The sequence below is a fragment of the Silene latifolia genome, chromosome 11 (assembly GCF_048544455.1).
Source record: "Silene latifolia isolate original U9 population chromosome 11, ASM4854445v1, whole genome shotgun sequence".
NCBI classification, from domain to species: domain Eukaryota; kingdom Viridiplantae; phylum Streptophyta; class Magnoliopsida; order Caryophyllales; family Caryophyllaceae; genus Silene; species Silene latifolia.
In genome coordinates this window covers 698712-770800 of record NC_133536.1, presented here as the reverse complement: position 1 = coordinate 770800, position 72089 = coordinate 698712, and the positions used below count along the sequence as shown (strand labels likewise).

Here is a 72089-nt window from a genome sequence, read left to right as displayed (position 1 = left end):
ATTAAAATACTGGTATCAAATATGATTTAATTGAAAAATATATTTTTATTGTAATGAAGAATTGAAGATGTTAAAAAAGGTGCTAGATTGTTTTGACCCGTATTCTAAATTTGGTCCGCCTCTGATCCATATAACATGGCACGTATTATATATGACTCGTCCAATATATTAAGGGTGCTGATGAATTCACGGAGTGAATGAACTAAGCCACAGACAATTTAAGCTATCATACCCCTGAAAAGCTGTTTCATGGGCCCCATGCAAAATCTGCAATATACAGAAAAGGGCGCTACATGCATAGTTCTCACATTTCCCGTGGATTGGTCTATTCATCCCGTGAAAATATGAGCACCCTATATTAAACTTGTTAATAGATTAAATACAAAAAATTAGCTTTCCGTTTTCACAAAACCTCATATGTTGACACGTTCAAAGACCAATTTGCTCGTACACCCGTGATCATTTGATAAAAATAACTTTTATTTTTCATAGTACCATATAATTGACAATTAAAGCTGGTAAATACAAGATATTGAGACAATTGAGCAATATTAGGTTGCCGAAACTCAATCTAAGATGGCTTAAAATAAGAGAAGTCTAATAATTTTTAGAAAATCCGTTCAAAAATATTTATATGATTAGACCAAAAAATTAGGGTTATTTCACTGACGATATTGCTAAGAAAAATAATTTCATGTATATGTTAAATTATCATAAATATAATTCCATTATGGACTCATCGCTCAATTATTTTTCTTACCGCATGATACATATAATTGTGTAAGGCTAGTTAATACATACTAAAAATTTCAAAAGCAATCAATAGTTGCAAGTTACACATTATCGTTTAATACTTTAGTTGATAAGTATAACATAGAAATGCTATGTACCAAAAAAAATATCTTAAAATATCGAAAATATATGGTATTTGAAAATGAGGTAACAAACTTAATTTGTTTTTCTTTATTTATTGCTTCAATTTAGGAGTTATTTTAGAAAATACATTAATTTTCAATAGAAATGAGGTATGAGTAGTTTGGCGGGAAAAATAAATTTGTTGTGGTTGTTGTTTTATTATTTAGTATAGATTAACTCGATTCGAAATACTTGACAGATTCCTTGGGAAATTTCTAGTATTATCAAGTATGTGAAATTAGACCTTCATTTTTTCGATGAAATGATAATTAAACATTGTTTTCGTGAAGCCAACAAAGTTGCTGATTTCATGGCTTCTATTGGACATTCATGTCCAACTCTTTCGAGGTGGTTTGATAGCCGGTGGCTTCAACTTACCTCCCTCATTCGAAAGGATGAGATAGGTTGGTCCTACTCTAGAGGACCAACCTAGTTTTCTTGCCTAATAAAAAAACAAAAAAAACACGTAACCAACCAACCATATACTTGAGTTAGTTACTCACAAAACTCAACATTAGATGTAATTTTTATGATTGGAAATTTATTGCATTATTACATCAGAGACGACTCATGAACCAAAAAACTCAAAAAAGTAGCTTATGCTATGCTTATACTTGCTATTTTATTATACAACTAGTTTTGTGACCCGTGAAATTCACGGGTTCTTTTGTTTTTTACTATGATATTTTTAGTGAATCAAATCATAACATTCTACAATATGATTTCATGTTTTAAGACTTCTATAAAATCAAGACAAATTAGTTTTTTTGTACAATAGTTTTATGTAAAATCAGAAACTAAAGTGTTATATAGTAAATACTTTTATCAAAACCATGTCATTATTTGACGTTCTTTTATGAGGGTTTTAAATGGTAAGTGGTGTTACTCAAATCCTTTTACGTGCTTTGTGATATGTCAAATATGCGCAAATGGAAGCTGATTAAAATCAATTAATAATACAGGTATTCGCATAATCGAAAACTGAAGTAACTCAATGGAAGCTGATTAAAATCAATTAATAATACAGGTATTCGCATAATCACATTACATGAAAACATAATATTATCAAACAAAGATCGCCAAACATGCAACACCCTCACTAATTAGATATTAAAATTTTATCAACAAATCCGAAATTAATATAAAACACACGATTAGAATTGTTGTGACAAAAACTAACATTTCACAGCACCCATAATATTGTAGCTAGTACTATAATAAATTGTGGAACTAAGAATTTGAAAGGAGCAACACGTAATAATTGGATCATTAAGTCCCTATACATCATCCATTAAACAATATTAAGCAAAAATGTGCTTTGACATTTCTCCAAATTTTCCACCTTGGGGATTCAACCGTATACTTCAAAATAGATAAACTAAGCATTCCACTCAATCATGTTTTCTATCAAAAGCCATTTTGAATAGGCATGTGTCTCATGTGTATAATTAAAGAAAATGAAAATTAAATTTAAGGTGTACAAAAGAATAATGTAGATGTAAATAAACTTTTTAGATTTCTCTCATCTTTATAGTTATTAATAATTGATAATTAATTCACCTCACTAATTTAACATCTAACTCCTTTCTTAAATGATAATTTTTGGGCTTTTCACTCCATTATTTATGCTACCTATTATCCATGTCAATAAGATTGAGATCCTCGCAAATTCAATTTCATTCTATGAGTGTTATTTTTCTAAGGAAAAATGATGATTAAAAAACAACACATATCAAAATAAAGCATACATTTGAAAGTTTTTGAAATACTAATTTTTTTTATGAACCTAAAAACAATTAGTCATTTACATTCATGTTGTCAATCTTATAATTAGTTTATAATATAGTATTGAGTCGAATGAATAGAGTATTTGTTTAAGTAATTCTAATATTTCTCTTCTTAGTCTTCTTTCTTCAATAAACCATCCCTACATAAAAAAAATCACTTAGTCATTAATTTTTGTTATTAATTTAAGTTTCTCTTAAATAATGGAAGAAAGATGACATTGAGTCTAAAGATGTAAGTATATTTACCTTTGAATAGCACAACACCACAAATCTCAATATCCCTAAATAAGAAATAAACAACAAATATGTGAGGTTAAAAATGTGATGTACTTCATAACCAATGGAAAATAAAATAAATAAATGAATTCTTAATTTAAAACCTTAATACATTTACCTTGATGCTGATACAATGATAAAAAAAAAAGTTAGTGACATATACAATTCTTTTCGCGATAGCGGTACAAAAACATTTACTTAAATGTTGTCTCACAAATGTTGTCTTCCGTCAAAAACTTATAGTCAATCTTGTAGTTAGTTTATAATATAGTATTGAGTGGAATGAAGGGAGTAGTTGTTTAAGCAATTCTAATATTTTCTTTCTCCATATAGTATTTTTTCTCCAATGAACCATCTATAGGGAAAAAAAAAGGACAAAATCCATCGAGTAATTAATAAGAAATAAAATGGTGAAATTTGATTTACGTGATATTAATCTTATCGTTATTAATTTAAGTTTTTATTTAAATAATAATAGAAAAAGGGCATTGAGCCATAAAGATGTAAGTATATTTATTTACCTTCGAATAGCACAATACCACAAATCTTGATAGTTCCTACATAAGAAAGTTTTAAAAAGTGATGAGCAACCAATTGAACTTAAAAACAAATAAATGAATTATTATTTTAAAACCTTAATACATTTACCAAACCTTAATACATTTACCTACCACAAATCTTGATAGTTCCTACATAAGAAAGTTTTAAAACGTGATGAGCATTTCATAACCAATGGAACTTAAAAATAAATTATTAAATTATTAATTTAAAACCTTAATACATTTACCTTATCTTGATGTTGATATACTGATAAGATTTAAAAAAGACTATTTACATATACAACTACGATTTTATTGGCGATGAGTAGGGATGGCAGTGGGTCGGGGACCCTACCCAGACCCTGAGGGTCGGACCCTAATGGGTCGGGTATGGGTCTCATTTTTTTTCAGACCCAATAGGTATGGGTCGGGTATGGGTCTTAAGAAAATATTTCGGGTCCGGGTCCGGGTCTAAGTTATGAGACCCATACCCGACCCTTATACCCTTTACTAAACAAAAAAAAAAAATCAAAATCACATTTTTTCTGAATTCATACCGGCAGACTGTAGAAATCCAACTAAAGTCTCTTTCTCTTCCCTCATCCCATAAAGTGATAAAACCCAACCAAACTCTTCTGACAATACCACCACTCCACCACTGACACAAGAAAACCACCACCACAAAGACGACACGCGACTGGCAACCACCTCTCTAATAGGCGGCGACCGACAACCACCATTAACGGCAGATTAATAAACTCATAATGTTAAAGTAGTATGATTTTTTTTTTAATATTATAAACCACATAGCTGTTAATTTTGTTACTAAAGTGGCTAAAACTCGGACCCGCGGGTAGACCCAGACCCTACCCTTACCCATAGGGTCCGGGTATGGGTCCTCAAATTTTAGACCCTTGCGGGTCTGGGTCGGGTACGGGTCCAAAGGGAAAATCTCGGGTCCGGGTCCGGGTCTAGGCGGACCCTACCCAGACCCTACCCATTGCCATCCCTAGCGATGAGGGCAAAAAAATATTGGCGTGAAATTTGGCTCACAAATGTTGTCTTACATCGAACATTTATATCCAATTGAGGATGCATGTTATGACTTTTGGGTGTCTTTTTATTATTATCATCAAATTTAATATATATAATAATTATGTAGTAAGGTTTTAGGACTTTTGAGTATTCTTTTTCATTATTAGCAAATTTAATATAAACATAAATATGGAGTAAGGAGAAATGAAATGTTAAAGGTTTCCTTTAATTTTTATTTTATTTTTTATTTTTTTGTTGACAAAAGCCACCTTGTTTAATGTTAAATATGTTATTATTTACTCTTAATATCAACAAAATATTTATTTTTTTAATAAACGGAGTAAATTAGAATTATGTGATATTTATTTGTTGCTTAAAATATTCTAACAATAAACGTCGAAATTTAAAATTTAATATGAATTTTGATTTTAATTGTTGTTTAATTTATCTACAAGCTTAAAAGTCCAAAGTATAATATTTGTAATGCTATTTGCATTTAATATTTCTTTCTTTTTTTCTTTTTTACTTTTAAAATTAGAAATAATGATGTAAACTTTGGTGTAAATTTTAATTATAAATTATGAAATTTTGATGTAAATTTGAAAGGGATATATAAATTTTGGAAAAAAATATATTTAAATTAATGTCATACAATAATAAGTTGATGATTTATACCACATAAACTCGCCATGTCATATTAAAATTTGACATGTCATGTGTAGTAAGTGACGTGGCTTTTTGGTAGTGTAAGGTGGCATTTATGACGTGGCATTTTAAGTTCCCCTTTTAATAGTATTATATAGATTAGTCTTCCTTAAGACTAAGACTTTCCGTCTTATTAATAAGACGGGTCATTTTGATATCACATTGTACAATATGGGTCAAGTAGCTAAAAACGGGTTGGGGAGTGTAATTAATTAAAAAGTAGGCTAGTGTGTAGTAGACTGCTTGTAGGCATGCAAATGTGTAGGGAGTTTGATAATTTGATGTGTTAATATGACTGTACAGTATAATTTTTTCAAAATTTGAGTAGTACACACACTACTCTCTCACAATTCACTCTAACAACCTCACATTTTCTTATCTTTTCTCATCTCTCCTCCAATTTAGTCCTTCTCTCTCTTCACTTCTTGGAAAATTCACTGGAAAAAAAATAAAAAGTTTAATAAATAATTTTCATCAACACAAATGAAAAAAAAATAATGGTAAAGAAAACACTTCTAAACAAGAAAACTCAAACATCACATGCAAGTGTTGAAGATTTGTCATTGGAGTGAAAGCCATTGGAAAGAGGAAGATTGTTGAAGAAGAAGATATGGACGACGACATGATGGGGTAAGTGAAGATGAATCTGATTTTTTAACCTTAGTTTGTGACCAATTTGTTAACCTTGATTTGTGACCAATTTTCCATATCATGTCTTTATTATTGTTGATTGATTTGGTCTTAAAATATACAAGTGTTGATTATATTACGAATTTGGTTGAAAGTCTTTTGAACATATAAATTGTGACTTGTTTTGTTTGAAAATCAAATTAATGACCCCGTTTTTCAAGATAATGTAACCATTATTTTTAATGAGTTCATAATATCCATTTTTACCTTTTTAAATTTATAAAGACTTTTTTGTATCCAGTTTTCCTAATTATGTATCCATTATTGGTTATGACTTTTTTATGTAATTTTAAAGAGTTTAAAATGATACCAATTTGGCTGAAAATGTCTTCAAAGTATGAGTGATAACATATTTATGTATCTTATGTTCATGATAATGTAACCATTATTTTTGTGACCTTAATTTGTTTGAATTCATACATGTTTACATATTTCCTCATCATGTTTCCATTATTAGTTATGACTTTGTTATGAAATTAGCCTAGTATAATATGTCGTCATTTTGCTTAAACATGTATTCAAAACTAGAAGTGTTATCTTGTTGTTCATAATCAGTTTTATGTCGCCAATTTTAGAATCATGTATCCTAAGGGGTTATGAATTTGCTAATTATTTTGTTGGTGATTATGTAGATTTCTTGTGGTGATGATGTTATTATTTATATTGGAATTATTGTTATTTAGGGTGTGATAGTGGATATAATGGGTAGTGTATGATGGAGTATATGAACCACCTGGTTGTGTTTGATGGTAGTAATCTTTACATTATTCTTGTCGTCATTTAAAATGGCATGATTGGACATGTAATTAGTTTGTTATATATTCGTAGAAAAACATATCCAACTAAAGGCACTCAAATTATTATGTTTATACGTTCGTAGAAATCTTTTCTCTTTCACTGATATTTTTACTGTTTTTCTAATATTGCAGCTCCGCGTTCTTAGATGGATGACCACAAAATATAACCTCGAACTTGTTTTCACATCTCCATAATGATATGGACAAAGAAGTTGAGAGCTTTTATGTGTATCAATATCGTTGCTCATAAGATGGTTCAAGCAGAGGAGATTGCTAATAAGACACATATGACTGTAATATTGTGAGAAGTAATTGGATCTATGAAAATGCTGATACAAAATGATAAAATGTAACAATTATATGAGAAGACAAATACTTCTTAATGTGGTTGCAAATAATGCAAATTAGAGTACATAAATCGAAGACTTATTTTGGTGTAATATGTGCCCACTAAAAGCATATATGAAATCATTTTAAATTTATAAGCTTGTAATCTGAACAAGTACTTGTATGTATGACAAAGATATTTTCACGGAAGCGTAGTATGTTACCAATTATATAAAACATTAAATAATTTTTAATGTGGTTACAAACAGTGCAAATGAGATTACATAATTAAAAGATTAATTTTGGTTTAATATGTGCCCATTAAGAAATGCACGAAATAATTTAGCTTTTATACTATGTAGATGTTAACGATTCTATTATTATGGTGACATGTTTTACTGAAATGGTTACATATTCTATTAAAATTGTATGAAATATGTTGTTAACAATATTGTACTTATGTGACAACACCTTAAACTTTTTTCAAACTTGTTGATTTGTAAAATATGTTGGTTCAAAAATATGTTGATTTATAAAATATAGAACTAGCATGGTAACATGTTCAACAAAGGGTGACAATATGTGTTTATGTCTAAGTTTTATAATTTGTAACCATATTATTTCTAAATTTATAGAATAAATAATAAGTATATCACATGTCATACATAAATGGTAACATGTGAGTGTTAGGTGTTTGTTTCCATGTTTTATGAAATATTGAACATTTTTTATGAATTTATAGAATAACAGTTAATACATAAATGTTAACAAGTAATATGTTACCTCACAAGATGTATTACTTTGATATGCAATTAAAATGAATGTGGAAAAAATAAAACACTAACTAGGTACATATAAAATTAAGGTGCTTATAAAATCAAATGTCTTTGGAGATCAATTTGAAAAAATTATTAAAAAAAAATAATAAGATGTGCTTGAGGATGTTTCTTATACAAATCGTATACAAGCTTTCATTTTTAACCTTCAACCCAACTAGAGATTTTCAAACTTTAATAATGCCTGCATATGTTTTTGTAATGGTCACAATATGATGAAAACTATACACATTAATACATCGGCAAAAATAAAAAAGAATTAAATTGAAGAACATTAATAAAAAAAAATAGAAAAATTATCACAGTGGATGAAAAGCAAAGAAAACTTCATTTCTTTTTTCGGATCCATAAATGAAAATAATTTGGATTATAGTAGAGAACATCTTATTGTAATAAATAATGGGTTTTGAGAGAAAAAAAAAAAGTAACCCAGTAACATTACAAACCTTCATTCGTCAACAAATATTAAACAATGAGTCTTAACTCTCATTAGTATTAGTGTAGGTTAATTTTGTTGCTATTGAGTTTTAGCGATTTGAAAGTTGTAAGACATTGATGAATGATTGTAGTTATACTAATAATGAATAGTGAAGTTTTTTTGCCTTTTAATTTGAATGAGAAGGTGAAGGTAAAGGTGAAAGTGAAAGTGAGAGGTTGTTTATTGAAGATGATGAAGATGATGATGATGAATGGTGTTCATGATAAATATGAAAGGAGATAAATGAAAATGATAAATGGGTCATGAATAACAGTTAGTCTTGCTGAAGACGGGTCGGAGCAAGTGACAGGTAATGCCACTCACAAAACGGATAGGGGGGACAAGGTGAGGGCACCCATGTGCTTCCCTCTCTCCTCTATTTGGGTCATTTGTGAGAGGAAATAGTATCCGTCACTCCAAAGTGACGGATACGTGCCGTCTTCAATGAGATTTTGTGCATGAATAAATAGATGATCAATAAAAAGAAGTGAGGGTCAAACGTCAAAAGAGTTGGTGTGTTTAAGCATAGTTTAATAATTATCCTACAACATTAAATGTTTGAAGTGTCATTTATTAATAAAAAACAAGGAGAGAGGTATCTAGCATTAAATACAAGTGCATACCCATTTCTTGCCGGCGGCTCATTTTTGTTCTAAATGAGTCTGTTTGACCCGTCTTATTATTTCAGACAGATACTTTCGTCTGAAACAAGAATTTGTGTTTATTATAAAATATGTTACCAAATGTATTGTGCTGCTGTACAAGTTGTAGCCTAGAAAAAATCTACTACAGTATTATATATTTATATCCAAAGAATGTATCTACTACAATATTATATCCAAAGAATCAATAATGTACTACCGTACTGCTGCATCATCATCTTCTGCATCACCATCATTGTCATCAGCATCATCATTGAAATCAGCATCTTCTGGATCACCATCATTGTCATCAGCATCAGCATTGACATCAGCATCATCTTGTGCATCAACATCTTGACCAACTTCCATGTGTGGAATAAATGTTAAGGCACTGTGAAATCGATGTTTTACTCTCACACTCAAATCAATCATCATCTCATCTTTCAAGTCATTGACATGAAGAAGATAGTCCTCCCTTTGTACCAACAACTTCCTCCCATTAATTGAAGCCAACACACAATCATCCCTCTCAAATGACATCAGCCTCACCAATAATCATCAGCCCAAATTTTCCACAAATCAGATTTCTGCTCATTCAACAAACAATAAACATACACTTCCTCATTATTCACGGCCCATACATTTTGAACCCAGAATGAGTAGTTGACCTAATTACCCCTAGTATGATGTCTTTATCCACCACTTTAACCTTAATCAACCCCTATAGATTATTACTTGTATTATCGTACCAACCCAGAAAAAAAATTCCATTGGCAAAGAAGGCTCTTTCCAATACTTTATTTCTTCTCAAAAAAAACTTTGTGAGAATGTCTTCCCAAATGTTGTTTGAAAAGAGCCTAAACACTCCAGCCGGGATAAAAGCAAGGATGATGGGATCATCATCAATCATACCAAAACCATAAGATCTCAAAACAACATTACCACCATTAACATAAAAAAATCACCCTTTTCACACTAGTCATAGGATTCCAAATCCAAAATTCGTTTTCATCCCATCTTAGCACACGGATCAAACCATTAATTGACCCCACAACAAACCACATACCCTTTCCATAAATGGCCTAGTGTGAAATGTCTTTAATTCTAGGGATTTATTCTAAGACAGTAAATCAAGACTAATGTTTTCATACTTATCTTCCACGTATAACGACTTAACGAGTAAGACCATTGTATAAGGAGTAGTCGATGTATGCTCAAGGTACAATCTTTTGAAGTAATTAGATTCTATACCTGAATTCCAGTATCTGCATACAGTCTTGAAACCATGTAGATTTTCCATGTCGCATTTTGGTAAGATTAATTTCAGCAAGGATCGTATCATTTGGGATATGATTATCGTGGTCCTTCTCGTCTAAGGTCTCTTAAATAAACACCATATTATTTGTAATATAGAAAGAATGATTTAGGAAGCAAAATAAAGAAGAAAAATGAATGAGATTAAAGAAGAATTTAAAAAACAAAGACGAATAGAAGGAGAGAATACAGAGGAAGAAGATGAAAAAATGTTTGATTTGACCGTTGCTTTTTTTCGGGAAAATTTGGATGTATCTTGCAAGCATAGTAGCTCTACCAAGCTACATGCTTGATTTAGGAAAAAAAATAAAACGTAAAGCCGAGTAGCTTTAAAAATCGATGTGATAAACAAAACTACAATGTATTTTAGCTGACCGTTGGAGATGCTCTTAATACCTTGGTTTAAAGATGACGTGGGTTAACCACAATTGAGTAAATGTTTTTCTATTTATATAGATAAGATTAGTGCAAAATTATATACGTATATTAACACAATATATTCATTTACTGCCACGATTATTACTACTTTGTCACAACTTTTTTTAAATTTATTAGTATTTTGCCGCGATGATTGTTAATATTATTGTTTTTTTAGTCATTTTCCATTTTCTTAATTTTTTTTATTTGTCAGAGCAACTCCAATGGTTTCTTTTGAGAACCTGCTTGCAATTATTGTTAATTTTCAAGCAGTATGCTCACCATTGGAGTACAAAAATATATATCCGTTTGCAAGCAGGTGTAACCCTCCTGGAAGAGGACCCAACACACATCCTTGCTTTTCCTCATCCACAAATGACAGCACACACTCCCAATCATCGCCATCAAAGATCCATAAGTCAAATTTTATGATTTGAAACAACAATCTAAACCTACAATTGACATACAACATTCCGTTTGCATCCTACACGTTGGTCACAGTAAATGGATAACGAGTCCATGGAGCTCTAATTCGACTGATCTCTTTCTTCAAAACATCCACTTTAAGCAAACCAAGGAGATTCCCTCTCTATGTCCAACCCCAATAAAAACAGCCGTTAACATAAAACCCTCTCAATAGTACTATATCATTGTCGACAAACTTGTGGACAAATGTCTCCCAACAGTTGTTTCTCAAGGAAAAGATTCTGAAAATTCCTGAATAACGAACCGTTACGAGGATGTAATCGTCATTCATGTAAGCGAATGCATCTCCCAGTAGGTATAGGTTACGAAAAGATTCGTCCACCACAACCCTAATCACCATGGTAACCGGATTCCAAATCAAAAAATTTTACGACGCATGCAGCTTGATGCAAATGAGACCATTTGCACATCCTACCACTTTATACGTCCCCCCACAATCCACTAAATCCCTAGAACTCAGTAAAACTAACTCAAAAGACCTATTCCAAGAAAGAAACTCTACTGTGATTGTTTCACCCATTTCACCGTAATCGTACTTCACGAGTAAAACCATGGAATATTTACAATTCCGTGAATATTCTCCATATAAGCTTTTGTATTTGTCTAAATTCATGATTGAATTCCATGATTTCGAAACCGACTTAAAAATATGTGCATACTCGAACCCTAATTTGGGCAAGATTACACAACCTACCATATCCATATCTAAATCTGGTTTTCGAGGAATTACCTTCGGCTTAAAGTCAAGCAATGTGATTTTTTGCGGGATGATGCTGACGGCCTTCTCCGAAGTCTCGGAACTCTCAAAATCATTCCCCCCATTTAAATCTTGAATTATCACCATAATGTGATGTATTGATGATGTGATGTGATGTGAATGAAAAAGAAGTAAAGATTAATTGATATGAATGAATAAGGAGAGAAAGGAGAAAGATTGTTGTGTGAATGAAGAATGAGAGAAAGAAGAAAGATTGTTGTGGGAGTGAAGAAGGAGAGAAAGAAGAAGAGAAACCAGAGATGACCGTTTTATGTTTGATTTCTGCTTTATATAATGGGACGTCTTTGCCCTTGCTTTGTCCTTGCTTTGTTGTCTTTTTTTTTTGGATTATTCTCATGTTATTCCTAAAATTTGCACTTTTTCCCCAAATACCCCTACTTTTGTCAAAAAAAATGTTTGACCAGTCATATCACTTAGTTACGAGATCGAAAAGTCGCGATTTTTTTTCCTAAGTTAATCGTCTTTACGAAATGTTCGATTTGAAAAAAAAATCGTGTTTTTAGGTTATCTAAGAACAGAGTTACGACTTGTCAAAGTTTGTTCGTTCAGAAAACTTTGACCGGCTTTATTTTCGATCACATAACAGAAATTAAACTTTTTTTTTTTTCAAAAATGATTGTCTTTCCGAGATCTACATGTTTAGAAAAAAAAATCGCGGCTATCTAAAATCGTGACTAAGAGATACGAGCATTTAAAGTAATTTTCGAGAAAAATAGGGGCATTTGAGGAAAAAATGCAAACTTTAGGGGTACCATGGGAATTATCCTTTTTTTTCCAAAGAACAAATTTTCATCTAAGACGAAGATATTCGTTTAAGTTTAAAACAAGTCAAATATGTCTATATAAAATGAATAAGATGAAAGCATAATTTATATGGAAAACCAAAAAAATTATCATATATGTCAATGTGGGATTATATTTGACTCGTTTTAATATTAAGACAGAGGTTAAGGATAGACCTCACAAAATTAACTCGACCCGACTGGAAAACACCGACCTGAGATCCAAAATTTACCCAAACTACAACACCGGTATTGACCCGATTCAGTCTGAAAATGACCCGAACTTTGTTGACTTGTAACTAACCCGACTTGAAATGACCCGATCCAAAACCACTTAACCCGAAAATGACCCGACAAAACATAGCTTTAATTGAATCAAAACAAGTTGAATCGACTAATTTAAAATCACATTTTATATTATTTACTTTAAAATAAAGAAACAATCATCAAAACTAAACTAAAAATATGTTATAATACTGAGTGGTTGCAAAAAAACGAAATTGTATCGGAAAGGGTATGTCATATGTGTGGTTTCAAATTTTGTCGATATGTACCTGATACGTTTTTTATTGCCGCCAAATATACGGAAATTCGTATAATTAAAACCATATGCCATGTCAGATATTAACTTTGTTTGTCTTTTTAATTCTTAATAAGGGGATATTTTAATCAAACGTAAACAAATGATTGAGACGAATAGATTATACTCTTTCCATTCAACTCCACTTTGCAACTATGGATTTTGCACAAATATTAAGGGTGTTATTAAAGAATGATAAAAGTACAACCCAACAAGTAAATCTGCTTTATTAGGGAAGAAATCAAGTAATATTAAGCATATTATTAGGGGGCGTTTGGTACGGGAAAGGGTAAGAGAATGGAATCAAGAAAGGGTAAGAGAGGGAAATGAATGGGATCACCCATATTATACTTGGGTGTTTGGTTGACAATTAGAGGAAAAGAGAATTAAAAGCCAACATCCACCACCTCCACCTGCCACCATTATCTACACCGACACCACTACAAGTAGCGGCGTCGACGATCTTCCTCACGGTACCCCACGGCGAACCTAATCACCTCGCCTCACGCCCTCAACAAACACCACAATCCCTACCCCAAACACCTATTCATTCTAAAAAATCCACCACAACCCTTCGAAAACCCCTCTCCCAACCCTTAAAACACCAGATCTGGTGTGGCCGGCGTCGGGCGGTTGCAGTGATGTGACCGAGGAAAGTGTTGGTGGTGGTTGGTGGGGTGGGAGAGTTACTGAAGGTGTTGGTGTGGTGTTTAGTATTTGAGGATATGGGGTAGCGTGGACAGGCGGCGTCGCTGGTGGTGGTTGTGTCGGCGTCCCTGGTGGTGGTTGTGTCGGTGTGGTGGGTGTAGGGTGTAGATGGCAGTGGTTGACGGTGTGAGAGGGTGTGGTGGGTGTGCTGGGAGTGGTGGAAATAGGGAGTAGGAGGAAGAAGGAATTATGGGGTTATGGGCTTACCCAAGTGGGAGAGGGGTAAGGATGAGAATGATTTTGGGGGTATGGGTTACCCTTTCTTTGTGTCAAACAAACAACAACAAAAGGAATCAACCATTTTTATTCTCTTTCCCTTTCTTTATTCCCCCAAACCAAACGTCCCCTTAGTGTGTTAATACTCCCTCCAAATTGTACTTCTTGTTTACATTTCCCCATCAAATTTGAGATGAGTTTAAAAACCCCACCATTTCCCTCCAAAACCCATCAAATCAGCAACTTAAGTTGCTCCTTTACATAACCTGAATCAGCTCTATTATTACACATTTCTTGAGCCAACAAAACTACACTTTACTTCCTCTAAAAAAATTACAGATTTGTGTCCCAAATATCACAGTTTTCAGTCCAAAAATTACAGTTTTCAGTCCAAAAATTACACAAACATCTCATTACAATGTCGGGCAAGTGTCTTTCAGAAGATGCTAGACAAGAAGTGGTTATTTACTTGCTCCAGCAGTCAGAAGAAGGGAAACTCAGTCGTGGTACATTCAAGGAAGTTGCTGCCAGGTTTGGAGTCAAGGAAAGAACAATTTCTGATATATGGAAACTTGCAAAAACACCAAGATTAGTTGGTCAAAAGTTAGATGTAAAAAGCAAAAGAATTGGCAACAAGAATAGGAAACGTATACTACCTAACCTAGAGCTCATAAAAACACTAGAATGGGAAAAAAGAGACACCATGGAAGGATCTCAAAAAACACTGTAGTTTCAGTGGGAACAATCCACTCATGGGTTTGTGCAGGTTTATTAAAACCACACTCAAGCCCACTACATCCTCAACTCACTGATGCAAATAAGGTCCATAGAATGAAGCATGCTTTGAAGTACTTACTAGTTGAACAAGTTGTGCAAGATTTTATAGATTTAAATGCAATTCCAATGACAAAGATCAAATTTGCAGAAATGATCAATGTAATACACATGGATGAGAAGTGGTTTTACATTAGCTACGATGGTCACAGGTTTTATGTGGTTGAAAGGGAAGAAGTGCCATATAGGAGTTGTCAATCAAAGAGGTATATCACAAAAGTCATGTTTATGTGTGCAGCTAGTAGGCCAATTCAGAAACTGGGGAGTTACTCTTTGATGGGAAAATTGGCATGTTTCCATTCGCGCTTATATGAAAGTTAGGAGATACTTATGTATTTTTTGTCCTTTTGGTTTTGACTTTTGTGTATTTGATACCTTACTTTTTTTCATTCCCCAGAAGGGCAAAAAATACATAACTAAGGTTTGTTCTTTCCTATTTATTTTCACTCACTTGATTCGGCTTCATTTCTATTCGATTCGATTCATTTCGATTCGATTCATTTCAATTCTTCTATTCGATTCAAATCAATTAGTTGATTCAAATCTATTGATTCATTCAACTCACTCACTCCATTCGATTCGATTCGGCTATTTCTCTCCATTCATTCGGCTTTCGATTCGATTCAACTCAACTAAATTCAGTCCATTTCAATTTTGCACATCTTAAACTTAATAGTTTTTATTAATATTTTTAATATTATTTATTTATTTATTTTTTATTATAATTATTATTTTATTATTATAATTATAATTATTATTATTAATTTATTATTAATTAATGATCCTCATTATTGTTATCATTTTGAATATTATAGTTATTAAAATCAATAATATTCATATTAATAAAATTAATAATATTACTAATATTATTTTTAATATGAATATGAATATGAATATTAATTATTAATAATATTATTAATAACATTATTAATTTTAATATTACTATTATTAAACCTAATTGTTTTTTCATATACGAACTTTAATCTTTCACATACATTTTTTCATAAACGTTCTAGTTTGTACCCTTTTCACCTAAAACTGAACCAAATGGACTCTTGATCAATATTTTTCCCTAAAACTTAATTTAATTGCTCAAATGATTTAAAACTTACAAGATGGATTCTAATTTATCAAATAATAAATTAATTTACTTGTTTATCAATTATTAATATTATTTGTTGAGTTTTAATTAATCAATCAAATTTTATTTGTTGGTTAGAGATGAAATTAGGGCCGCCTATCGATTTTTATTTATCTAATTAATAAAATTAGGATTGTTGTTGCTTCGTGGTGGCTACCTAATCACTCAAATCATGATGATATATGGCTAGACTTTGAACAACATTCTAGCAAAGGTGGCTACCTAGTTAATCACTCAAATTAGTATAATTACTAGTATTAATCTTAATTTAGTAATGGTCTTCTTCTTCTTCTTCTTCTTCTTCTTCTAATAGTAGTAGTAGTAGTAGTAGTAGTAGTAGTAGTGATGATGATGATGATGATGATGATGATGATGATGATGATGATGATGATGATGATAATAATAATAATAGTCTGCATTTTTATAAAAAAACAAATAGTAATAATAATAATAACAACAACAACAACAACGATAATAATAATAATAACAATATTATTATTATTATTATTATTATTATTATTATTATTATTATTATTATATTTAGTATTAGTATTAATATTAATAATAATATTAATATTACTTCAATTCAATTCACTCAATCACTTCGATTCATTCATTCTATTCGATTCGATTCGATTGACTCCATTCGATTCGATTCGATTCAACTCAACTCCATTCGATTCATCCACCTCGATTCGATTCGGCTCAGCTCCATTCGATTTGATTCATTTCGATTCGATTCACTCCATTCGATTCGGCTCGATTCGATTCGACTTTAAAAAGCTAGAAAGAACAGGGCCTAAAGTATCATTTAATGTAAATGTTTTTTTAATATTGAGTTTATAATGTCTTGAAAATAAAATGCCCATTTGTTATAGCATCATATTGATCAATGTTTGAAAACATAAATTTCGGAGAAAAAGAAGCATACAATGGACGTATTACCTCAGATATTACTTGTTTTTTTAGTATATGTGTATTTTTTTTTTGAGCTCATTACCTCAAGTTTTAATTGTTTTGTAGTATATGTGTATTATTTTTGAGCTTATTAAAATTTATAAGTTAGATTTTAATTTTCTTTTCTCGTCAAAACTCAAATTTAACTAAGTTTTTATGTAACATTTTTGAGTTTTACTGTGTGTAATTTTTCGAGTTTAATGTTTTAGCGAATGAATTTATAAACTTTCTAGTAAAAATTCATAATTTTTAAAACAAAACACAAAAAAATTATTATAAATGCTCAAAAACTATAAAACTGGTGGTAGTATATCTAGAGTTGGCAAAAAATGACACGACACAACCCGACACGAAATTAACGGGTTTGGGTTGAGGCATAATGACCCATTTATGTAAGTGGGTTGACACGAACACGATGTAACACCCCGACCCAAACCCTGGGCCGGTAGCGGTCACTCACGGTAGCTTGCCAGACTGTGTACATGACCCACAGATCAACACTGGTCATTTATAGCGCATTTTGTCCCCACTCATGCGCATCCCGTGAACCTTCCCAGAAGGTCACTAATCCTAAGACTACTCTCAGTCAGACACGCTTAACTGTAGAGTTCTTTCGCATGGATAACCAAAAAGAAAGTGCACTTTGTTGATATGAGTAGTATTTTCAATCTCTTTAAGTACTAGTCAGATTTTAAGCCTATCAATGAATGTATTCGGTTCAGTGGAGTATTACACACGACACGATATTTAATTGGGTTGGGTTGAGCTCTCTAAACACGAACCCGACACGAATGACCTGTTTATTAAATTAATCCTAGTTTTTATTGATTCTCCGTTACATAAATAGACTCAAAATTTCAAAATATGGATATGACACAAAAACACGACACGAACCCGACGCGAAATTAATGAGTTAGGGTTGAGGCTTGGTAACCCATTTATGTAAACGGGTCGACACGATATTTAATTGGGTCAGATTTGGGTTAGAGGGTTTGTGACTCATTTACATGTGAAATGAACACTAACCGGATACGACCCGATCTGTTTGCCAGAGTTCTAAGTATATCGAATGTATAATGCACTTACGGTAAATTATGTTATTCATTACGAACCTGAATTAACCGATCTTGCATTAGACAACGAAAAACCGAAACTTCAGAAGGGGGTGATCAAGACCGAACCTAAATAAATCCGTTCAGATCAAATGGCTCGGTCCGAAACTAAAATTGGTCACCCCTAGACACACTATCCGTAAATTGCCAATGTGAAGATGGTGGGATATCAGAAGAAACACGAAAATGAGACGAATCAGAAGTTATGCAAACAGGTTATTTCTTCTCTCTTGTGCATTTCTTCTTTTATTTTATTTAATTGTAGAAATGTAGAGGTGTTGTATTACTACTGTTATTAATCAAGTTGTTAATTCATGTTAATTGCTGCCTAATTGGTTGATATACTTTTTCAATCCCTTGAGATTAGGAAATTAATGACGTACAAAGAATAGTTCAGCTGTAGTTAATGTGGTAGGTAATGTTAATTTTTTTATCTGGAAAAAATGCATATCGTTTTCGCTCCGAATTTGTGTGATTTTAGTCCTCATTGAAATACGAGTAGGTATGAAAGAAGTGGCGAAGCCGGGATTTGTGGTTAGAGGGCGGAAATATTTAGGGAAGCTGTTAATTCAATAGGGTAAACTCGGAAGAATAATACTACCTCTGTCCTAGTCATTTGTTGTCCTTTGGTTTTGGTACAAAGACCAAGGAAAGTGGAGGGGGCCAATTATAAGTTGACAAGTGGAACAAATTGACTGTGAATAATGAAACTGCTCATTAAATGCAATCTTAAAATAGAAAGGACAACAATTGACTGAGACACCTAAAATGGAATAGAACAACAAATGACCGAGACAGAGGGAGTATAATACTCTCTCAAGTAGCTGTTAATATTGTTCTACTTTCTATTTTGGGTGGATTTAAGAAAAGCTAATAAAATGGCAATGATGGGTGATTTATTGTGTAAAATACTTACCAAATATAGAAAGTTGACAATATTTTAGGATAAGTTGGTTTTAAGTTTTGAGGGAGAGGGGCAAAAAAAATTGAGGGAGTAACAAATTTCCGAGGCAGTTTTTAAAACTAATAATGCGAAACTTATACGTATTTTTCAACATATGGGTAAGTTTATGTGCATCTGAACTTTTTATTGCACTCTGATGATGAAGATGATGTTGGCGTGTATATATGCATATTACGTATAAATAGGGAGTAACCAATCGTGGGTTGGCGCAGTGGTAGCATGGGTCTGCGCTTGGTAGGGAGGTCTGCGGATCGATCCCCCACAACTGCGATTGGGAGGGGTTTAAATACCGTAATCCTTGGACACGCCCCGAAATCCGGATTAGTCGGCCCAATGTGGTTCGGATTACCGGATGGTTTAGACCAAAAAAAAAAAAAAAACCTATAAATAGGGAGTAGAGATGGGGTGCCTGGGGTAATCACACAATCTTAAGCAACATTAGAAATTCTGTGAGAAAGTAATCACCTGCACAGTACTTACTGGTTCCTTTTACCAGTCTATTTGTGGATGTTAATGGCCGTTATAGAAACACTGTAAATCATTTCTGGACAAGTTAATGAATGAGTTCAGTCTCTTCGTACCTGGTTATCGTAATTTGTAAGAAATTTTGATCGTCTGAGTGAGTGCTTCAAAATATATGAAATTTGGTTTCCATGGTCAACCACCAAATCTACCAATGAACTCAGATATTAACTTTGTACAATGTGAAAGTGATGCATGGCTCCCCAATATTCTCATTTGAAGTAGTTTTGTAAATTTGGCGTTACTTAAGGCACTGCTTAGTCACTAAGGATTACATCGTCAATGGTTAGATGCATACAAAGTCATTGGGTTCCTTCAGGTCATTGTTGAATAGTTGTATACATGTTACATATCAGTATCAAGTACGGAGTACTGTCTACCACCGCAGCACGATGTTAAATGAATTGAAATAATTAAGATTAGAAACTCAAATATATGCGTATTTGAAGATTTCTATAGGTGTAGTTTAGAATGGGAGCATACTAATTGGAGCAGATAGTATACTGATACTAGGTGTTGGAGGGTTATGCCTTGCATGTTCACTCATCAATTTTTCTATATTTTAAACCACTTGATATTGTGTAAACCATATGGCCGTCTGGTTGTTATGTCAACTTATTTGAATACTGCATATTGGTTGGTTAATTGTGTATATATAGTTCAGAGGAATAGAGATACTAGGACACCTATCGAAACAAAGCAATAAAATTAACACTAATCCTTCTCATATGCATAGTTAATTCTCCCACTCATCAAGACCTTAGTTCTCAAATTTCTGCATCAGCGTCTTACATTGCTCCCACACAATCACAGCCTCCATTTTTTTTTTTTTTTTTTTTTTTTTTTTTTAAATGGCCGAAATTGGGATTAGTCTTTCAGGAAGACTGATTGAAATGGTGGGGTCTCAGGCCATCAGAGAGATTTGCTCAATATGGGGCTATGAATCTCAACTTGATGATCTCAAAGACACCCTCACCACCATTAGGAAAGTTCTCCTTGACGCCGAGTCTAAGGATCAACTTTCCCACGAAGAACAAGACTATATTCGGAAACTCAAGGATGCTGTTTATGATGCTGAGGATCTGTTCGATGAGTTTCGTACTCTAGCTGAACTTAAGCAGCACAACAAGGATAGTAAACTTTCTAAAAAGGTACGCAACTTTTTTTCTTCCAAAAATAAGCTTTGTGTTGCCTACTCTATGTCTCGGGAGCTTAAGAAAATTAGAAAGAAACTTGATGGTATTGCTAGTAACCACAACACATTTGGGTTTAGTGTTGACTCCCAAGCTATTAGGGAGAGAAGGGAGGAGACTTGTTCTTATGTGTATTCGGATGAGGTTGTCGGGAGGGAATTGGATCTTAGTAAAGTTGTCCATATGCTTTTAGACTCCGGTTCGCAAGACAGAGTTTCTTTCCTGTCTATAGTGGGAGTCGGGGGTTTGGGAAAAACTACGCTCGCACAACTTGTGTTTAATGATGAGAGAGTTAGGACTGAGTTTCCCCTGAGGTTATGGACATGTGTGTCCGATGAAAATGTGGAGGAATTTAATGTGAAAATGATTCTTGCTAGGATTCTAGAATCAGCGTCTGATGACAAACATGATGGTTTTACCATGGATTTGGTACAAAGAAAACTTCTAGGTTTTCTTGGAGGGAAGAAGTATCTAATAGTTCTAGATGATGTATGGAATGAAGATCGTGAGAAGTGGCTTGGTTTAAGAAAATTTTTAATGGGTGGTGGAGCAGGAAGTAGGGTTTTGGTAACCACCCGTTCCGAAAGGACTGCAATGGTTGTTGATGAGGAATATAAATATGAGCTAAAAGGATTGTCTCCTGAACACTCATGGCATCTATTTAAGATGACAGCATTTGGGGAAAAGTTGAGAGAAGACGTGATTTCTTTTGAATTAATAAATATTGGTAAGAAGATTGTTGAACAATGCTCAAATGTTCCTCTGGCTATTAAAGTAGTGGGAACACTTTTATATGGTCAGAATGAAAGTAAGTGGAGATTCTTTCAAGAATGTGGATTAGCCAAGCTTAATGATGGAGATAATAAGATTATCTCCATCCTGAAACTTAGCTATGATAACCTTGAATCGCCATTGAAGACTTGCTTTACCTATTGCGCATTGTTCCCCAAGGATTTTAGAATAAACAAGGAGAAGTTGATTAGGCTTTGGATGGCACAAGGATACATAGTTCTATTGGATGTGGGTCAGAGCCTGGAAGATGCTGGGGAGGAGTATTTCTCGGTCTTGCTACGCAGATGTTTCTTCCAAGAGGTAGTAAAGAATGAAATTGGAGGGATTAAGTCATTTAAAATCCATGACTTAATTCATGATGTTGCTCAAAAGGTAGGAGGAAAGGGTATTGTGGCACTTAACTCTATCCAGACCAATATAGGAGATAAAGCTCATCACGTATTTCATAAAGGAAGTAAATGTATAGGAAGCATCTTCACAAAGTGTAAGATCCGCTCCTATGTCCGAGATGGGTTTGAGATAAACTTTCCGGTAGTTAAACTGGTAGAAAACTGGACTTTTCTTAGAACATTAGATCTGCATGATTTAGACATTGAGACTTTGCCAAATTCGATAGGTACGCTATTGCATTTAAGGTATCTTGATTTATCTAATAACAGCCGTCTAGTGACACTGCCTGATTCAGTTACAAAGTTGTATAATCTGCAAACCTTTGATCTAGATGGGTGCACCAGTTTGGAAGAGTTGCCAAAGGGTTTAACCAATTTGGTAAATTTGAGGCACTTGAATATATCTAGGTGCTCCAAAATTAATCAGATGCCTGCAGGTCTAGACAAATTGAGTAGCCTTTGTGTTCTTACTGAGTTTGTGGTGGGCAAAGGAAATTTAGTTGGAGAGTTAGAAATACTGCAAGCATTTAAGAACCTCAGAGGAAGCATGAAAATTCGATTTTTTATAGACTTTACTGTTGGCATGGAAAGTGGGAAAGGGTATTTGAGAAGCATGAAGCATCTTGAGGAACTATCCATAAAGTTGCCACATGTTTCAAACAATGAAACTGTGCTTGAAAAACTCGAGCCACCTTCTTCTTTGAAAGGACTCGAGTTGATATATTACTATAAAGCTACACTTCCATCAAGGTGGCGGGGAGTGGTAAAAGAAGATAGTTGGGCCGTATTTCTTCCCAATCTTGTTCGGATAGAGTTAAGCAAGTTTTCAGACTTGCTGCATTTGCCTTCATTGAGCAAACTACGCCATCTGAAGTCCCTCTCACTTGATTATTTGGAAAAATTGGAGTACATAGAGTATTCATCCCATGACAGTTGTAGGGAAGTATTTTTTCCTTCCCTTGAGAAACTTACCATTTCAGGACTCTTAAAGTTGAAAGGATGGTGGAGTGGGGAAGACAGAGACAGCTACAATTGTTCTTTTTCTCGGCTCACTGAGTTGAAGATCAATGAGTGTTACAAATTGACATCGTTTCCTCGTTGTATAAGCCTAGAAAAGTTGACTCTGCTTTATGTGAACGAAAAATTACGGATCACGAGTTTGGGTAAGGAGAATGACTTTTACAAATTAAGGGAGGTGCATTTGCAAGACCTAGATCATCTACAGTCATTGCCCACTGAAGGTCTAATTAGCATTTGCATAGACAAATATAATATTCTTAGTAATTTGTCAGGATTTGGGCAGACATTCAAGGGTTGTCTTTCCCTACGTAGACTTGCAATTATGAGTAGTTATACCGTGAGGTCTCTTGAAGGTGCAGGGTGGGAGCATTTAACAGGTTTGGATTCACTACATTTAAGTGGGTTGAAGCTTCTGAAGTTCTCGGGAAGTAATTGTTATGGTGATGCTTATGGTGATGGTTATAATGATGGTGATGGGGACGATGGGATGCCATGGAGATCTCTCATGAGAAGACTTCGAACCCTTAAATTTTCAACGATGCACATTGAGACCATGCCAAAGGGAATACGATATTTGACCTCCCTTGAAAACCTAGAACTTTATGACTGCGTCAATCTGAAAGCCTTCCCGGAATGGTTAAGTTGCTTGTCTTCTCTTCGATCCCTTCGCATTAATTCCTGCAGCAAAATCCAATTAATTCCTGGTATGTTGCGGGACCTCACTTCCTTGCAGTTGCTGGAGGTGAGGAACTGTCCACTTGTAGCCCAAAGATTCCAAGATCCAGATGGGGAGAATTGGGCCCAGCTCCGACATATACCCTCTGTCGACATATACCAATGCGAGTGAGTTGGTAGAAACTAGGAGTGTATCATGTGTGAACGTGTCAAGCGAGACCAACCTAAATACTTGTGTGTTTTGTTTCTAATTATTATAATTAATGTATGAGATTATTTCTGTTTTTTCGTTTGCATGTAATTATTAGCGAACTAAATTTATGATTTACTTAACAAGTACTCTGTATTTTAAGATGATTAAGAGGAACGAATCCTTATTTACTTAAGAGCCAGCAATACAACTACTAGTTACATACAATATGGCTAGTACACTTCTATATATTTCTGTAATGTGAATAACTGATCGAACTGACACAAATTTAACCTATGATCATTGTACTAGAAACAAATTTAGCTTATAACCATCCTACACGAAACATGCTCTTTTTATTATGCTGTATCAGACTATCAGGCATGTCTTAATGTATTCTATGGCTAAGAATTAAGTTAGATGCTAAAATTGTGACTACTTTTGCTGTGAAGTGAACACAGACACTCACATGATTCAAGAATTGTTTTTTCCCTGCATATATTTTGTTCACCCTACCTTTTCCACTATGCCCGAGGTCGGAAGATTTGGTTAAACAAAAAACATTGAAAAACAAAAACTCTTAGCCAGGAGTTCAGAATGCAGCAATTTTTCCCTCTTCTACAACCTGCTTCCTGCAATTGTTTCATTGGACCGTTTTTTTTTCCTTATATATGGTTATGTGATGTTGGGGTTTAATTGGTCTTGCAACTTGATTATTCATGTGCTTAAGTTATTATGAAACATGTTGCTTGTGTCACTTTTCTAATTATTCGACTTTCTTAATACTGTTTATATTGTCCCATTTGACTAAAAATTGTATTTTAAGCGAAAGCTATAAAATATAGTTACCCTTGCTCGAAAGGAAATGGGGACAATAGAATTGGGATGAAGCATTAGTACTTATATATCAATTGGCAAAATGGGGTAATATGGGATGATTGCTGTTTTATTTACTGGTTTTAGGAGGGCGGCAATAATTTAGGGGAACCCGGAAAACAAATGGGGACGATATAGTTGGGATAGCGGAAGTGTATCTAGTCTTAGTTTGTTCATGTATTATAGGTCCGCAAAAAGTAATTTTTTGGATTAATTATGTAAGATTCTCTGGTCATTTTCTAGAGGAAGTGAACATGGGTGCTATATTCTCCCTGAATTCAACCCAGGGCAAGGGTGCCAGGATAGCTACAAGGGCTGATGTTGATGATATCAATTCTAATGCCAGCGTACCTGATGGACGTAATCTGTCTCTTCACATTCATGATTCCAATTATAGTGGATTCATCAGCATCAGGGGAGGTAAATTGATTTTTTTCCTGCTTACGTATTTTTATATTTAGACACTCTTTCTTTTATCAATTTGTTTGCTTATTTTGTGAGTGTTTTGTTTTACTCTAAGTACCAAGTGTTGCGTGGACAAGTAGTCTCCTTGGAGATTGTCTGACATATAGAAATTTTGAGACAAGAGTACGATTTAATAAAGATTGAAGTATATTGCGAAAAGTCACATCCTAATGTAAGTATGTAACAGAATTGCTATGTCATACCATGTCCATTCTGTTATGCACTGTTAGTTGGTGAGGAGGAAGCTGTCCAGAAGCTTTTGTTAATGTAGTTACAGTTTTTGCATACTCTCTTACGTAACTCTCTATCCATTATAGAATAAAATTGGAATCTTTAAAATTGAAGCTAATTCCAGATTAATTCTCTAAGTGTGTTACAAGGTGATCGGTTATGGATAGAGATTTGCAGGGCTTTTGGTGGCTTATGTATAGAGTGGTGGTCCGGATTGGGCTGGATGCTGAAAGGCGGGGTTTCTTGTTAGAGGTGGGAGTTTGGAGATGTGGCCGTGGATGGAGATGGAGATGGAGTAAGGTGAGAAGCTGGAACAAGGGTGAGTTGAAAGTGAACTTCCCAAAACTTGTCAAATGTTGACTATTGGTTCAGAAATGTGTTTGATGATAATGCTTACTTCTTCCTGAAACAGGGAGTTTCGTTCGATAAAATTGATACTATCCCTTGCCATTGGTGACCGCCAGTTTCCAGATATATGCTACCATGGCATTGACCGCCAGTTTTCAGGTATGTGCTATCGTGAGCTCCTGTTCCATTTCGCTTCACAGCCTAATTTTTTGCATGATTTGATTGGGTGAAATTGGTGACGCAGATGAGATGAAGGCTAAATCTTCATTGACACCAAAAAATAATTAGACATAAGTATTAGGAGTGCTTGACAAACAAATTGCAAAAGGAAATTAAAAATAATGCACAAAAAGTCAAACTTAATTTACCATATTTAATTTAAACACCATGTTTCCTTCTGTTTTTCGGTGAATCAATCATTAATTTTGTACAACCTGTACTGCTACCTCATTATTGTTGAAGAAGAAGCCCTGAACTTTCACAGTTATTATTTTATTACTTTGGTTTGGTCAATAAGAGGCACTACTTGGCATTACATTACATATACATACATTAGTACTCAGATCTCCTTCACTAACCACAGCCTTACACAAACAACCTCCAAATCTTTGAAAAACAATGGCAGAAATCGGGATCGGTCTTGCAGGTAAACTGGTTGAAGTGGTGGGGTCTAAGGCCATCAGTGAGATTTGCTCGATATGGGGCTATAAATCTGAGCTTGATGACCTCAAAGACACCATCACCGCCATTAGGAAAGTCCTTCTTGATGCCGAGTCTAAGGATCAGCTCTCCTATGAAGCACAAGATTATATTCAAAAGCTCCACGATGTTCTTTATGATGCTGATGATTTCTTTGACGAATTTCGTACTCTAGCTGAGCTTAAGCAACACAATAAGGATGGGAAACTCTCTGAAAAGGTATGCGGCTTCTTCTCTTCTAAGAAAAATACCCTTAGTGTCGCGTATTCTATGTCTAGAAATGTTAAGAAAATTAGGAAGAAACTGGATGGTATTGCTAGTAATCACAACACATTTGGGTTTAGTGTTGACTTCCAACCTATTAGGGAGAGAAGGGAAGAGACTTGTTCCTATATGTATTCAGACGAGGTTGATGAGGTTGTTGGCAGAGAATGTGATCTTAGCAAGGTTGTCCATATGCTTCTAGATTCTGGTTCGAAGGATCGAGTTTCTTTCCTCTATAGTGGGAGTCGGTGGGTTAGGGAAAACTACACTTGCACAACTTGTGTTTAATGATGAGAGAGTTAAGACTGAATTTCCCTTGAGGTTATGGACATGTGTGTGTGATGAAAATGGGGTGGAATTTGACGTGAAAACAATTCTTGCTAGAATTCTGGAATCAGTATCGAATGACAAGCATGATGACTTTACAATGGATTTGGTACAGAGGAAACTTCTAGGTTTTCTTGGAGGGAAGAAGTATTTAATAGTTCTAGATGATGTATGGAATGAAGATCGTGAGAAGTGGCTTGGTTTAAGAAAGTTTTTAATGGGTGGTGGAGCAGGAAGTAGGGTTTTGGTAACCACCCGTTCTAAAAGGACTGCAATGGTTGTTGACGAGACATATAAATATGAGCTCGAAGGACTGTCTCCTGAAAATTCATGGCATTTATTCCAAATGACAGCATTTGGAGAAAAAGAAATACAAGATGTCAGCTCTTCAGAATTAATTAAGCTTGGCAAGGCGATTGTGGAACAATGCTGTAATGTTCCTCTGGCTATTAAAGTAGTGGGAACACTTTTATATGGTCAGAGTGAAAGTAAGTGGAGATCGTTTCAAGAATGCGGATTAGCCAAGCTTAACGATGGTGATAATAAAATTATGTCCATTCTGAAACTTAGCTTTGATAATCTTGAATCCCTGTTAAAGACTTGCTTTACCTATTGTGCATTGTTTCCCAAGGATTTCAGAATAAACAGGGAAAAGTTGATTAGGCTTTGGATGGCACAAGGATACATAGTTCCGTTTGATGTAGGTCAGAGCCTGGAAGATGCTGGAGAGGAGTATTTATCAATTCTTCTACGAAGATGTTTTTTATATGATGTAGAAAAGAATGACATCGGAGTTGTTGAATCATTTAAAATCCATGACTTGATTCACGATGTTGCTCAAAAGGCAGCAGGAAAGAGTGTTGTTGCAATTAATTCTATCCAAAGTAATTTAGGAGATGAAGTTCATCACTTATTTCACCTGGGAAGCAAATGTAAAGGAAGCATTTTCTCCAAGTGTAAGATCCGCTCTTATGTCCGAGATGGGTTTGAAATCAACTTTTCTGTAGGTAAACTTGTAGAGAATTGGAATTTTCTTAGGACATTAGATTTGCACGATTTAGACATCCATACTTTGCCAAATTCCATAGGTAAACTTTTGCACTTACGGTATCTTGATCTATCTTCTAATAGGCGTCTAGTGGCACTGCCTGATTCAGTTACAAAGCTATATAATCTACAGACCTTAGATCTAAGTTGGTGCTCAGGTTTACTAGATTTGCCAGAGGGTTTGGCTAATTTGGTAAATCTTAGGCACTTGGATATATCTCTGTGCCATAAATTGACTCATATGCCTTCAGGCCTATACAAATTGAGTTGCCTATGTGTCCTTACCGAGTTTGTGGTGGGTGAAGGAAGTTCAGTTGCAGAGCTAGAAAATCTGCAAGCATTGAAGAACCTAAGAGGAAGCATTAGAGTTCGAATAGCTGACAACTCAATCGGTGCCATGGAAAGTAGGAAAGGATATTTGAGAAGCATGAAGCATCTTGAGGCACTAACCATAGACTTCCCAAATGATGGAAAACATGAAACTTTGCTTGAAATACTCGAGCCACCACCTTCTCTGAAGGAACTTGAGTTGTATTTTTACGATGAAGCTAGACTTCCATCAACGTGGTGGGGAGCGGGAAAAGAATATAATTGGAATGCCTTTCTTCCCAATCTTGTCCGGGTCGAGCTTTTTGATTGTGACAACTTGTTAAAAGGGATGCGACATTTGACCTCTCTTGAAAACTTGGAGCTTGAAATGTGCTCTGATCTGGAAGCCCTTCCGGAATGGTTACATTGCTTGTCTTCTCTTCGATCCCTTCGCATAAATGGTTGCAAGAATCTCCAATTAAATATGGGTATTGTGCGGGACCTCGCTTCCTTGCAGTTGTTGGAGGTCAGGAAGTGTCCACTTATAGCGGAAAGATTCCAAGATCCGGATGGGGAAGACTGGGCCGACCTACAACATATACCTTCCGTTTACATCCGGGCAGATTAAGTAAATAACTGCTGAAACTTGGTCCAGTCAGCTAAGCCTGTAAGTCTGTAACTGCCTGTTCTTCATTTTATGATCTACTATTCTACAGTGCCTTTTTTTTTTCCGGTTTGTTAGTCTTATCGATTAGAAACATCCGAACATATAGTAGGTCATATTTGTGGTTTTCCTTTTTTTTTTTTTTTTTTTTTTTTTAAAATGTGAAACCAACAAGAAAGTTATAATATCTTATCGAAAGGAGTATATGATTAATGTATCAGTCTCGCAGATAAAAGCGTATCGTATATTATTTTCTAATGTGTGATCTCATAACTGGTTGATAGGGTGCTAGTCACATACTCCCATACAATATGAAGATAACTGGGTCGCCTTTCTTCCCAATCTTGTTGACATTACTTACTTCATCTCAAGTCACTCTCACTTCAGTCTTCGGAGAAATTGTGTTCAAATATTTACCAAGATGTGAAATTACGTCCAAAACTTAAGAATAATCATACATACTCTATTTCTAGACTTTCCTAAACCTATTGTAAGATCATGATATAAATTAGGAGATTATAAATTTTCCTAAATCTGTCCGTATTAACTATTAATTCTCTCCTTAAAAATTATTAAGACTTTTTTAAAATTAAAACGTCTCATATAACCAAAATTACTAGTATTAGCCTACTATAAATACTACTCCGTATAAGATAAGATGAGAAATACGGTTATTTATTTATTTATTTAGTTGGAGAGAGACAAAAAAAAAAAAAAAAAAAAAAAAAAGACATTAGAGAGTAAAGATGAGGAAGAACAATAATGGAGATGCGATGGGTAGTGACACCCGATTCTACCTTTGCCACATCAATTGCTCCTCTTTTTCCTCCTTCAAATTCCATATGCTTCTTGGTAATTCATTCATTCTAATTACTTCCATTATTTTTATATTGTTATTCATGATGTTATTTGTTGGATTTCAGGATTTTATGATTTATATTTGTATTCATTCATTGAATTGTTTCAACCTTTTAATTGAAAGCTAAATCCCACTTCTTCCGAGTGTTGTCACCCGGAAAGTAAACCCAAATTCTCATTAAAAAAAACGTAAACAAATGATTAGGACGGAGGATTGAGTATATTGGTTGAGTGAATATTGATTTCTTACTGCTTATTCTGTGTATGCCAGACCAGTTGTAAAGACTTGTTCTTTATTAAAATTTTGAGGCTTTTCAGATGATTGTTGAGAATAAGTATTTATCGACTCATTCTATTTCGCAGCAGCTCATGTTTCACATAAGGGAATGCATTCGCTGCTTCTCCAGGATTACTGCTTACCCCAATCAACTACTGAGAATAAGTATTTATCGACTCATTCTATTTCCAATGACTTGGACATGGGTATCCTTGATGAAGCCATGAAAACATATTCTTATCAGAATGGTTTTCGAAAGACAATGATCCAAACACAAAAGGTACATTTGTTCCTTCTGTTATACTATATAGAATTATAGATCATCTCTGAATTTTGGAACCCTTGTGTTCTTTTATTTAGAAACGATAAACAAGTAATATTTGTGTATTTCCTGGTGTAGTTTGACAAGATGCTTGAAAGGCAAATCAGTAATGTCTTGAACCTTGCTATCGATGCCTCCATTACAGAGGAATTAAATTTTCCGACTCCAAAAGTGCTTCGTATAGCTAAGGTAAGATACTTGATGATTCTAGACTAATACTAGTCATTGCTGATTGTGCAAGTGTTTGAGTTTTCGATTTTACAAAAACATACTAAGAATTTTCCTATAGCTAGTCAGTTGCACCATGGTACAACAGGTTTTACGCGCAACCGACCCAACCTAATGCACATTCCACGGTTTTTAAAATGTATGTTTCATGGTTTTTGGTGATGTAGATTTCACATGTTTGTTATTTGCTGTGAGATTTCATACCTGGCTAAACGTGTATGTAGAAGTATTTAATACTTTGTGTATAATATTTTGTTGATCAAAGATCCACATTCAAATACGACTAGAAGTAGTTTTGTTTTAAGAAAAAAAAATTATTCTGAAGTTGATGATTGTGTGAAATACATAGTGTGCTGTCCGAGGTTATTTGTTTGTGATTTGTTCATAGTATTTATACTCTGATGTTGGTATTTTAGGCATCAAATTCAGATTCAGTCCCAATAGAACTCCCAAATTTCGAAGAAAAAGAAAATATCAAAAACGAGGAAAATAAGCCAAAGAAGGTTGTAACATTTCCCGATCACCTGATACTAGATCAGATTCTGCCAAGACTGCCGGTAAAATCTTTACTCCGTTTCAAATCTGTTTGCAGAGATTGGCGTTCTACTATTTCTACACCTGAATTCGAAAAGTCTCGCCTGGCGTTCTGTGGCTCTCACCATCAGTTTGTGTTACTTAAAGATGATGGACGCTTCTCACCATCTATTATTAACAATCCTGATTATCTCATAGTTCGGGAGAGTTGCAAATACAACGATAAAGATTATTTGAGGATAATTGGTTGTTGTAAAGGACTAGTTGGCTTAAGTACCAAAAGATCGCGTGGCGGTTGCAATTTCCTCGTATTGAACCCTTCTACAAGGCAGCGGGTTGAAATTCTTGCTCCCGACGGTGAATATTTCATCAGTCGTTTGAGTTGGTTTGGCTATGTAGCATCTGTGGACGACTACTACATTGTTGCCTTCTATTCTTTGGGTGATGAGTTTTGGACATATTCGTGGAAGGCTGGAATATGGAAAAGAAATACCTGTATCTTGAACAGGAATGCTAGGGGGATTGACAAGATACTGGTTGGTAACCCTGCGTTGATCAACGATTCTCTGTACTGGCCTATTGATATTTGGGATCCCTTCCACCATGTCAATACCAGTACCGAGATTGTTGAAATAAATTTAGTTACTGAAAAGTACGAGATAAAGCCACGGATGAATTTTTGGGATGGGCATTTGCGTTGCATTTCTTTAGTAAATTTGGAAGGTTTTCTTGCATTGCATACAACTTGTAATAGAGGTCGTCTTGAGGTTTTGATGTTGAGACAAGCTGGTGACTGGAATTCCTGGGAAATAGTTTACTCCCAGGTTCTTCGCCATTGTCGTCTGATTTATTATTCTACGACTGGTAAGTTGTTGGTAGGCCATTCGAAGCAATTAAAGTCTGTTGAAGACCTTAATCAATTACAGCCGGAAGAACAAGAAAGCGATGGGCCAAGGGAAATTCGAGCCAACACTTTTTCACTCGAATCTAGTGGAGTTGGAGATTATGTCGAGAGTATGATTTGGCCTTTTAGAAGATCGCGCCCAAGCATTATGCATCGTTGCAAACAGGCAATAACTTTGGCCGTTTTGAAGATCACAAGACAATAACTTGCGCCCAAGCATCATGCATCATTGCAATAGCTTTGGCCGTTTTGAAGATCATTGGACAACTTGCTACGAAGCATTGTGCATCATCGCTATAGCAGCAGGGTGAAGTAGGAGATAAGGCTATGAGTCTTCTCCTTTGTTGTCAGTATTTCCGTTTCATTATGACTGTAGGAGTATCACTTAGCCAGATTATGGCCTACTACTATTAATCTGAAGTCAATGCACTATAGTATCGATTATTTATGATAAATTCCTGTATCAAGACGGTTGATACCGTTTTCTCGTCTGGATCTAGACCTTTGGGTCATTACTTAATTTATTCATGCTCACACCTCTTACTGGAGCAGCGTCAATGGTTCTTCTGTACATTGTACGAAGTATCAGATTAGATCGTCATAATTGTGGGTAGAAATGTAATTTTGCTCCTGTTGTTGATGATCTATGCAGAATGTGAAAGCATATTTACGTAGAGGGACTTCTAGAGAATCACTTCTTCGATACAAGGACGCAGCTGAAGGTGATAAACTCATGCTCCTCATTCTCCTTTTGATTATTGATACATCTAGCATAGTCGTTGCTCCTCTCGTTTAACTGACAGGTCTGACACCCATGAATAATAGACGTTTGAATTCTTTGAAAGCGTCGAAGGTCTTTTGGGCCTTTATGTGTATGCCTGAGCCTATTGGAATTATTGTGACATTAGCATCACTAGACTTCCTCAATTTTAATTCGTAAGAAGGCTCTGTTTTATCTAAAACTTTTGATTGTTCCGAGTTACGTGTTGAGTATCAAGTCCGACTCCCAACAGTCTGTATCCCCTAAGATACTGTTCTTTGCAAGGAGATTTGCTCCACTTTTTTACTTGGATGTGTGTACATGCAAAATAAAGTGTTGCGTTTGTCTTGATCATCTTCTATATTTATATTTCGGATTGAGCCAAGAGTGACTTGAATGCTTGCTTATGATGGTAACTGTAATTGCAGATTTCAAGCATGCTCTTGTTCTCGAGCCTCAGAACAAAGTTGCCAGTGTCGGAGAAAAGAGATTGAAGAAGCTCTTGAGCTGAAGCCGGACATCAAAACCAAGAAAAACTTGCTCAATGGTGTCATACAAGAAAAAGTATAGAGAAAAAACTGGGTTGGAAATCGACGAATTCCACCCCAATACAATGAAGGACCACTTTTTACACTTTTTACCAACCACTTTTTTATAGATTTTACCTGGTTCATTTCGGATCCTTAACTCTATTTCGGTTTTTAAAAATCGTTTTAATCTTTCCTCTCGATTTAAATTTGAAGTTTTTATAAAAGAAAGACGGAATTCGCTTTTAAAACCCCTAAGTTCACCTTGACTTTCCATTACATTTTCGTTCTTCCTTTTTGTTTTTCATCTTCCCTTTTTTTATTCGCATTTTGAGGCGTGCGTTCACCCATGGACGGTTCGAAAAGATGATTCATGTCAGCCGACCCCAAATCATTTTGGGATTAAGGCTCTGATGTTGTTGTTGTTGTTGTTGTTGTTGTTGTAGTTGTGTATGTGTCTTGCAAAATAACCGAGTGCAAAATTATTTCCCTCTTCTATCCTGAAGTACAATGTTTTTGATCATCTATCACACATCACAAAATTCTTGTTACTTGTTACGAGTCAAGTATAATAGATGAGATAAAAGAAGGGGTATATTGTCACGGCGTTTTCTACATGCAAAGGCAAATAATAATTAAAGGATAGTGATAGGGCGTCACCGGGTGACGCTCAAATTGGGTGTTTTCTACATGCAAAGGGAAATTGTCGAGGAATATAGCGTAAAAATGATTTGAGTTGGGATCAAGAATATTGGAGGTGATAGGCGAAGGACTAGGGCTCGAACAAAGGTATTTTGGGAAGGAGTTAAGCCAAGACGCGAAGGTGAATTTGAATCACTACCCACCATGTCCCGATCCCCGTCTCACGCTTGGAACAGCAAAGCATAATGACCGTAGTCTTCTAACAATACTCTTGCAAGGCCATGGCAATATTCCTGGTCTTCAATACTGTAAAGATGGTCAATGGACTACCATTGATCCTAGTCCCGACGCCTTGGTTGAAGGTACGTCTTCAACTGGGCCGTGTCATCCAATTATTTTTGGATATTCTCTCGTGTACTCTTAACTTTTTTATTTTCTCAGATATAGCTCTCTTTACCTGAAAAATAACTTTGACCGTCAATAACTTTTGTTTACAAGTTCAGAATACGATAATTTCTTTTTCAAATTCACCGTCTTTGAGAGGTTTTCAGTTTGAAAAGGAATTCACCGACGTCTCAACTCGTAGTCGGGAATTATGGTCGGTCAAAGTTTATTCGTTAAAAAAACTTTGACCAACCATAACTACCAGCTACGAGTTCAAAAAACGGTGAATTTTTTTTTTTCAAATCAAGGCCTTGACGAGATAATTGATTAGAAAGAAAAAAATTAAACTTTTCTGAACTCGTAACAGAGAATTATTGTCGGTCAATTTTTTTTTGTGAAAAACGAGAGATACACCTGAAAAAAACGAAAAAGTTTAGGAGTACACAAGATAATATATTTATTATTTTTTATACACGTATCGGATTATGTCGGGTTACAAATTACCCCTACCAACCCAAACACCATTCTTTACCTACCGAAAGGGATAACAAGCCTACTCTAATTAAACACAAAAATTGTCAATCTCAACCTATTGTGTGAGATCGTTTTACAATATACGACTATCCTTTTACATCTAAAACACTTATTTATCGATTCGACTATACGAGTAGTAATAAACTAGTTTAGATCCCGCGCAATAAATGCGCGGTAATTGTAGAGTTCCTATTTTTAGAAAAAAAAAATTAACTATGAAACTATTCAAAAAATTGAGTAATGTCATGAAATTTATATATTTATAAACAAAATTAATAAAATTGTCTATAATTTATTTATTAGCATATCATTTAGTTACATTTATCATACAAAGAACGAATTTTTATCACAAAATCTTAGAGACAAACTTTAAATAAAATATTATATCAAAATAGGAAAATAAATAAGAGATTTTCTCAAAATAGGAAATGTAGTTTAGGTGGGAAAACTTCAAGCTTTTCTTATTCTTTTAGTAAATAGAGGATGGATATATACGATAAAATATCATCAGATAGACGATCGTATTCTATATATAATTTGTCGATCCAAATAAACCAATTTGTTGAGGTTTAGTGCCCAACTACTACCACAAAACCGAACCCAAACGCTTTCCTTCTTCTTTACCAACCCCCGTCTTGCTCTCCATTTCCCGCATCATTCATCATTATCATCATTTCATTCATTTCACCAGAAAATAATGTCAACCTCAATTAATCCTTCATCTATCTGCTTCTCCCTCCACCAAAACAACCAAGTATCAATCCCCAAGTCAACACCATTCTCCTTTGGGTCTGGGTCTGCCGGGTCCATCAAATTGGGGTCCATTTCGAATCCGGGTCGGGTCTCACTCAAATGCAGTACCCGTGTTAGATCCATGGTTACAACCCAGGTCACTCAAATGACCACCTCGTCTAACATTCCCACGGTTGTTGAGGTTGATTTGGGTAACCGTAGTTACCCCATTTATATTGGGTCCGCTTTACTTGACCAACCCCATCTTCTTCAAAGGTTATTCTTTTTTCTTCTATTTTTTTTATTTACTAATAATTCTCGTATGAGTCGGTCTCGGAATGATTTTATTACTCCCTTTGCTTCCGTCATTTGTTTACCTTTCATATTTTTTGCGAGACTTATTTTGATCAAAGTTAAACAAATGATTGGGACTGTGGGACTATGAGAGTAGGTGGTTACTTCTTTTATTTCTTTTTTTTGTTAGTTTGTAGTGTGTTCACATATTGTTATTGAAGACGGACACTATCCGTCACAAGCTGAAGACGGATATTCTTTGTATGGTCACTTTATGTGACATTTTTGATTCGAATGATCCATTGTCGATAATTGCTTTTACAAATCATGTATGGGTAATAGATTATTGTTGTTCTTATTATTACAAAGTACTCCCCCGTCCTGGTCATTTGTTGTCCTTTGGTTTTGGCACAAAGATCAAGGAAAGATGAGAGGGTCAATTATAAAATGACAAGTGGAGCAAATTGAGTGTGAACGATCAAATTACTCATCAAATGCAATCCTTAAATAAAAAGGGACAACAGTTAACTGAGACACCAAAAATGGAATAGGACAACAAGTGACTGGGACAGATGGAGTATTATTATACCCGACATCAAAACAATTGGTCTGTAGTAAGGTCATACATCATATTATGATTCTTGACCCGTAATTTTGTATTATACCAGTAATATACTTGGGTAATACCGCTTTAATTGTTGGTCTGTTGTTGTAGTAGTAGGTAGTTGCCTTTCTCGTTAGCTAGGGAGCTGGGAGGCGGTTGGGGCAATGCTGTTGTTTAAGGCCGTCTTAAGCTTATAACATAGTAGTCATTAAGCATGAAATGAACCACATTGTATGTGAAGAGGTCATTTAAGTTTAAGACAGTCGCAAATGAAATTCTGTGTTTGTGGGATTAGTTATAAAATTTGGGATTAAGACGGATTAAACCAAAAGTTACGTGTAGTTAATGCCTTAATGGTGTGATTATTTGAACAGGCATGTGCATGGGAAAAGGGTTCTCGTGGTTACAAACACCACTATTGCACCTTTGTATTTGGATAAAGTAATTGATGCTTTAACAAGAGATAACCCCAAAATATCGGTTGAGGCTGTGATTTTGCCCGATGGAGAGCAGTACAAGAACATGGTTAGTGCCTTTAAACCAGGACGATGTTGTATTTTTCTGGCATTTGACGATATTTGCTGATAGATAAGCTGTTCTTACCCTGTATTAGGAAACTCTTATGAAAGTGTTTGATAAAGCGATTGGGTCACGCTTGGATAGACGCTCCACATTTGTTGCCCTGGGTGGTGGTGTCATTGGTGATATGTGTGGATTCGCAGCTGCTGCTTTCTTGCGTGGTGTTAATTTCATCCAAATTCCGACAACTGTTATGGCACAGGTTTGAACTTGTTACTTTTGTTTGTTGCATTGTACGGAGTATATGTTTAGTGAGTTAGCTCCATTTGACCTCTTTCTCATAAAAAGAGTCAATTCGAACCGTCTTGTTCGTCGTTTGCTCATTGCTGATCACGTGCTTGTTCAGGTGGATTCTTCTGTGGGGGGAAAGACTGGCATAAATCATACCTTGGGAAAGAATCTGATAGGTGCTTTCTATCAACCTCAATGTGTACTGATCGACACTGATACACTGAAGACATTGCCTGACAGAGAAATGGCTTCTGGAATTGCCGAGGTTATAAAATATGGCCTTATCAGAGATGCTGATTTCTTCGAGTGGCAAGAAAAAAATATGACTTCCTTATTAGCAAGGTATTTGATTTTAGACGCATTGAACACCAAACTTTCCCGACTACCTCTCATTCGTTAGTGATGTAATCGCACTTCAACTTTAGTTGTTATGACTTTATGAGTTACTAAAAAGGTTGGTTTTTGTGATTTACAGGGATACTGCAGCACTTACATATGCTATAAAACGTTCTTGTGAAAATAAGGCTGAAGTGGTGTCCTTAGACGAGAAGGAAGGCGGAATTAGGGCTACGTTGAACTTAGGTCATACCTTCGGACATGTGAGTTTGTTTCATTGATTTGTAATTTGTATTTAGCTTGTCGCAGTGTCGCCACTTACCGAAAGCTTAAAAATGAAGCTAGTTTTAACAGTAATTATGTTTTTCTTCCAAACCTAGTGCGTGTTTATAGTATTTTGATTTGGCTTGGAAGGTGGAGAACCTCTCTCCTTCTTTCCCTCTGATTAAGATTTCTTGTCCTTCCCCTCGAAATCCCTTTATCGAACCAAACAAGGAGTTGGTGATCATAGTATGCATGGTGTAATGTTTTGATATCTTGGATAAATCACATTTTACGAGATTTTAGGGGCCAATTATGTTAGGATACCACAAAAAAAAAAAAAAAAACGAAACGAGGACAATATAAATGGGATGGTGAAAGTACATTAGTACATGAACTTAGAAAGTCCCCCTCTAATGTGGTTTGTGATAACTAGCTTCGATATTGTGGCTTCTTATGCAGGCAATTGAAACGGGATTTGGCTATGGACAATGGCTTCACGGAGAAGCAGTTGCTGTTGGAACAGTATGTAAAGTTGACAACAGTTATATCTTTATGCATCTTCTTGACACCTTCAAAACTTAATTTAAGTTCCGATGCTTCAGGTCATGGCTGTAGACTTGTCACACAGGCTTGGTTGGATAGACGAAACATTAGTGAAGCGAGTTCATAGCATCTTGAAGGATGCTAGGCTTCCGACTGTGCCTCCTGAAAGCATGACTGTTGAAATGTTCAAGTCTATTATGGCGGTAAGCCTTGAATGGCATCTTAAATGATTGTAGTTTGAAAACGGAAAATTTATATTTTGTTGCCAATGAGTTTGGGCTAATTCCAATTTGGTGCCATGAGCTTACGTTCACTTCCTATTAAATCAATTGCAGGTGGATAAGAAGGTTGCGGATGGTGTGCTCAGGCTCATCCTTCTTAAAGGTCCTTTAGGGAATTGTGTATTCACCTCGGATTATGATAGGGAAGCACTAGATCAAACTCTACGTGCATTTTGCAAATCCTGATGATCGGACACAACTCCACAAGTCCAATTATACATAAAAAGAAAGTTGAGAGACTTCCTAGCTCGCTGATTTAAAAACCTGCCAGCATTTAATGGCTCCATTTGGACCGAAAGAAACTTGTACAAGCTTGTGAGATTTGTTGTGTTTTAAAATGGACGAGAATGGCGGCGTTGTGTGTTGTAGGACTCCCTAAGACATTGTGAAATCATTCATACTAAATTTATCTGGAAGTTCTTGGATGAGCAATTTATAGCATGTGTAATACGTTTGGACTTTGGATGTGTTGTAGATTACGATTTTGTATATGTAATTTAGTGGACCGGAAAAAAAATTATTGGCACAGAAGATGCATTGTTTCAAATTATTATTCGATTACACTGTACAATATATTGACAATTCCTCTCGTAGTTGAAAAACAAACCTGAATTCTTTGATGGGTTGCTGAATTCTTAGATGGGTTGCTGAATTCGTCAGAGTTTTGTCAAGGTATATGAACCTTACTCATAACTTAGAGTCGAAATCCTCACCGTCTTTCCTAGCAAACTGTGAGAACTTCTGGGTTTGGAATCCGATAACAAGAATGGTACGGGTCATATTGCCCCAAGATTTGGATGCATCTGATCCTGTCAGATCATTTGGATTTGGGAATGTTAATGGGGAGTATGTAATAATTGCTGGTTATTACAGCTCTATTTTTAGGGTGTATTCTTTGGTAACTGGAACTTGGGAAATGCTGTTACAAGTAATGGAGGGTTTTAGTGGTGAAGAAATATATGGAAGGGGTTTTTCTGCTGGTAATTGCTTGTATTGGGGTTGGACTAAATGGGAATACATCAGCTGATCAACGGTTTGGTCAAGTTTGATTTAGCAGAGAAGCAGCTGAGTTTGATAGGGTTTAGTTCTTGGATGAACTATCCCTTTACCCTACAAAATTTGTGGAATGCATATGCAGATGCAGATGGTGGTCTCTATATGTATTGTCGATACGACGATAAAACCTCGGATTTGTGGACCCTAATTGGAGATGACTTGGGATTTCTATTTTACGTGGTTAAGGAGGAGAGGGATGGATTGTTGTTGGGTCCGATACAAGACAAGGTCTTGTTTCACAAGAACGACTTGTATCGGAAGATGGGAAAATTGGGGGTTTATGATTTGGTTAAGGGGAAGTATGTCGGGAGACTCTCACTCATCGACAAACAAGCTGGGATTTACTGGGCTACAATCCCATTTAAACCAACTGTTGAAGATCTTCTTGGAAGTTCACTAGTTTAGAGGTTAGAAGAGGATGCAATTGTTGGAATTTAAGCAATTGAGGTGAAGCTTTATGAAATGGCAAGTTTTTATGCTTTGAAATATGATGCTCATATCTATAAATCTATAAAACATTATTAAAAGGCTAGCCTAAAAAGTCACGTAGACAATGCCACATGGGATGAAAAAAAGCCACGTACGCAATAACAATGTGACTTGGCCGGCAAACTAATATGGCATGGATTATCAATTTATTATTATTATTATTATTATTATATTACATTAATTTAATTCACTTATTTATTTTAAATATCCATCCACATTCCATTAGCTTTAACTTAATTAACCAAAAAAAATACAATAGAAAAATACGCATTAACTATAAGTTAATAATTTCAAGATATTTTATATGGAGTAGTATTATATGTATTCGAAATAAAAAAACCGAATACATGAAATTAAGAACGAACAAGAATAAATGAAATTGAAAACAAAAAAAAAATTATATCTATACAATATAGTTGAAAGGCTACTTAAAGCATTTAATTTTAATCCACATGTCGATTTTTTATTGGTAAATACTAATTCATCTATATTGATTACTTGATTATGTATTTATACAATATTATAAAAGTCTAGATTATGTATGTATTATAAAGTTATCTTTAAAACTGTCACATGCTTATAAGTACAAAAAAATAAAAAAAAATATTAATTGCAAACACAAAAAATAAATTAATACACTCTTTATTTTCCTCTCATAAATTTGGTTATTAATCTACTTATTTATTTATCCTTTAATTTATTTTATTTAATAGGATGGTTTTTTGGTTTTCTCTCACCATCATTATAATGTGTAGTTATCATAATTTTTTTATCTCCCTTTTAATTAACAAAATCGTTCCTCTTCCCTCGAATAAATTGTTGAAATTAATCAATAATTAATAACAAAAAGTTTCCTATATAACTATTATAACAATCCTAATTTTCATCTATAAAATATAATTAAAAGGCTATCCTAAAATGACTAATAAACGCCACGTAGACAAAGTCACGTAGGATCCAAAAATGCCACGTAAATGCCACGTAAATGTGAGCATTAAAACTCATTGCCACGTAATTGTCTTGTTTTATAGATTTAATTCATTTTTATATAAATTAATTTAATTTTTGTAACCCTTACAAATTTACATCATAATTCCATAATTTATAATCAATATTGACATTTTAATTGAACTTTTGTAATAAAAACATGTTAATAAATGTCATAATTTATAATTAAAATTGACATTTTAATTGAAATTTTGGTAATAAAACATGTTAATAAATTAAAATTTTTCATATTACTTAACATGCACCCACCATTTTTATTAACACTTTTTCCTATTTAATTCGTTTTTTTAATTACACATTATAATAAATTGATTAAAACTCTTCATAATACTTAACACCCACCAAATTAATTAAAATTTCTTTCTATCTAATTAATTTTTGTAATATAATATGTTAATAAATTGATTATATTTTTTTATACTACTTAATACCATAATTTTCATTAACAATTTTTCCTATTTAATTCACCTCTTGAGTTACTCAGCAATCAATTATCTAATTTAATAATACCACAAAATAAATTAAAATTAAAATTAAAATATGGGAGTCTATGGTTGTGTTATGGCTATAAAACCTATAATACCTATGATAGTTTCTATTCACAATATTTATTTAAAGTCTATTGCTCATTTGCCCATGAGTTTCTAAGTTGTGGATTATATTTTATGGTTTAATTTATTTATTTGATTATAGAAAGTATATTGAGTATTGTTGTTTTTATGTCCAATAAAGTATATTCTAATTTGTTATGTTATTGGTTTTATAAATCCTTTGATTTATATTTTAAATTCATGTTTTCCATTTGGTTTAATTTAAGTGATTTACATGTGACAATGTTGATTCGCTTGTGAAGTTTTTGTCATGTTGATATTTTATCTTTTGGTCAATATATTTTTTATATGAATTTTAAAGCATCGTGAAATGTATATAAATGCAGATAAGACAAAGCATCACGTGGGTAATCTGAAGAGGGAAGAAATACAAAAGGCATGAAACTGAGGTAAATCTATCTATACAATATAATTAAAAGGCTACTTAAAACATTTAATTTTAATTCACATGGCATTTTTATAGAGGTTAATACTAATTCATCTATATTAATTACTTAATTATTTTTTTTATACAATATTATAAAAAGGCAGAACTATGTATTAAAAAGTTAATTATCTCCAAAATTGTCACATGCTTATAAGTACCAAAAAAATTAAAAAAAAATAGTAGTTGCAATCACTAAAAAACTAATATAAACTCTTTTGTTTTCCTCTCATAAATTTGGTTATTAATCTACCCCTATTAATTTAACTTTAATTCCAGAAGATAATTAAAAAGCAAGCGATACTATCTACCATTATTATTCTGCATGTCATATTTTAATTTTGGAAGATAATTTCTAAATCATTCTCATGCAAAGTAGATTGTGTAAAATAATACTAAAGCAAACTTTTCACATTCCATTTCTCCTTCCACCATATTTATGTCTATATTAGACTTCATAATACTGAGAAAAATCTATATCTCTATAATCTAAATAAAAAATCTATAATCTATAAATCTAATTAAAAGGCAAGCCAAATTATCTACCATAATCTATATGTCATATTTAATTACATACGATAATATCTTAAACCACTCTTGTATAAAGTAGATTTTTTAAAAAAATAAAAATAAAAATTATAATTATTAGTAATCAAGCAAACCTTATATATTCCATTTCTTCTTACTCCTTATTTATGTTTATATTAAATTTCATAATAATGAAAAAAATGATGCCCAAAACTCAAAAGTCATGAACCTTGATTCATATTTATACTTATATTAAATTTGATAATAATGAAAAAATAATGCTCAAAAGTCATAAACGCATCCTCAATTGTTTATATATTTTTGTTGGAAGGCAAAATTTATAAACCAAAATTTTTCTCATCCCTATTGTTAGTAGAACTAAATTTGTCACTAATCTTCCTATGATTATATTCCAATTAAGGTAAATATATTAAGGTTTTAGATTATTAACTAATTTATTTCTTTGTTAGTGAAAGTTCCATTGGTATGAAGTTTTGATCACATTTTTCAACTTCACCGTATGTATTTTTTTTGTTCTCATTTAGGGTCTACCAAGATTTTTGGTGTTGACCTATTCAAAGGTTAACATACTTACATCTCTAAGACTTCATTCTTATTCCCTCTTTCTTTCTCTATTTAAGAGAAAGTTTAAGTTAATAACGATAATATTGTATAAAACAAATTCCACTGTTTTGTTGGTTAATTCGCACTAATTATTGAATTACTTTTTTTATAGGGACGATTCATTGGAGAAAGAAGACTATATGGAGAAGTAAAATATTAGGATTGCTTAAAGAACTATATATTAAAAACTAAGTGTAAGATTGACGACATCAATGTGAATGAGTAATAGTTTTTTAGTTTTTTTTCAACTGTATTTTTTATTTTGATATTTGTTGATTTTTTCCATCATTTTACCTTTGAAAAAATAGCACTCTTTAATTTATCGACTTTGATCTTTATGTTAACATGTCAATGCCCATATTTTTAGTACATGAATTATTCATGAGGTAATCTTACTATGTGATTTGATATTTTATAAAGTCTCAATTACTAAAAACACTAAAAACATCACACTAAAAACAAAATATCCCGTGAAATTCACGGGCCACAAAACTAGTTGTTAGTTAATAAGAAAATGTCTATTTTGTCGAGCTCAAGCAGTTTGTTTGTCCAATTTGAAGGACATTGATACTGATATCTTTCAATTGAATAATAATGATAGTTACTTTACTTCAGAGATTATGTTTGCTGATTGTTTTATTGTTTTGTTTGACTTGATTGCTTGGTTGCCATAAATTTTAAGTTGCAGAAAGTTGTGTATGGCGTGTTTCTCTTGGAATGTTTATGAATTTGTGTACTTAGAATGTCATAGTTATACTTATGATTAGACCTGGCAAACAGATCGGGTTGTGTCGGGTTCGTGTTCGTGTCACATATAAACGGGTCACAATCCCTCCAACCCAAACCCGACCCAATTAAGTATCGTGTCGTGTCCGTGTCGACCCACTTACATAAATGGGTCATAAGGCCTCAACCCTAACCCGTTAATTTCGTGTCGGGTTCGTGTCGTGTTTTCGTGTCACGTCCATATTTTGAAAGTTTAAGTATATTTATGTGATGCAGGATAAAAAAAATTAGGATTAATTTAGTAAACAGGTCATTCGTGTCGGGTTCGTGTTTAGAGAGGTCAACCCTAACCCAACCCAATTAAATATCGTGTCGTGTTCGTGTCGACTCACTTACATAAATGGGTCATTAAGTCTCAACCCAAACCCGTTAATTTCGTGTCGGGTTCGTGTCGTGTATTCGTGTCGTGTCTGTAACACCCCCATACTCCGAGTGCCTTACCAGGACCACTCAGGTATGGAGACATCACCATCTCGGTTGCCCGAGGTATGATAATCAAACAACAGCGATAAAGAAACAACATTTATTATTAATAGATTAATGAATGATAACAATCCTCAAACCAACTGAAAGTACATTACATTATTCCAACTAACTGTTCTCAAATGAAATGTAAATAAAACTAAACTACAGCGGAAGACTCTATCGTCATGTCGTGGCCATCCCCAGCTATCCAGTACTCATCTCAATACCTGCTCAATATCTGCTCACCATCCCCGAATGGATCACCGCAGGTTTACAAAACAACACCGGGTCGACTAATCACACAATCAAAACCGATAATAACAATAAGGCAAACAGACAAATTGAATCACACACATACACACAACACCAACTCCCATCATCATCTCAACACTGACGTCCACTTTGGACCCGCCCTCGCGATGGGGGACCGCAGTCGTTCCCACCTAAGCCCCGCTCATCGTACGAGCGATAACCCCGTATCATTAATGTGCACATCCCCTTCGTGGCGGGTTCCACGAAGGGCGAAACTAGGGCGTGAGATCACTCCCGCAAGTGACCCCACTCAGCCGAGAACGCATCTCGAGAACCATCACAAACACAACCACAGCCACAATCACAATTACAATTACAATCATCATAAATCAATCAACTAACTACAGCACATCACCAATATCCCATTATGGGACTAATACGAGTAGAAATCCTACCGGAAAGCACACAAGCAGACGGTATCTACAGCTGTCTCAAAACGCCTCTTCTATGAACTCTCCTCCTAACATATACACATGAATACTACTATTCAATCACTTATTCATAAAAACCCCCAATTACTAAATTAGGGTTTCACTAATCTCAACAAAACGTTATAAAAATTATGCTAGAAGCTTACCCTTGACGCAAGGAATCCAACGACACAAACTACGACGCAATCCGACCGTCTGAACTCCGGGAATTGTCAAGAACGCGATTAGGAAGAAGGACCAACTGCTTTCTCTCTTAAACAGGTTTTAGGTTTTGGCAAAAGTGTTTTAGAATAAAGACGAATATGTTTATATACCTTAATCGCGTAATTAACAAAACCCGAGAAAAACCCCCGATAAACCGGACACTCGATCGAGTACCCAAGGTACTCGATCGAGTACCCCCCTACTCGATCGAGTGCCCCAGCTACTCGATCGAGTGCCCAACAGGTCAGAAACTATTTTATTCTGCGACACACCCCTACTCGACAGAGTAAGGGCTACTCGATAGAGTACCCCCAAGACCATAAATACGGAGTATTACAGTCTTCCCTCCTTAAAAAGAACTTCGTCCCCGAAGTTCAAACCACTACCAAAAACAAAGGTACTCCCTCAACATTCCCGACTCACCCATCAAACAAAAACATGCTACAAACCCAAGACCAACATCCCGACACAACATATAAAAGGTGTATAAAACTCTTAAAAACTCTCGCGATCATCTCCTACCCCCCTAAAAGAAACAAGGTTACGTCCCCGTAACCATACATACCTGATCAAAAAGGAAAGGGTAGCGCTCTTTCATGATATCCTCAGCTTCCCATGTAGCTTCCTCGGTCTCGTGGTTAGACCATAGGATCTTAAGCAAAACTGTCTCCCCACTCCTAGTCTTTCTAACTTTGCGGTCTAGGATCTGCTTGGGTACCTCAAGATATGACAAGGACTCATCTAGCTCTAAACTCTCTGCCTCTAACACATGTGACGGGTCGCTCACATACTTCCGCAGCTGCGATACATGAAACACATTATGCACTCTCTCTAACGCAGCAGGTAAAGCCAGACGATAAGCAACCTCTCCAACTCGCTCTAAGATCTCATAAGGCCCTATAAACTTCTGACTTAGCTTGCCTTTCTTCCCAAATCTCATAACCCCGCGCATAGGAGACACTTTCAGAAGAACTTTATCCCCAACCTGAAACTCTATATCCCGGCGATGTAGATCTGCATAACTCTTACTTCGTCGATCCCGAGCCGCTCTCATCCTTTCCCTGATCATCTTAATCTGTTCAACCATCTCATGCACCATCTCTGGTCCTAAAACCACTTGCCTCAAAGACTATCGTCCCAACAGATTGGACTCCTACACCTCCTCCCATACAAAGCCTCAAACGGTGCCATACCAATACTAGTGTGATAGCTGTTATTGTAAGAAAACTCTATCAAGTCCAACCTCTGTTCCCAGCTACCACCAAAATCCATCACACAAGCTCTCAACATGTCCTCCAACGTCTTGATTGTTCTCTCAGTCTGCCCGTCCGTCGCAGGATGAAATGCTGTACTCATCTTCAAAGCTGTTCCCAACGATTCCTGCAACTCCTTCCAAAACCTCGATATAAACCTCGCATCTCTGTCAGACACTATGTCCTTAGGGACTCCATGTAACTTAAGCACGTTCTTTCGATAGGCCATAGCCAATTGTGCCTTAGTCCATGTATCTTTCATTGGAACAAAGTGAGCTGACTTGGTCAAGCGATCCACTATCACCCAAATCATGTTGTTACCTTGTTGACTCTTTGGCAAACCCACAATAAAATCCATGGAAATGGATTCCCACTTCCACTCAGGCACCTCTAAAGACTGAATCTTACCTTGTGGTCTTCTTTGTTCACCTTTAACTCTCTGGCATGTCAAACAACGGGACACAAACTCAGCTGTCTCTTTCTTCATCCCAGGCCACCAAAACGTTTTCTTCAAATCCTTGTAAAGCTTGTCTCCACCTGGATGAACTGAATATGGTGTGCAATGTGCTTCTGTCATGATTGTCTTTTTCAACTCCTCATTATTAGGAACACACCACCTTCCATCGAACCTCAAACTACCATCCGTATGTATCGAAAACCGGGACACTGTCCCTTTCTCTACTCCCGCTCTCCACTCAACTATCTTAGGATCCAAAGTCTGTTTACCTCGAATGTCATCATAAAACTCCATATGTACTGTCATATCACCCATGGCATCCCCTTTCTGCATCATATGAATCCCAAAACTCGCTACCTCATCCCTCAACCTCATCAAAGATAGAGCTGTACACAAGGAATGTACACTCTTCCTACTCAAAGCATCAAAGAACAACATTGGCCTTCCCTTCATGGTAGATGATTTCCATGTCGTAGTCGCCAATTAACTCCATCCACCTCCTCTGTCTCATGTTCAACTCCTTCTGCGTGAAGATGTACTTGAGACTCTTGTGATCAGAAAATACCTTAAAGATCGCTCCATACAGGTAATGTCTCCAAATCTTGAGAGCAAACACCACTGCACCCAACTCCAGATCATGAGTAGGGTAATTCTCCTCATAAGGCTTCAACTGCCTAGAAGCATAGGCAATCACTTTACCATTCTGCATCAACACACACCCCAACCCATTTTTCGAGGCATCTGTGTAAACCTCAAAATTCTCGCTCCCTTCAGGCAACGCTAGGACAGGAGCTGTGGTCAAACGCTCCTTTAATGTCTGGAACGCCGTCTCACAACCCTCATCCCAACGAAACCTGTTCTCTTTCCTCATCAACGCCGTCATCGGTCTAGCTATCTTGGAGAAATCTTTCACAAACCGTCCGTAGTATCCAAATAAACCCAAGAAACTCCTAACCTCAAAGAACATTCTTTGGTGCTTCCCACCTTGTCCTTTGCTTCAATCTTCGCGGATCTACACTACCCCATCTTTAGATATCACATGCCCCAGAAAAGCAACTTTCTCTAACCAGAACTCACACTTGGACAACTTAGCATACAACTCATGCTCCCTCAACGTCTGCAACACAATCCTCAAATGTTCCTCATGCTCCTCCTTAGTCTTAGAGTAGACTAAGATATCATCTATAAACACCACTACAAACTGATCCAAGAACTGTCTAAAGATCCTATTCATCAAATCCATAAACACTGCCGGCGCATTAGACAACCCAAATGGCATCACCACATACTCATAATGACCATACCTCGACGTGAAAGCTGTCTTCGGTATGTCCACGTCTCTAATCTTCACCTGATGGTACCCCGACCTCAAATCGATCTTAGAAAAGACTGTTGCACCACTCAACTGATCAAACAGGTCATCTATCCTTGGCAAAGGATACTTGTTCTTTATCGTCACACGGTTCAACTCTCTGTAATCTATGCATAACCTCAAGGTTCCATCTTTCTTCTTTACAAACAGAACTGGTGCTCCCCACGGCGATACACTTGGCCTAATGTATCCCTTATCTATCAGATCATCCAACTGCTTCCTAAGCTCCTCCATCTCCTTAGGACCCATACGGTACGGTGCCTTAGAGATTGGCCCCGTCCCTGGCTTCAACTCAACGGTGAAATCTATCTCTCTCTTCGGTGGTAACCCTAATCTCATCAGAAAACGTCGAAACTCTCCCACTACTGGTATCTCATCAACTGTCGGACCCTCTACCCGGTCATCTCTCACATGGCATAAGATCAAAGGACATCCCTTCCTCAAATAAGATTTCAAGGTTACAGCTGCTATCAACTTAACTTTGGGTTTGACTAGAAACCCCCGGTAAGACACACTAACGCCCTTAGGACCTCTCAAGGACACTTTCTTTTGATGACAGTCTATCTTAGCTTTATACTTTCCTAACCAATCCATCCCAACTATCATCTCAAAACCGTTAAAAGGAAACTCTAGCAAGTCTACAGGGAAATCAACTTGCCCAACTATCAAGGATACATCTCTAAACAACCTCCCACATGGTACAGACTCACCCGAAGGTATGAAAACTTGCTCACTAACAGACTCATATACTCTCAAACCCAACTGTTTCACATGACTCGAAGACACAAACGACTGAGAAGCCCCCGAATCAAACAAAACAAACGTAGGAATACCATTAACGAGGAATGTACCGGTGATAACATGCGCATCTTCCTCAGCTGCCTTCTTGTCCATCATGAACAACTTGCCACTGGTCTTCCGCCCACCTCCTGGACAAGACTAGGCGATGCGGTCGGCTTAGCACCCGACCCTTGGTTGTTGTTGTGGTTCATCGGTGTCTTCTGATAAGAATTACCGCCGTTGCGGTTGCCTCCACTCTGGTAGCTCTGACCTCCCCGGTTTGGCCATGATCCCGCCGGTCTGTTGCTCGCGAAGCTCTGTGCAGGTCTCTGGAAAGATCCCGGTGCACTCGTGCACTCATGTCTCTTGTGGCCTACGCCACCACACCCAAAGCATGTCACTCCCCAACTATTACTCGCACTCCCACGGCCTCGCCCAAAGGACGCTCCAGCACTAAACCCAGATCCAGAAGAAAATCCCTTAGACTGATTGTGGTTGCCTTTCTTGTAATTAGATTGGCCACCACCCTCGCTCTCCGACTTCCTCTTCTCACCACCAGACCTCTCCTGAGCCATCTCCACTAGTCTCTCAGCTCTCCCAGCCCTCTCATATGCTTCCTTCACATCAGTGAGGACTCCCACGGGTAACTTATCCATAATCTTCGTGGTCAGTCCACTCTCAAACCTCAAAGCCAAATTCTCATCACTCAAACCCATGTCCTCGGATATCTAGATTTCTCATTGAACTGCGTATCGTAGTACTCACCCACGGACATCTCAAGCGATCATCTTAAACTTATCAAACTCCTCCCTCAACTTACTCCTCACATGCTTCGGCACAAACTCCTTCCTCACAGCCCTACGAAACTCCTCCCAAGGTATAGCAGGTAACCCTTGGTTGGTATACAACTCCTTAGCACTCACCTTCACCGAATCCCACCACTTGCCACCGCCTCCCTCGGATAAAATGCAGCCTGATCCACTCTCATCTCATCCGGACAATGGACTAAGTCTAGTATATTCTCCATCTCCCTCAGCCAACTATCAAGAAGGTTAGGCTCCTCAACTCCCTTGTACTCTTTCGGGTTAAACCTCGCAATATAGAGGCTGACTTTAGCATGGTCAACTTCCTTCTCTTTTTCCTTATTCTTGTCCTCGTTCACTTTCTTCAGGGTCTCAGTCAGCGCATCCTGGTGTTCTAACATCTTGACGATGTCATCCACGGTCATAAGCTCAGCTCTCGCATACAAGGCATTTCTCTTTGGCGGCATCTTGAAACTATACGTATATAAGAAAGGGTAAACATGAACATGCGTACTAAACCTCAAAACACGAAGACTCGCTGCCCAGAACCTACTCGATCGAGTATCCAAACCCACTCGATCGAGTAACGGGCTACTCGATCGAGTGCCCCTATGTACTCGATCGAGTACCCAAACTCCAGAACCAAACAGACCTTCTGATCTCTAACCCACTCGATCGAGTATCTAGGCTACTCGATCGAGTGACCCCCTACTCGATCGAGTGCCCCTAGCTACTCGATCGAGTGTCCCAAAACGCGATTTTGGTCAAAAATCGTCAAAAACCTATCCGATCGAGTTAGTCTTACTCGATCAAGTATCACTATTACGTAAAAGCTACCCGCATATTACGTCACATAGTAACATCGCTAACTTTATACAAATCGCATGATATCATATTCAACATGCCACGCAACAATTCTATTTATCAATAAATCAAATCATCATGCTATAAAAGCCACATTGTAAACACCTCAACATGCTATCATCTCATTAACATGTTCCACGTATCATTTCCTTTCACATGCTCAACTTCCTATTTCAACACCAAACAATCAACACACTTCATCACTTTGTTGCACAAATCAAACAATCACACAGACGACTCAAAACACATTCCCATGTGACCGGTTCAAAGTTGCAGGGCGACCCCTCGCGACTTTAGGACGTCTCCCAAGCCTTTGCACTAGCTCCTACAACTTTTACCCCGGGTTCATTTTAATTGACTCTCTATGTTCATTAAGTTCATTGGTTACAGGTTTCAGGATCGTCGCTCTGATACCATTTGTAACACCCCCATACTCCAAGTGCCTTACCAGGACCACTCGGGTATGGAGACATCACCATCTCGGTTGCCGAGGTATGATAATCAAACAACAAATGATAAAGAAACAACATTTATTATTAATAGATTAATGAATGATAACAATCCTCAAACCAACTGAAAGTACATTACATTATTCCAACTAACTGTTCTCAAATGAAATGTAAATAAAACTAAACTACAGCGGAAGACTCTATCGTCATGTCGTGGCCATCCCCAGCTATCCAGTACTCATCTCAATACCTGCTCAATATCTGCTCACCATCCCCGAATGGATCACCGCAGGTTTACAAAACAACACCGGGGTCAGTACTAATCACACAATCAAAACTGATAATAACAATAAGGCAAACAGACAAATGAATCACACACATACACACAACACCAACTCCCATCATCATCTCAACACTGACTGTCCACTGGACCAGCCCTGCCAGTGGGGGACCGCAGTCGTTCCCACCTAAGCCCCGCTCATCGTACGAGCGATAACCCTGTATCATTAATGTGCACATCCCTTCTGTGGCGGGTTCCACGAAAGGCGAAACTAGGGCGTGAGATCACTCCCGCAAGTGACCCCACTCAGCCGAGAACGCATCTCGAGAACCATCACAAACACAACCACAGCCACAATCACAATTACAATTACAATCATCATAAATCAATCAACTAACTACAGCACATCACCAATATCCCATTATGGGACTAATACTGAGTAGGAAATCCTACCTGGAAAGCACACAAGCAGACGGTATCTACAGCTGTCTCAAAACGCCTCTTCTATGAACTCTCCTCCTAACATATACACATGAATACTACTATTCAATCACTTATTCATAAAAACCCCCAATTACTAAATTAGGGTTTCACTAATCTCAACAAAACGTTATAAAAATTATGCTAGAAGCTTACCCTTGACGCAAGGAATCCAACGACACAAACTACGACGCAATCCGACCGTCTGAACTCCGGGAATTGTCAAGAACGCGATTAGGAAGAAGGACCAACTGCTTTCTCTCTTAAACAGGTTTTAGGTTTTGGCAAAAGTGTTTTAGAATAAAGACGAATATGTTTATATACCTTAATCGCGTAATTAACAAAACCCGAGAAAAACCCCCGATAAACCGGACACTCGATCGAGTACCCAAGGTACTCGATCGAGTACCCCCCTACTCGATCGAGTGCCCCAGCTACTCGATCGAGTGCCCAACAGGTCAGAAACTATTTTATTCTGCGACACACCCCTACTCGACAGAGTAAGGGCTACTCGATAGAGTACCCCCAAGACCATAAATACGGAGTATTACAGTGTCATTGTTTGCCACCTCTACTTATGATGATATAATTTCTTGGTTGGAGTGTCTGAACTTGAATTCGTGAACATGTAGCCTCATAATAGAAATCAAACATATATTATGTTCGGTTAGGCATAAGTTTGTAAATGCTTGCATTTTGATCATCTGCATCTTGAAGCCATGATTAAGTGGTTCTGTTGGTTGAAATTGTTCAAGTTTCCTCAACATTCGTCACCATTTGTTGATGGATTCCGGGTTTCTTTAGTTCATCTATAAACTTGACAGTTTAGCATCTGTGAGAGGGTATCTGTTAACCTTGATCAGGTCAGTAAGGTTGTACTATTGAAGTTTTTGGCACCCAAGTCTGATAATTAGTGGTAGTTTGTGACTTTGTGTATGTGTTTGATTATTAACCCAAAATCTCAGCACAAAACAATACGTAGAAACGGAAAGGATGTGTCTTTGGGTATTGGACTAACTGTTTTATCATCTGTTTAGTGAGAATTTCTCTCCCAGCTGACCATTTGTCAATGTTTCTCAACTATACCTTGTTAGCTTGTTACTCTAAAACCTTGCTAGCTCGAAGTGTTATAAACTTGTATTAAACCTTTTTAGCCAAAAAAGTTCCCTCTAGGTTTTCTTCCTTGGGAGGGTTTTGGCAGTTCCTAGGCGGTTTCCTAGGTTTTTTTCTCGTTTTCTTGCAAAAAATTCTTTTCTTCTTACAAATTTCTCAAAATCTTTCTCTAATATTCTCTAATTGTCTTTCTTTGTGTGGGAGTGGCTTTTATTCGATCTCTTGGGTGGTGTTTCTTAATTGTTTTGTCAGTAATGGAGGTGCAAGGAAAAGTTGGAGTGCAGGAATTGAACGATGAACAAGCAGTTGTTGAAAATGGTGGCGATGAGAACCAAGAGCAAGTAGAATTGGAGTGGATTGCGGATGGAGATGAGGAACAAGTCGACTCGCGGATGTGCGTGGTGGGGAGACTGTGGACTGATAGGCATGTAAATCTTAAGGCTCTTATTGATACCATGATCTCAACGTGGAAAACGAAGGGTGTGGTGGGTGAGGTGGTGGATAAACAGAAAAAAATAATCAATTTCAAGTTTGATAATGAAGATGATAAAAGACGGGTTCTGGAGGAGCAACCCTGGCACTTTGAGCGACACGTTTTGGTTCTAGCAGACCTTGATGGTGAAGCGATTCCTTCGGAGGTACCTCTTTTCTTCTCACCTATTTGGGTGCGTGTTTATGACTTGCCTATAATGGGTAGACAAAACCTGGAGAATGCTTGTAATATTGGGAATACAATAGGGTCGTTTGTGTCTGTGGATAATTCGGTGAACCCGACTATCAATAGGTCGATGAGGATTCGTGTGGTCATTGATGTACGTAAACCCCTGATCGATTCTATATATATGAAGTTGAAAGGGGGAAAAAAGTGGCGTGTGAGGGTGTGCTATGAGAGCCTGCCTTTGTTCTGTTACATCTGCGGACAAATGGGGCACGGGGAAAAGGATTGTGGGATGAGGAAGGGTCCTATTGGGGAGGGACGAAGGTATGGTGACTGGTTGAGGGCCTCACCATGGAAGGTTGCTCGGGGTGCTGATGGAAGGGACGGTAGAGTGACAACATGTGCTAAACAACTTATATTGGTGGACGATGAGGAGGGGAAGGTAGAGGAGCGAGAGCTGAATAAGATGGTGGAAATGTTGCGCGGGGTTTCGTTGGTGGGTAGAAGGGGTGGGAACGATCGGGAGGAGAAGGGAATGGAAAATAGGGAGATGCTCATTGTGGAGGAGGGGGTGGATGCGGGTAGTGAGGCGAATTATGATATGAATTGTGACCACGGGAAGAAGTGTGTGGTTGATGCCAATGTGGAACGTAAATTTGTGAAGGTGAAGCGTGGAGGTATGAGTGGCAAGCTGGGCAATCAGCGGACAGGGGTTGGTGGGTATGGGGATGCGAACTCAGGTTTGGTTAATCAGGGGAAGAGGAAATGCAGGGAGGGTGGGTGTGAACAGGAGGATGTCGAGGATGTGGTAGATGGAAAGAGGATGAAAATGGATGGGTGCTTATCTGATTTGAAAGTAGCGGAGGCTGACGGAGAGCAGCCCCGCGAACAACAATGAAAATCCTAAGCTGGAACTGTCAAGGGTTGGGCAATCCCTTGACGGTTAGCACCCTCCGCGACTGGTGTTGGAGGGAGTGCCCAAACATTGTCTTCGTTATGGAGACAATGATTAGTGCTAATAGATTAGAAAAAATACGAAATAAGTGTGGTTATATGTCGGGTATTTGTGTTAGTAGTAATGGTCGATCAGGAGGTCTTGGTATTTGGTGGAAGGATATCGATGTTCAGCTAATCTCTTATGACAATCATCATATGGCCTTGAAAGTTATGGGGAGTAATGGGGCTGTTCTTTGGCGGGCAGTGGGTGTTTATGGGTGGCCGGAACTAGCAAACAAACATAAAACTTGGAGTATGGTTAGAGCGCTGTGTAGTAATCACCACGACCCAATGATCCTCTTTGGGGATTTCAATGAAATCTTAAGTATGGAGGAGAAGGAGGGGGGTGTAGTGAGGGGTGAAAGACAAATGGAGGCTTTCCGTGCTGCACTAGACGATTGTGCTTTGGATGATTTGGGTTTTTATGGGAATATCTACACGTGGCAGCGGGGGAGAGGAGATGGTACGTACATAAGAGAGCGGCTTGACCGTGCTGTTGCTTCCATGGAGTGGTGTCAGTTGTTTCCTAGGGCAGTAGTCAGAAACTTTCCTATCTTTTCGTCTGACCACTGTGCCATTCTTGTTCATGAGCAAGAAGAGGGAGATAGACATAGACGGGGAAAAGGATTTAGATTTGAATCCTTTTGGTTGTCGGACCCGGAGTGTGATGAGGTAGTGCAAGCGGCGTGGGCTTCTTTGGATGGTGCGAGTGTGTTGGAAAAAGTGAGCTGGAGTGCTAAAAAATTACAGGCGTGGGCTCGAAATAAATTTGGTAGTTTGAAGCGGGATATCAGAGATAAGGAAGAGGAGTTAGCTCGATGGCAAAAAAGGCAGCCCTCCGCTGATATGTTACAGCGATGTCGATCAATTGTGGAGGAGCTTGAGGGGCTTAGATGTCGCGAGGAATCCTATTGGTATGCTAGGGCTCGAGCTAACGAACTAAGGGATGGCGATAAGAACACCAAATATTTTCACCACAAAGCACAGCAGCGACGGAAGAGAAATAATATTCGCGGGATTGAGGATGCAAACGGGGTATGGCAAACTGATGGACAAAAGGTGGCAGACATAATGAGCGATTATTTTGATGGACTGTTTACATCGAGCAATCCCGAGTCATCGAATGAAGTTCTGAATTGTCTGGAAAGGGTGGTGTCCCCTGAAATTAATGCAACGTTAGATGCTCCTATTAGTGACGATGAGGTGAAAGCGGCTCTCTTCGATATGCATCCAAATAAGGCCCCGGGACCGGATGGTATGCATGCGCTGTTTTATCAACGGTATTGGAGTGTGGTCGGGGATGATGTATGTCGCATGGTGAAGGGATGGTGGGATGGAGGCGGTGACATGGGCGAGTTAAATCGAACATCTGTTGTGCTTATTCCAAAATGCCAAAATCCACGGAAGGTAACGGAATATCGCCCAATAAGTCTTTGCAATGTATTGTATAAAATTATTTCGAAAACTATTGCAAATCGTCTGAAAGGTTTTCTTAATGATTTTATATCTGAGAATCAAAGTGCTTTTACGCCGGGCCGACTCATTACTGATAATGCGTTGGTGGCCTTTGAGATCTTCCACACTATGAAGAGGGGCGGGGAAGGACGGAACGGTAATGTGGCTATTAAACTCGACATGAGTAAAGCTTATGATAGGGTTGAGTGGTCTTTCTTGGGTGATGTGATGGAGAAGATGGGTTTTTCAGTGGGGTGGTGTGGTCGGATTATGCGTTGCCTTTCGACGGTCTCTCAGTCGTTTTTGATTAATGGGCAGCTGGTCGGGGGGGTTAAGCCGAGTCGGGGATTAAGGCAAGGGGATCCTATTTCCCCTTACCTTTTTCTTCTTTGTGCTGATTCGTTTTCTCGTATGCTCTGTAAGGCGGCGGAGATGAATCAAATTCATGGAATGCGGGTCTGTAGGGGGGCTCCTCGAATATCTCACTTATTCTTTGCTGATGATAGTATCCTTTTTGTTAGAGCAAATGCTGAGGAATGCTTGAAGGTAGCTAATATCATTAGCCAATATGAACAAGCATCGGGACAGAAGATTAATTTTGATAAATCGGAAGTGGTCTTTAGCAAGAAAGTGGGGATTCAAAGGAGAGATTTGATTAAGGCGATGTTGGGAGTTCGAGAGGTAGATAAACATGAGAAATACTTAGGCCTTCCGACCATTATTGGAAGGTCAAAAAAAGTGGTTTTCAATTGTTTGAAGGAGCGTATATGGAAGAAGGTTAATGGTTGGAAAGAACGACTACTTTCGAGACCCGGGAAGGAGGTGTTAATCAAAGCTGTAGCCCAAGCTATCCCAACATATATGATGAGTCTTTTCTCGATTCCGGAGGGTGTTATTGACGATATTCACTCGGTGCTGGCACGTTTCTGGTGGGGATCTTCGGAAGCTCATCGAAAAATCCATTGGATGCGTTGGGAGCGTTTATGTGAACCAAAGGCGAGTGGGGGAATGGGTTTTCGTGACTTACGTGTATTCAATCAAGCTTTGTTAGCGAAACAAGTGTGGCGCCTACTTGTCAAGCCCGAGTCTCTTGCAGGGAAAGTGTTAAAAGCACGATACTTCAAAAACGACACCATCCTTGAGGCGAGACGAGGATACGACCCGAGTTTTACATGGCGAAGCTTGTGGGGCTCCAAATCGCTCCTGTTGGAAGGCTTAAAATGGAGAGTGGGAAATGGCCAGTCTATTGGGATATGGGATGAGGCGTGGTTGCCTGGTGCGTCCGCGGGGATTGTACCTATGCCGAATTTAAATGCTGACCCAGGTATGCGTGTTGCGGATCTTATCGATGTAGAGGGGGCCTGCTGGAACATGGGGGCGGTGCGAGCTGTTTTGATGGAAGCCGACGCGAGTTTGGTTCTTAAACTTCCGTTGAGCAGTAGACTACCTCCTGATGAACGGTATTGGTGGCCATCGAAAGATGGATGTTATTCGGTCAAGTCAGGTTATTGGCTCGGGAGGAGGCCATGTATAAATCCGGCTGGTATTGGGCATAATGGCTTTTCTTGGAATGCACTATGGGGCCTCAAAGTCCCCCCAAAACTTCTTCATTTTATATGGAGAATTTGTACAAATACATTACCTGTGCGGAAGATTTTATTCAATCGCCATTGCTGTCCTACTCCAATTTGTAATTTTTGCAACATGGACGAATGCTGTGAACACGCCATTTTTAAGTGCGCATGGACGAGGGTACATTGGGAGGGAAGTGGCTTCTGGGAGTTTATTGACATGGCCCCAAATGGTTCGTGTGAGGAGAGAATGGTGTGGATTATGCAGCAGCTTGGGGTGGGAGAGAGGGAGAGGTTCCTTGCAATGATGTGGGCTATTTGGACCATAAGAAACCAACGGCTTTTTGAGGAGGTTCCCACGCCGGCTGAAGCTGTCTGCTCGGGCTTTGTGAAGATGGTAGCTGAGTACCAAGGATATGCTGACCGGGTATTTAGCAAACCGTTGGTGGTGACGGATGTGGGTGGCTGCTCGTGGACTCCCCCTGATGCCGGTTTCATAAAGATAAATGTGGATGCTCATGTCGCTGGTGGTGGCGTGGTTGGTTTGGGTGTGGTTGCTAGGGATATGGCAGGCCATGTTGTGGGGATGGGCTGTAGGCGTGTGGTGGCAGATTGGGATGTGGATGTGGCGGAGGCACGGGCTGCTAATTTTGGGCTGGAATTAGCGAACCGCTTTGGTTTTCCAAATATTATTCTCGAAAGTGATGCGCTTAATGTTGTGTTGGCTGTGAAGAACAAAGTCGTGGCGAGGTCTCCCTTTGGGCTCTGCGTGAATGATGTCCTCTTTAGTTTGAGTTTTTTTCCGTCTAGTAAGTTTTTTCATGTGAAACGTGGGGGTAATACCGTGGCACATTGTATTGCAAGGATGACTGAGTTTGAGGGATGTGAGTTAGTCCTTGTAAATGACTTTCCGCAAGTTGTAATTACGCTTGCGGAAATTGATTTAATATAATATCGGCCCTATGTTTCCTTCAAAAAAAAAAAAAAAACCTTTTTAGCCTTACTTTGTGCCATATTTTCCAAGATGTCAGAAGTTTACAGTTTACCCATGCTAATTTGCTGGAAAAGTATGGTGGATCAGATTTCTTTCTTTTGCAATGTCCCTTTATTGATACTTTTTGTTTTGCAGCAATTCTCCCTTGTGACGGTCACAATTTGCGACGGGCAAATGTGACCACTTTTTGATAAAATGTAACCACTCAAGTACTGTTCATAAAATGTAACCACTCAAGTACTGTTCATATCTATATTTTTTGAGCTTATTTTCACAAACTTTATTTGATTTTGAGTATATGTATGTTTTTTTTTTAAATTATTAAAATTTATAAGTTAGATTTTATTTTTTTTCCGTCAAAAACTCAAATTTTCCTAAACTTATACCCCCTCCAATTTCCTATTTTCTTCCCTCTTTCCTTTTTTATACTAGTTTGATTATCTTCCCTCTTTCCTTTTTTGGTAAGTTTCATTCTTTTTTTTTATTTTCTCTCTCCTATAAATTTACCACTTACACTACTTTATTCATTATTCATTCTTTATTATTTTGTCTCTCTTATAAATTCTACCACTTACACTACTTTATTCATTTTTTATTAGTTTTCTTATTTGTTGTGCCCAAAAGAAAAGGGAGGATATATAAAAATTGGAGGGAGTATGTAATATTTTTGATTATTATTGCAATTTTTTAGAGTTATGTTTAAGTAAATAAACTCAAAAAATATATATTAAAACTCAAAATTTTTAAAACAAAACTCAAAAAAATTATTATAATGCTCAGAAACTATGAATTGGTGGTAATACATCAGATGTATGATCCACTTACTGCCCCACCCCACAACAATACCCCACAAAATCCATATTTTATGTTATTTTAAGGTTTTTTTTGTTAAAAACTACCTTATATTTAGGGGTATTTGTAAAAAAACTACCTTATATTATTTTTCTTGTTTTAGACTAATTTTGTTTTCTTATTTTTTGGTCAAAAACTACCTAAGCTGAAAATATGGCAAGATTTGGTCGATTTAGTGTCATTAACCTATCTCACATGACTTTCTTAACATCAAACAACAATGATCAACTGCGTCCAAACCAAAATTTAACTTCAGATAAGTAAAATTAATGAATTTCACATTTCAATAATAACTACAAACATCTACTAAAGTTGAGCGTAACTACTTTATGACTTCCCAAAATCGGGCCTTAGTAAGATTAAACACAAATTCTTGTTTGTGACGGCACATATCCGTCACTTTTGAGTGACGGATACCATTTTACCTCACAAAGTACCCACTTTTTCTCTCTCTGCAACACTATTCATGTGACCCTCTTTCTCCACTAACCCATTTTGTTACCATTTTAACTCACAAAATATCCGCCACAAATGGTAACCCGTCACAAGGGAGACCAATTGAAGATTAAAACATAAAAAAGTCATGTGAGATATGTTAAAGCCGGAAAATAGACCAAATATGTCTAGATTTTTAGTGTAGGCAGTTATTGACCAAAAATAAAGAAAACAAAGGTAGTTGAAAACAAAAAAAAATAATATAAGGTAGTATTTTTACAAATACACCTAAAAATAAGGTAGTTTTTGACAAAAAAAACCCTTATTTTAATGACCTTACCCCGTAACAATAGAAATACGGAAAATCATCTATCTTATGGAGTATTTATTTAGTTGGAGAGAGACAGAAGAGACATTAGAGAGTAAAGATGAGGAAGAACAATATTGGAGATGTGATGCGTAGTGACACCCGATTCTACCTTTGTCGGATCAATTGCTCCTCTTTATCCTCCTTCAAATTCCATATTCTTCTTGGTAATTCATTCATTCTAATTACTTCCATTATTTTTATTTTTATTTACTTTTTCCCCCCGATCATTTGTTTTACCTTTTAATTGAATCTGAATGGAACCAATATGTTTCAAATCTCTCTCCTTTTTGTTTGAATCTGTTTTACCCTATTTGTTACACAATAATAACTATATTATTAATCATGATGTTTATTTGTTGGATTTCAGGATTTTATGATTTATATTTGTATTCATTCATTCATTGAATTGTTTCAACCTTTTAATTGAAAGCTAAATCCCACTTCTTCCGAGTGTTGTCACCCGGAAAGTAAACCCAAATTCTCATTAAAAAAATCGTAAACAAATGATTAGGAGGGAGGATTGAGTATATTGGTTGAGTGAATATTGATTTATGGCACCAAATTTTGATTTAAAACGGGTTTATCCGTCTTAAGCTTAAATGCCCCTCGCACAGAATGAAAAAACGTAAACAAATGATTTGGACGAAGGAGGGAGGTATATTGGTTGAGTGAATATTGATTTATGGCAACAAATTCTGATTAAAAAATGTGCAACGGATCGTCACTATTGCGGCCCCCTCTTATTCTGTGTATGCTACTGGCAAAGACTCGTTCTTTATTAAAATTTTGAAGCTTTTTAGCTTGCGTGATGATTACTGAGAATTAAGTATTTCTCGACTCATTCTATTTTGCAGCAGCTCATGTTTCACATAAGGGAAACAAGGGAAGGCATTCGCCGCTTCTCCAGGATTACTGCTTACCCCAATCAACTACTGAGAATAAGTATTTATCGACTCATTCTATTTCCAATGACTTGGACATGGGTATCCTTGATGAAGCCATGAAAACATATTCTTATCAGAATGGTTTTCGAAAGACAATGATCCAAACACAAAAGGTACATTTGTTCCTTCTGTTATATATAGAATTATAGATCATCTCTGAATTTTGGAAACGATAAACAAGTAATGTTTCTGTATTTCCTGGTGTAGTCTGACAAGATGCTTGAAAGGCAAAGAATTACTCAGTAATGTCTTGAACCTTGCTATCGACGCCTCCATTACAAAGGAATTAAAATTTCCGACTCCAAAAGTGCTTCGTATACCTGAGGTAAGATACTTGATGATTCTAGACTAATACTAGTCATTGCTGATTGAGTGGTTTCCTACCTATGCAAATCGGACTTGCCTGTATTATATCACATCTTGTTTGTGCAAGTGTTACAATTTTGGTTTTACAAAAATTTCTACTCAAAATTAAATCAGTTGCACCATGGTACAACAGGTTTTACGCGCAACTGACCCAACCTAATGTACATTCCACGGTTTTTAAAATGTACATTTCATGGTTTTTGGTGATGTAGATTTCACATGTTTGTTATTTGCTGTAAGATTTTATACCTGGCTAAACGTGTATGTAGAAGTATTTAATACTTTGTGTATGATATTTTGTTGATCAAAGATCCACATTCAAATACGCCTAGGAGTAGTTTTATTTTAAGAAAAAAAATTATTCTGAAGTTGATGATTGTATGAAATACATAGTGTGCTGTCCGAGGTTATTTGTTTGTGATTTGTTCATAGTATTTATACTCTGGTGTTGGTATTTTTGGCATCAAATTCAGATTCAGTCGCAATAGAACTCCCAAATTTCGGAGAAAAAGAAAATATCACAGACGAGGAAAATAAGCCAAAGAAGGTTGTAACATTTCCCGATCACCTGATACTAGATCAGATTCTGCCAAGACTGCCGGTAAAATCTTTACTCCGTTTCAAATCTGTTTGCAGAGATTGGCGTTCTACTATTTCTACACCTGAATTTGAAAAGTCTCGCCTGCCGTTCTCTGGTTCTCACCATCAGTTTGTGTTACTTAGAGATAATGGATGGTTGTCACCATCAATTATTGACAATCCTAATTATCTCATAATTCAGAAGAGCTACAAATACAACGATAAAGCTCATCTATCGTATTTAATTGGCTGCTGTAATGGACTAGTAGGCTTTAGTACCGAAATATCGCGCTGTAAATTCAGCAAATTCATTCTATTAAACCCTGTTACAAGGCAGCAGGTTGAAATTCTTGGTCCTGACGACACATCAGATTTCAAAAGTAAGTTGTGTTGGTTTGGCTACGTATCATCTGTGGACGACTACTACATTGTTGCATTCTATTCCTCGGGTGAAGTGTTTTGGACATTTTCATGGAAAGCTGGAATATGGAAAAGAAATTTGTGTATCTTAAACAGGAATGCTAGGAGGAATGAATGGATAACTGTTGGTAAGCCAGCGTTGATCAATGATTCTCTGTACTGGCCTATTGATATTTGGGATCCCTTGCGCGGTATCGGTACTGAGATTGTTGAGATAAATTTAGTTACTCAAAAGTACGAGGTAAAGCCACGGATGAATTTTTCCATTTGGCATCATCGTTGCGTTTCTTTAGTAAATTTGGAAGGTTGCCTTGCATTGCATACAACCTTTGGTAAATTTCGTCTTGATGTTTGGATGTTGAGACAAGCTGGTGACTGGAATTCCTGGGAAATAGTTTACTCCGAGGTTCTTTGACATTGTCATTTGATTTATTATTCTACGACTGGTAAGTTGTTGTTAGGCCATTCGAAGGAGTTAAGATCGGTTGACGATCTTAGTCAATTACATCCTGAAGAGCAAGAAAGAGATGACAGCATGGAAATTTTGGGCAACTCTTTCATACCCGAATATGATGGAGTTGGAGATTATGTCGAGAGTATGATTTGGCAGTTTAGAAGATCAGAGGACAACTTGCGCCCAAGCATTGTGCGTCGTTGCAAACGTGCAATAGATTTGGCCGTTTTGAAGATCAGAGGACATCTTGCGCCCAAGCATCGTGCATCATTGCAATCGCCATAGCAGGGTGAAGTAGCAGATTATACTTTCAGTCTTCTCCTTTGTTATCAGTAGAGATATAAGAGTATCTACTTTATTTATGTATTTTATTTATGTATTTATTTGTGTTGTTGCTTTAATAGGCCATAATGTGTTCACTCTTTAAAGTGATGTTTGGCAAGCAGTTTTGCGAGGAGATGGTACGATCACAAGCTCCCATTTTCTGCTATTGTTAACTTAATAGTGTTTTGTGTGCTATCTTATTCTTCGTTATGCTTCTCTATCTGCAAACTGAATGTATATCATCGAGTAGATGCTGTTAGCTGTGAAGGTTTATTGAGTATTCGTTCTACTTTTATACGATTTTCTACGTATAATTATCGTTCTGTCTGTAGATTGTGCTTCCCAGCTAGGTTTACCATAATTCTTAAGGGGGTGTTTGGTTCGCGCGTGGGTATTGGTTTGGAATCAGGAATCATACCGGGTGGTATGGGTTTTGAACTTGATTCCTTATACCATGTGTTTGTTTCAATTTCGGGTGGAATGGGATCGAACTTCATCAAAGTTAAAAAAATCTAAAATACAACATTGAAAATAATTATTTTTGATACTAAAAAATCATGAAAATGAAGAGTTAATCAAATAAATGTAAAAAAAATTTCACTTAAAATGTTCCATTTAATTTTTTTTCATGTTTTTTGGTTTTATTACTTAATACCCATGGGTATCAATCTCATGGGTTTGAGGTATGGGTATGAAACCTCTATTTTTGCCAAACAAACACTTGGTTTGAGTTTGGCTCATTCCAAACCCATACATTTATTAGTTGAACCAAACACCCCCTAAATCATTGGAGAGGAAGAATACATATCTGCAGCCTGCAGGCACAAAATTATTTAAATAATAACGTTTATGATTAATAGCTAACTATCACTTATTATCAGATGTCCCCGAAGGGACCTAACTATCACTTACTTAAGAAGGTTGAAGTATTAGTTATAACTAAAACTGTATGTATTTTATTTTGGGACGTACTTTTTCACATACGGATTTTACTCTTTCACATACGACTTTTCCAATATTACCCTTGTCATTTTCATTCCCTCACCCAATTAATTTTCTTCTCGCTTCCCTTATCTTCCTTCACCACTACCACAATTCACCATTTTCGGGTCACATCCGCCGATCAATCCCCGACAAACGTTGCTTCTAACAAACTACGGAGTATTAAAAAATGCATGACCAATAATGAAGCAAAAAAAATTAAATTCATTAGTGTACGTTCATGGCTAGGCAATCATCCATTTCCTTAAGAAGCTGCTCATAATCAATATCAATACAAATGTTCATCGTCATCATCATCGTTACTCAGAGCAAACATCGCTCCGGACGAATTAATTAATACTCACTCCGTCCCGGTCATTTGTTGTCCTTTTCCATTTTAGGGTGTCTCAGTCATTTGTTGTCCTTTCTATTTTAAGAATGGATTTGATGAGTAATTTGATCATTCACACCCAACTTATTCCACTTGTCATTTAGTAATTGGCCCCCTCCCCCTTTCCTTGGTCTTTGTGCCAAAACCAAATGACAACAAATGACCGGGACGGAGGGAGTATTATATAAAAAAAAACAAAAAAATAACAGCAACATAAGAACACTGTACTTCCTCCCGTCATCTCCCTTCCCCACCACGACAGTGACGACACCACCACCATCCCTGTCCCAGCCGACACCCAGACCAACCACTCTATCCTCCAGCAGTTCGCACCACTCACTGTAGTCCAGCCGTACCCCCAACCAAAAACCCGACTCCGACGCAAACCAATCGGAGCACTTCGTATTCAAGCAGTCTTCTTAACTCACCAACGCACCACTCGCAGCCGTCAACCACCGTCACCGTACCACCCTTAGCCACCGCGTTCAGAGCAGCCGTCAACCACCGTGCCTTTCACCACCCATAAACCCTAATTAATATTAATTGCTTTGCATATTAATTTCACTAATAATTAAACCTAATAATTTCAATAAGACGTATTAATAATTGCTAAAAACTAGAATTAATTCACTCGTCGAAAAATTATAATCCATTGTCTAAATTTTTAGATTAATTAGATTGGATTTTAGAGAATTTGTATACATACAGAGTTAATTTGACTATGATTAGGAAAAAGGGTATGTTATGGAAATTTTATGAAAAAATGTATGCAAAAGAGTAAAGTCCGTATGTGAAAAAGTAATTCCGTTTATTTTAAAACATTGAAGTTAAACCTAACAAAATTATATTTAAGAAGGTTGATTTATTTTTATTTATAAGTAAAGATATTAAATGTTATACATGAATTATATTATTTTTTTCTTTAACTGTAATAATAAAATTTTCAAACAGCGCGCGGGATAATACCTAGTACTCCCTCCATTCAACCCCACTTTACAAGTTTGTTTTATCACGTTTGTCAACGCGACTTTTACGCGGTAAATATCTTTAGCTACGTATTTGCGAAAATTATAAAAATTAGATATTTTTAATGTAATCTTTAAAGACGAATCAAATAAGATTTCACATGAATATATTTTAACTTATGTATCGAGAGAAAATTGAAGTTAAATGTCCGCTTGTGAATAGTGTGGAAAAGAGAAACATGCAAAGTGGAGTTGACTGGAGAGAGTATGTGTAACTATTAATACTCCAACAAGCCAAATATTACTCCTAAACTAACTCACTTCACTCTCATCCTTCACACTCATCCACACAAACATACAAACATTCCACTTATGGAAATATCCCCCGAACATTCCCATTCCCATTCCCGTTCCCGTTCTGATCCCAATTCCCATACCAATAACAACATCCACGACCCCCATGATCAAAATTCCATAAATACCCCTATCCTCCAAACCCGACCCACCTCCACTTCCCGGTTCAAATCCCGGTTCACAAACCTCCACTGGAACGGCGTAAAACCAATTCCCCTAATAATCTCCGTAACAATCGGTCTAATCCTCCGGTTCGCAGTCCCTAAACCGATTAAAGTCACAACCCAAGCATGGCAACTACTAGCTCTTTTTATAACCACTATAACCGGTCTGGTTATTGCCCCGCTACCGGTCGGCGCATGGGCTTTTGTATGTTTAACCGCGACGTTGTTAACTAAAACGCTGTCGTTTAAAGAAGGGTTTAGTGCGATGACTAATGAAGTTATTTGGTTGATAGTTGTGGCTTTCTTTTTTTCACGCGGGTTCGTTAAAACCGGGTTAGGAGACCGGGTTGCGCTTTATTTTATTAAGTGGTTGGGCCGGAAGACGCTCGGGTTGGCTTACGGGTTGGTTTTAAGTGAGGCGTTGGTTTCGCCGGCTATTCCAAGTTCTACGGCTCGAGCCGGGGGTGTTTTTAGCCCGGTAATTAAGTCGGTTTCGGTTAGTGTTGGGAGTGTACCGTTTGATAAGAAATCGGCTCGGAAACTTGGGTCTTATCTTGTTATGTCGCAATTCCAGGTTAGTAATTTATTTTCGGTATTATTCGGTTTAATTCAGATTCGAGTGTTATCTTTTTTATTTGTTGCTAATTTTGAGGTGGAATTAATTTTGATTCTAATGATTAGGCGTATATTGTGGCCTCTATAATTGGAAAGTTTTAGTATGTACTTTATCCAATCGTACCAAACATTTCTGGTAGTATTAATTGTCGTGCAAGTTTAGGCGACACTTCGTGAGATGACGTCATCTTAAGTTTGGCACTTTGACTAAATAGGCAATAATAGAGGGCTTTATGATTTATGAGGTGGTATCGACTATCGAGTTTGACTTTTAGTGTCGTCGTTTCGTAGATTAGCTGTCGAGATAAAAGTTGTTTTCCTTTGTGATAGTTTGCATTACCAACTTACTCCCTCCTATTTTCTAACATCTTCCACATTTCCTAAAACGATAAATTCACTAAGATCTTCCACTTTCCTTAATAGTCTATAATTTGTGGTTCTTAGGACTTATGACCCCATATTTTCTCTCTTACTTTCCATTTCCTCCATTTTCCACCACAAACCTCAATTCTCTTAAAAACTACCCAAAAAGCAATGTGGAACATCATAGTGAATATGAGGGAGTATAAACTAGCTTCATAGGAGTTGAACTCTTTTACAAAGTTGTGTAGTAAAGAGTTCAGGTTCCCTAAGAAAAGTTGAGTTAGTCAAGCAAACTCGGGTTATTTTCGGGTCTTGAATTTGTTTTATGGCTCTAAAGTTTTCACTTGATGCGACTAACCAAATCCAAGTGGTGTCATCTAAACAAGTTAATAAGTGAAGTACATAGTGGACACGGGTCGGGCTTACTTTCTTCTAAGGCCCTAACCCACTTGTTTTGGGCTATTGGATAGTTGTAGAGCTGATCAAATAACCTATAAGTCAGATAGATTAACCCAATTTAGCCCGGTTTTTGTAAGCTTGGGCTTTAAGTACTGTCCAAAAAAGCTCACAGCCCAATCCAAACATTTCGGATTAAAAAATAGGGGGGATACGGCCACTTTAAAAGCTAAAAACAACAATCTCCAACTGTTGGGTTTGTGCCTTGATTCTGTTAACCGCCGCTTCGAATAACTATGCGGGGGTCTCGCTGTCTGTTATTGGGCTAGGTTTGTCTTGGGCCTTTATTAGGTCATTCTGTATTAGGTTTAGAGAGTATTATATAAACTCTCTAATCCTCTACCTAGCAGTTATACTTATCATACCGTCTCGAATCAGAATCCGAAACTCCTCACATATCAATAAAACTCTCTCCCTTCGCCCCCGTGTGGACGTAGCTAACACACCGTTAGTGAACCACGTAAATCTGTGCGTTTGTCTTTTATTGTTCTTTTATTTGTTCTTTCTTGCTTCGTTATAACAAATCGGTATCGAGCCTTCGGGTTCCCGACCGGCGAAAAAGATGTCGGCGATGAACATAAAGATCGATCGCTTTACGGAGTAATAGTTTTAGTCTGGGCGGATCAAGATGCGGGCTCTGTTAAAGCGACAAGGGTTGTGGGCGCGCCGCTGTGATAAGAAGACGGAAAGCGCAATCGCTGCTATCGCTGCTGCGCTACCGCCGAGATGGCCGATCCGGAGGAGAAGGCACATTCAACGATTATGTTGTGTCTTCTTTTTGATATCATCACCGAAGTCGCGGAGGAAACTACCGCAATGGCTGGCTCGTGGAAAAGGCTTGAGAGTCTTTATATGACCAAGTCTTTGACCAATAAGTTGCTTCAAGCAACGTCCTTTTAGTCCGAGAATGCGGGAAGGTATGCCTCTTCGAGATCATTTAGATCAATTAAACACAATTTTACTAGAATTACGTAATATTGATGTTAAGGTAGAAGATGAGGATGCCGCATTAATTCTCGTTAGTTTCTTTACCGTTATCGTATGAGAAGTTCGTATGCAGTCCTTTATTGTGGGTAAAGATATCTTTGTTATTTAGAAGATGTTAGGTTGTCTCTTCATACTAGAGAATGCGCCATAAAGGCTACTGTGCACAGTACAGATAATCAGTCACAGGTTAGCGACAAGAGGGGTTATGGACGAGGAAATTCGGGAAGAAAAAGTATAAGAAGCCTTCTTATTCGGGTTCTTCTAATTCTTCCGGTACTTCGGTAATTCTGGTTCTTATGTTTCTAGAGGTCCTAAACCTAGTGATGTCTCGTAATTCTTCGTAAAGGGAAGGGGCATTGGAAATTCGATTGTCCTAAGAAAGATAAACAGAACAAGTTTAGTATCACTATCTGGGTGTACCGGATGCGTTCCGAGGAAGATGATTATGCTCTAGTTACGGGTAGGGTCACGCATCACACTGATGTGTGGATTCTGAATTCTGGAGCATCTTACCATATATGTCCGCGCAGGAGTGGTTTACAACTTATGAACAGGTAGATGGAGGCACTATTTCTATGGCGAATAGTCTTTGTTTTGCGGATAGTTGGAATCGGCTCGGTCGGGGTAAGGACACATGATGGTAAATTTTGTACATTGAACGAGGTTAGACATGTTCCACTAATGACAAAGAATCGATCTCCTTAAGCACGTTAGACGGTAAGGGTTTCGACTTTCAAGGTGTAAGTGGAGTTCGAACGTCTCAAAGGTTCGAATGTAGTTCGAGGGGTATCAAGCATGGTACTCTATATTATCTTCGAGGATCTACTCACGGGTTTTGTTTTGTTGTTGCATCCTCAGATGTTGATAAAGAAGATTTGACTAAGTTGTGGCATATGAGACTTGGTCATATGAGTGAAAGGGGATGTAGACTCTGTCAAAAGAAGATCTTACGTGGGTCACAAGGTCAAGAATCGGATTTCGTGAGCATTGTGTATTTGGGAAGCTACATCGCACAAGTTTCCTAAAGCGAAGTGCATAGGACCAAGGGCACACTTGATTACATCCATTCTGATTGTTGGGGTCCTTCTAAGGGGGAGTCTTTGGGAGGCCACAGGTATTTTGTGTCTATTATTGATGATTATTTCAGGAAGACTTGGATTTATTTGATGAAGCACAAAAACGAAGCCTTTACTCACTTTAAGCAGTGGAAGGCATTAATGGAGAATCAAAGTGGGAAGAAGGTCAAGAGGTCGCGAATCGATAACGGCCTAGAGTTTTGTTGTTACGAGTTCGACGAGTTTTGCAAGAATGAAGGGATTGCTAGACATCGTACAATCAGAGATACACCTCAAGAAAATGGTGTAGCGGAGCGAATGAATCAAACACTTCGGAGAGGGCAAGGTGCATGCTCTCTAATCTTTGGACTAACAAGAAGATTCTCGGCGTGCGGTTTAGTACAACATGCTATCGATAAATCGGGGACCTCACACGAGTCCGAATCTCAAAACTCCATTTGAGATGTGGTCCGTAAGTCTCACGACTATTCTATTTTAAGGGCTTTTGGTAGTACTGCTTATTATCATGTTAGTGAAGGTAAGCTTGAGCCACGAGCTAAAAAGGGAGTATTCGTGGGCTATGGAGATGGTGTCGAGGATACCGTATCCGGTCTCCATCTCGAGGGTAGGGTTATTTTGAGTAGAAATGTTGTCTTTGATGAAAATTCTATGGTTAATCCTACTTTGTGAAGTCTTATATGTTGTCGGATAGTAGTAGTAGTAGTGTTGATAAACAGGTGGAGCGTGAAGAAGACACTCTTGATGAGAGTGTACCACGGAAGAAGATCAACCACTACGGTCCGAATCCGAATCTGTTCCATCGATTCTTCATTACCGATTCGAATCGGCAGAGTTTGGCCCGTGAACGGTCAATCAGGCCTAATTTTGGGAAGCCTCCGAATAGACTTGGTTTTGAAGATATGGTGGGTTATGCACTTCAGTTCTTTGAGGAGGTGGATCCCGACTTACCCGAACCATCCACTTTCAAAGAAGCGAAAGAACATGTTACGAATCGCCCAAAGGTGGCTTCTTTGCCATGGGAGATGAGATGAAGTCTCTTCAAAAGAATCGGACACAGGAATTATCCAAGAAGCCTCGAGGAGAAAGATTGTTACTTGTAAATGGGTCTTCAAGAAGAAAGAGGGAGAGACTGCTGCCGAGGGTATAAGGTATAAAGCTCGATTGGTAGCTCGTGGGTTCGATCGAAAAGAGGGGGTAGACTACAATGAAATATTTTCGCGTGGTCGACATACTTCCATCGTGAGTGTTGCTAGCAATAGTTGCACATCAGGATTTAGAACTCGAACAGCTAGATGTGAAGACAACTTTCCTACATGGAGAGTTGGAAGAAGAGATATACATGACTCACCCAGACGGTTTCCAGTTCCTGG

At 36.9% G+C, this 72089-nt stretch overlaps 5 protein-coding genes and 1 pseudogene across 5 annotated transcripts in view; all 6 read left to right on the top strand.

Annotated features, from left to right (window-relative positions):
* The first annotated feature begins 20994 nt into the window (after positions 1–20994).
* LOC141612550 (uncharacterized) lies at positions 20995–30658 on the top strand (annotated as a pseudogene).
* Positions 30024–34012, top strand: LOC141610565 (uncharacterized). The gene is made up of 5 exons (XM_074428703.1): positions 30024–30178; positions 30551–30741; positions 30862–30972; positions 31428–33171; positions 33638–34012. The coding sequence occupies exons 1-4, from the start codon at positions 30073–30075 to the stop codon at positions 32652–32654; spliced, it is 1635 nt and encodes a 544-aa protein (XP_074284804.1). The 5' UTR covers positions 30024–30072; the 3' UTR covers positions 32655–33171; positions 33638–34012.
* Positions 34013–35863: 1851 nt separating this feature from the next.
* Positions 35864–39766, top strand: LOC141610564 (3-dehydroquinate synthase, chloroplastic-like). The gene is made up of 8 exons (XM_074428702.1): positions 35864–36304; positions 37301–37451; positions 37540–37707; positions 37852–38078; positions 38212–38335; positions 38796–38858; positions 38939–39082; positions 39215–39766. The coding sequence occupies exons 1-8, from the start codon at positions 35994–35996 to the stop codon at positions 39344–39346; spliced, it is 1320 nt and encodes a 439-aa protein (XP_074284803.1). The 5' UTR covers positions 35864–35993; the 3' UTR covers positions 39347–39766.
* Positions 39767–61299: 21533 nt separating this feature from the next.
* Positions 61300–63153, top strand: LOC141610563 (uncharacterized). Its single transcript, XM_074428701.1, has 4 exons — positions 61300–61444; positions 62135–62337; positions 62432–62549; positions 63064–63153. The coding sequence occupies exons 1-3, from the start codon at positions 61339–61341 to the stop codon at positions 62468–62470; spliced, it is 348 nt and encodes a 115-aa protein (XP_074284802.1). The 5' UTR covers positions 61300–61338; the 3' UTR covers positions 62471–62549; positions 63064–63153.
* Positions 62784–64662, top strand: LOC141612549 (F-box/kelch-repeat protein At3g23880-like). The gene is made up of 2 exons (XM_074431361.1): positions 62784–62811; positions 63064–64662. Exons 1-2 carry the CDS (start codon positions 62784–62786, stop codon positions 64002–64004), a joined length of 969 nt encoding a protein of 322 aa, XP_074287462.1. The 3' UTR covers positions 64005–64662.
* Positions 64663–66901: 2239 nt separating this feature from the next.
* LOC141610562 (dicarboxylate transporter 2, chloroplastic-like) overlaps positions 66902–72089 on the top strand; it is a 15057-nt gene continuing 9869 nt past the window's right edge. The window contains exon 1 of the mRNA XM_074428700.1: positions 66902–67796. Within this exon, the coding sequence (XP_074284801.1) occupies positions 67077–67796 (720 nt within the window). The 5' untranslated portion in view covers positions 66902–67076. The remainder of the gene's footprint in view (positions 67797–72089) is intronic.

Bases quoted from the DNA above. Each gene is read 5' to 3' on its own strand.
- LOC141610563 (XM_074428701.1), top strand. From the start codon at position 61,339: ATGAGGAAGAACAATATTGGAGATGTGATGCGTAGTGACACCCGATTC. The intron at 61,445-62,134 runs GTAATTCATTCA...TCTATTTTGCAG, and splicing joins CAAATTCCATATTCTTCTTG to CAGCTCATGTTTCACATAAG. The intron at 62,338-62,431 runs GTACATTTGTTC...TTCCTGGTGTAG, and splicing joins CAATGATCCAAACACAAAAG to TCTGACAAGATGCTTGAAAG.
- LOC141612549 (XM_074431361.1), top strand. From the start codon at position 62,784: ATGGTTTTTGGTGATGTAGATTTCACAT. The intron at 62,812-63,063 runs GTTTGTTATTTG...CATCAAATTCAG, and splicing joins TGGTGATGTAGATTTCACAT to ATTCAGTCGCAATAGAACTC.
- LOC141610565 (XM_074428703.1), top strand. From the start codon at position 30,073: ATGAGGAAGAACAATAATGGAGATGCGATGGGTAGTGACACCCGATTC. The intron at 30,742-30,861 runs GTACATTTGTTC...TTCCTGGTGTAG, and splicing joins CAATGATCCAAACACAAAAG to TTTGACAAGATGCTTGAAAG. The intron at 30,973-31,427 runs GTAAGATACTTG...TTGGTATTTTAG, and splicing joins AAGTGCTTCGTATAGCTAAG to GCATCAAATTCAGATTCAGT.
- LOC141610564 (XM_074428702.1), top strand. From the start codon at position 35,994: ATGTCAACCTCAATTAATCCTTCATCTATCTGCTTCTCCCTCCACCAA. The intron at 36,305-37,300 runs GTTATTCTTTTT...TTATTTGAACAG, and splicing joins CAACCCCATCTTCTTCAAAG to GCATGTGCATGGGAAAAGGG. The intron at 37,708-37,851 runs GTTTGAACTTGT...GTGCTTGTTCAG, and splicing joins CGACAACTGTTATGGCACAG to GTGGATTCTTCTGTGGGGGG.